Source organism: Terrapene carolina, unplaced genomic scaffold (assembly GCF_002925995.2).
Source record: "Terrapene carolina triunguis isolate 2854851 unplaced genomic scaffold, T_m_triunguis-2.0 Scaffold33340, whole genome shotgun sequence".
Lineage (NCBI taxonomy): Eukaryota > Metazoa > Chordata > Testudines > Emydidae > Terrapene > Terrapene triunguis.
In genome coordinates this window covers 313-72,401 of record NW_020697691.1, presented here as the reverse complement: position 1 = coordinate 72,401, position 72,089 = coordinate 313, and the positions used below count along the sequence as shown (strand labels likewise).

Sequence of the window (72,089 nt, the reverse complement as noted above, 5' to 3'; positions counted from 1 at the left end):
CTACATAACTGCAGTCAAAAACAAAACAATGTAAAACTTCAGAGCCTACAAGTCTGCTCAGTCCTACTTCTTGTTCAGTCAATTGCTAAGAGAAACAAGTTTGTTTATATTTACGGGAGATAATGCTGCCCATTTCTTAATTACAGTGTCACCTGAAACTGAGAACAGGCATTCACATGGCACTGTAGTAGCTAGTGTTGCAAGATATTTATGTGCCAGATGCCAGTGCCAGATAGCCAGATGCGCTAAAGATTCATATGCCTCTTCATGCTTCAGCCATTGGTGCTGAGGACATGCATTCATGCTGATGACACTTGTTAAAAAAATAATGCGTTAATTAAATTTGTGACTGAACTCCTTGTGGGAGAATTGTATGTCTCCTGCTCTGTGTTTTACCTGCATTTGCCATATGTTTCATGTTATCGCAGTCTCGGATGATGACCCAGCACATGTTCATTTTAAGAACACTTTCACTGCAAATTTGACAAAATGCAAAGATACCAATGTGAAATTTGTAAAGATAGCTACAGCACTCGACCCAAGATTTAAGAATCTGAAATGCCTTCCAAAATCTGAGAGGGACAAGGTGTGGAACATGCTTTCAGAAGTCTTAAAAGAGCAACACTCTGATGCAGAAACTACAGAACCCAAACCACCAAAAAAGAAAATCAACCTTCTACTGGTGGCTTCTGACTCAGATGATGAAAATGAACATGCGTCGGTCTGCTCTGCTTTGGATCGTTATTGAGCAGAACCTTTTCATCAGCATGAACGCATGTGCTCTGGAATGGTGGTTGAAGGTGTAAACAAAGTGTAAACAAGAAGCAGGCAGCATTATTTTCTGCAAATGTAAACAAACTTGTTTGTCTGTCTGAGCAATTGGCTGAACAAGAAGTAGGACTGAGTGGACTTGCAGGCTCTAAAATTTTACATTGTTTTATTTTTGAATGAAGGTTTTTTTGTACATAAATCTATATGTGTAAGTTCAACTTTCATGATAAAGAGATTGCACTACAGTACCTGTATTAGGTTAATTGAAAAATACTATTTCTTTTGTTTTTTACAGTGCAAATATTTGTAATAAAAAATAAACATAAAGCGAGCACTGTACACTTTGTAGACTGTGTTGTAATTGAAATCATTATATTTAAAAATGTAGAAAAACATCGAAAAATATTTAATAAATTTAAATTGGTATTATATTGTTTAACAGTGTGATAAGATTTGACCAGTTATGAATAGAATAAATGTAGCATCATATACTACCCTATACTTCGGGTCTAATTGTGCAGTCTAAATGCAGCCCACACTCCCATTGAACTAACTCTAGGGATTAGTTTTGACTGTGTAAAGACTTCAGGATCAGGTTGTATATCAGATAATACAACAATACTCTGCAGAACCCACAACAAAAGGGTGTTTTCTTACTATGTCACTGAAAGAAACCTATGTGTTCCATTTATTTTCTACCTCACAGAAAATGGAAAACATTTAGTACAATGTGAATTGAAGTGGGTTTTTGCATTAAGGAAAATTAATAAAAGAAACAAGTAAAATAACACTAAGTGTTTTCCTTAAGTAATTAGAAGTAGAATGCATTAAATTAATTAAAGTAGGTTGTCATGCCACCACTGCAGTGCTTGGTAAGAACACTGTTTTTATTGGGTGTCACTGTAGAGCTTAAAGCATGTATACTAAACCAGTTGGTATGACAAAACAATGCTAAACAAGATTCCGAGTTTACATTTCTGCTACTCCCAAATGTTAGATGAGCATTGAACATAAGGAGATGGCATAAGAATGCAACCTGTAATTATGTTGCAGCTTGTTAGTGAACCATACTTATGAAGTTCATCGTAATGTAAGTTTTCTTTTTGATTTGTGCGTGCAATAATGGTTTTTGATTATTTAAAAGAGGTGTACACAGTTGCACATGTATTAAAATTGGCCTGTTTGAAAATCTGGCCCTGAAAAGCTCGGAAAGGAAAATGCTCACTTTCCTTGCAGGTAGTCTGGACAGTCTCCAGGTTTGCAGGGTTTTGCATTAGTGATTTGCATTTCAAATGGCTCATAATACACACTGATTCAGACAACTTAAATGTTATTGAGAATTGTTAATTAGTTGAAACAGACTTGGTTAATTGTTAACCAGTGGGCTGTATCTGTGTGAGGAGGACTTGTTTTGCAACAGGATAAATAGCAAACTGATTCAGAACCTTTAAAATGACTTAAAATGATAAGCAAAATAGCCTGATGGTCTGCAAGAAAGGAAGAGATAGGGCTAAGTTTTGCTATTTAATAAAGAATATGATCCTTTGTCTGACAGATTTGTTTACAGTGTTGTAATCTTTTGGGTTAAAATAATTTGATGAATGTAGTTTTATTGTCAATGGGCCTGATTCTCATCTCACTTATGATGGTTTCATACCATTTAATTTCAGTAGAGTTGTTCCTGATTTATACAGGTGTAAGTGAGAGAAGAATCAGGCTTAATATCTGTACGTATTTGGGATATTTGAGTTCAGTACATAGGGATACATTGTAAACTGTCCGTATTTTAATCTGACAAAAGCATTTGGAGAGTTGATGTCAGAATGGAGTCAGAGTAGCAGCCGTGTTAGTCTGTATCCGCAAAAAGAACAGGAGTACTTGTGGCACCTTAGAGACTAACAAATTTATTGGAGCATAAGCTTTCGTGGGCTACATCCCACTTCTTCGGATGCATAGAATGGAACATATATTGAGGAGATATATATACACACACATACAGAGAGCATGAACAGGTGGGAGTTGTCTTACCAACTCTGAGAGGCCAATTAAGTAAGAGAAATGGAGTCAGTACCTGCTTGTTGTCATGTTTGCAAGTAAACTCAGAATTATATTTAAATTAATCCTGTCTGCTATTTATTTTTACAAGAGATAGGAGTATCCTTTAGTAGTTTTATCTTGCCAAGCTTAAGTTCTACATTTGATAAATTTATCACTAAAGCTTCTTCTGTTTGTCTGACTTTGTTCTGTTTCTTCATACTGTGCTGCAGTCTACTGCTTGGTGTGAACTTTCTTGAGAAAAATGATGCGAGGCTGAGGCCTGTGGTCTGTCCCCTATCAGAGATCTGTGACAATCTGTAATTTGCTGACTTTACTCAATATCTTTATCTCTTCCTCTCAGACTCATGTAGATGTCATCTTTTCTTGTTTTTTGAGATCTTCCTGAATTGTTCATGTGAAATTAACTAGTGTATATTGCACACACAAAACGTACAAGTGCTAATTTGTGCGTGCAAGCACCCACATTTGTACATGAAAATTAGCACCCCGTGTGTGAAATCAGTTGCACTTGTAAATTTTGCAGGAACGATTCAGAAGTTCCTTTGGAAATGTGGCAGTCTCATTTCCAATGATGAGTGGGCCTCCAGAGATTTGTATGGTCAGTACAGATAAACCCCTCAAATCTAGAGACTCTTGAAATTTGTTGTGAGTTAACGTGAGTTATTGCATGTACAAAGAAAACTTTTTTTTGTGAATCATCTGACGCTTTAATGTTTATTAAACACACATTGGAAGTGGGTTTACTGAGATACGGGATACGTTTACCTGCATCAAAATAGGTGTGGATGCATCTCCATCTCAAAATACTGTTGTGCGCCTGCCAAATCCTCCTATTCGCACTATTTTGCTTGTACCAGAGTCAGCCTGTTTGTTTACTTGTGTTCCCTCTACTTCTTCAGGATTATCCTGCCTGGATGATACCTCCTCGTTTAAATGCTGGTGTGCAGTCAGGTGTTGTCCTTTGCGATTCATGGGAAGTTCACATCCTGTGTGATACTCCTCATTATTAAGCAGACATGCCTGTGCTTCAGCATGGCCCTGTGCTGAAATCCAGGTCTGCAGCACTATACTGTCCCACCTGTCACTGCTAGTTGGCTGAGCCCCTAAATGGCAGTCCACTTGATAAAGCTGCTTCAGGAAAAGATCTAGGAGTTTCAGCCTCCTCTTTCTCAAGTGCTTTTATTACTCTGGTTCTGAAGTCACTGCATGACTTTAGATATGCTTGCAGCAGTCTGTTTATATTCATCACCGTGAGGATCACAGCCTTTCCCAGTTTCCTCCATGTTGCCTGAGAGTGCTTTCAAAATGGCACTAGATTGCAAAAGCAAAATGAATGATGGGATAAAGGAGAGGAATCATGAGAACTTTTTTAGTTTGACTCCAAGTCCCAGAGTTCCCATCTTCTTTTCAATAAGATAAACAGATTGAGCTGTTAAAGTCTCTTGTGTAAATCGTTTTCTCTAGCCCTGGAATTTTCTCAAGCCCTCTCCAATTTTTCAACATCCTTTTTAAAATGTGGACATCAGAATTGGATGTAGTAAATCATCTCCTTACTTCTATTCATTACTTCCCTGTTTATATATGCAAGCATCTCTTTGGCTCTTTTTGCCACAGCATCGCACTGGGCGCTCATGTTCAGTTACTTTCCCACCATGACCCCTAAATCCTTTTCAGAGTCACTGCTTTCCAGGATACAGTTCCCCATTCTGGGGGTATGGCCTTCGTTCCTTATTTTTAGCTGTATAACTTTGTATTTGGCTGAATTTAAATGTTTGTTTTTAATTGGACCAGCTTAGTAAGATGACAAAATGTATTTTGTTTGAATGGGCCCAGCTTACTAAGCTCTATACTACTGCCCTGTCCTCATAATTATTTATCACTCTGCCAATCTTTGTGTCCTCTACAGATTTTATTAGCAGTGAATTTACATTTACTTCCAGATCTCTAATGAAAATGTTGATTAGGAATAGGCATAGTACCAATCCCTATAGAGCCCCACTAGAAAACACCTCCCATTCAATGAGTCCCCATTAACAACTATTTTTCAGATCTGTCATGTAGTCAGTTCTTAATCCATTTAATGAGTGCTTTATTGATATTGTATAATGCTGTTTTTTAAGCAGAATGTTGTATGGTATTAAGTCACATGCATTATAAAAATCTAAGTTTATTACATCTACACAATTGCCTTTAGCACCCAAACTTGTTATCTCAAAGAGTGAAATCATGGTTGTTTGATAAAACCTATTTCCATAAAACCATGTGGACTGCGATTAATCATATTCCTATTCTATATTTTTTTATTAATTGAATCAGTTTTTCATTATTTTTCCTGGGATGGATATAGACTAACTGGCCTATAATTATTTGGGTCATCTTGCTTGCCCTTTCTGAACATTGGTGCATTATTGGCATTCTTCCAGGGTTCTGGAATTTCCTTGATATTGCAAGATTTATTAAAAATTAAAATCAGGATGCCATAAATCAGTTCTGGCAATTCTTTCAGGATGGCGAGATTGAATGAGACCCCCCATCACAGGATAGAAAGTGTTAAGAGTCATTTTCTTACATCCATTACACTTGTGTCATAATTAGCTGCTTCACGGAGGAGCAGGGCTAAGAGGCATCAGGTGGTAACTTAATGAAACCATTGGCTTCATAAAATGGAGAGAGCTCATCCTGAACAGAGGAACCACGGGGAGCAGAGAGATTCCTGTGAAGGGACCTGACCAAGAATCTGTAGGAGAACAGATGTCTCAGTCTGAGGTGAGCTGAGGGAGAAGAGTCCAGAGTAGCTGAGAAAGAAGATTGAAGACAGAGCTTAGAGGAAGAGCTGATTTGTTTAGATGCTTTGAATATTAGTTTGACCGTTAGTTATACTAAAAGGGATCTGAGCCAGACACTTCTCAGCCAGAGGGCTGAATTGTGAACAGAGGCAGAAAGTTTACAAGGGATGCTGGAGACCTCTGCAAGGTCTGTCATGCTCTGATGAAGGGGTGTTATCGAGTGGTGAGTGTGCACTGTAACAGATGGTTGAGACCAAGATCTCCTTAGCCAACTCTGTTAGGACTCTTGGGTGCAGCTTATTTTAAAATGTTTATCCCTCATAGAAGTTGTCTAACATACTCCTTAATTAATAATAGACTGTAAGTACTTCATCATCCTGATGAAATTAGTACATCATCCTGCTTCTTTCCAAATACAGAACAAAAATATTGATTGAACACTACACTTCTGCATCATTATGAACAATTTTACCATTTCCATCTAATAATGAGTTTATGCTGTTGCTAGGATTTCTTTTGTTCCTAATGCACTGGGGGGGGAAAACAATGAAACTCTTTTTTTCTTACTCCTGCCAGCCCTGGATTTTTTTTCCGGGATGTCTTCAGATTCCATTGTAAATTTTCTGCACTTCATATATCTGATTTGAAAAAAAATTTCCCCCTAAGAGAAAAAAGTGTTGATGAAACATTTACAAACAATTGATAGCTGGGCATTTTCAGCTGTCATTGTTGTCAGTGAGCAGCAGTTGAACTGATGCTCATGTGGCCTGTAATGAAAACATGTGGATCTTAATTAGCAGTAACTAATTTAGATAGTTCTTTGGAAAAATGGGAGAAAGCCAGAATTCTCCACTCCCCTTTTATGTGTGATACACTTTGCCAACCTCTGTCTATTCTGTACAATTTACAGTATATAGTTCTGATTAACAAGAAAATAATGAATTCTCTGAGAGGGCCACTAAGGCCTATGTAAAAATAAGATGCATAAGACATATGCAGTATTTCATTATGTGGGCCCCATGTAAATCACACTGGAAAGAGCAAAGATTTCACAGCTTCTTCCTGGCAGAAGTAGCACGCTTCAGTTGATACATGTCTAGGCTTTTCTGACAAAATATTGCTGAAGAAATATACAATTAATCCTGAAAGAATCAGCAGCTACTATCTGGCGAGCAATGTTTCTTTTCTCTACAAATACAGTTTGTGATTGAAAGAAAGGGGCAAACAAAGTTACAGCATTTAAGATCTTAAAATAACACCAAGAGTTTCAAGTTATGCTATACAAAGAGCTTATAAACAGCACTTGCAGTCTAAAGCTACCAAGGGCATCCAGTGTCTTATTGAAAACAACTCAAGAATCAGAAGTTAGCCAGTGATGGTAACTTAGGTAGGAGAAAGTTTGATTGATTGAACAAGTGTTTACACTGTCCATACATATGACAAAAGCACACTGTAATAGGGCCTTTACAAACAGGTTTCTACAACAAGTAGTTGACTCAGGCACAGGCTATACAGGCCTCAGCCCCTAAAAATAGGCACCAAGTTCCATCTTTTACATGTGGGGCTAAAATAAAATCAGCTGTCCCCACCTACTTGCTTGACAGAACGGAGAGGTGTGTGCTTCAGTGGAGCTGGTCTCCACCAGACTGTATATTTCAGGGGACTGGGAACTTTGTCTTACAAAAATCAAGACAAAAAAATTGTCTAGGAGAGTAAAGACTTCCTTTATAAAGAGAACTGCAGCTCTGTAAATCGTGTTGATGCGCTCTGGATGGTAGCAAAGGTAAGTGCAGTCTAGTATGTAGATAGTATTATATGTATAGTGTGATATAACTTCAACCCCATGTAACCAGTGAAAAGAAACAGCTGATTTCTCAGGATAATGGTAGCAAACTGGGTATATTTCATTAGCAAAGGATGAAAAAGCACAAATGAATTGCACGCAAAATGTGATCTGATTCATTGCTGCTCTCTAACACGTACCTAAAATACAGTAAGTCTATAACTTATAAATAAAGTTTATTTTGAATGAGAAATGCACAGCACAATGAAAGCAATTCAGGTCCTAACACTTGTGTTAGAGTGTATGGTACGTCCCTATGGGGACAAGCAAAAATGTGTTTCAGGACCTGGATTTCATGTATTTTGCATGTAAATGTATTGTATTACTTATATAACAAATAAAATTTGATTTCATAGCTAGAAGCACATAAAGAATAGCTATATCTTGAATAAATAGCTAAAATGTGGTGGGATCTCCAAGTTGCTTAAAGATATATGTTTAACACTCTAAGATAATTGTTGTCAGTTGGCTATGTTAGGTCTAACTATAGCAACTGTAATAACTTTAAAAATGGGGACATATTCTTTTATCTAAAAGAATAGATTTACATTTATAGATATAATTTATTATTTTATACATATGTTTGTAAAACAAATCTTCTGAGATGTTGGCATATCATTTAATTAAGGACAGCTATGATCTGGGTATTTAGATATTGGAGGTTAGAATGTTTTAAGATTTATAACTGGAATGCTTAAGTCACAAATATAAAGTGAGAGAAACAAGGTGAGTGAAGTAATATTTTATATTGGACCAACTTCTGTTGGTGAAAGAAACAAGCTTTCATGCTACATAGAGCTCTTCTTCAAGCCACCTTGTCTCTCTAATATTCCTAGGACCAACAGTGCAAACAAAAATAAAACGAGTCATAATTCATTACTTTAAAATCACACAATGGGAACACACAATTTATTTTGCAAGGTTGAATGAAAAAATATTTTCTTTGCTAATATTGCATTTGCTAAGTGACAAAGTGTACATACAATATATGTGTTTGAAACCATCACCAAGCATGAGACAATCGAAACATTACAATGGGTTTTGGCATGCAAATTTGAATATAAAATCAATAACTTTTCCAAGTATTGCTTAATACTTTTCAGAGGGCCAATGTGATTTAGTTAGGATTAAAATATCAGTGCTTAAATAGCACATGTGTAATACTTTGTGCATCATAATTATTATAACAACTTTTTGAAACATTGTTTCAACATAATTGATATCAAATATTGAAACGAATCCCTTTTTCACTGTGGCATATCTGGGTTTATATTTTTCCTTAGTCTTTCATATTAAGTAGCTGTTTTCTTCTAACAGTTTATTTACATCATTCTAAGGTGAAGAGCTGTTCATATTAGTCAGGACTTGCTATTTCAGTTAGATCATTGCCCCTAATCGTGCTGCATTGAGTAATAGACTCCGCAGGGGCATTCAAAAGTGACATGCACACATGCAGGTGCTTTACTACATCAAGTATTTAAAGAGCATTACCATGGCTGTCTGTGTGTAAAAATAGACGTGCTGATAGTTAAGACGTATGTTCATATATAATTTATATAGACTAGGAGGGTATTTATTAATAGTATTGTGCTGTGATTTAAGACTGAACAATCTGCAGGGGAACAGAACTTAATTGTGACTGTGTTGCTTTTCTTTTTTGTTTTTTCTTTTCCTCATGAGAGCATTCAAGTTGTACTTTGAAGTTTAATTAAATTGTAATTTGTCTTCTCCCAGACCCGAAGCAAATAATTTCTCAGCAGAATTCCAGAGTAAATAATTGCATTTTGCCCTTATAAACCTAATCCAGGAATTTATTTTTAATACTCACTTAACTCCTTCAATGCCCTCAAGATGTACTGAATGCCTTTACACTGGGACCAAAATTTTATAAACTTGGTTGCTTACATCAATGGGAGCTGGGATGCTCAGCACATATAAAAATCAGGTCACTTATTCAGCTGTTTAAACCTGGGCTGGGGAGCCTAACTTTAGGCATCCAGGTCAGAATGTTTAAGGCTGTATATTTTCACATTTCTTCCAAATCAGTGGTGCCATTTAACCCATCTGCATGTAACATCTGACACTGAATTGGTTAATAAGTTATGCTATTTGCTTTCCTAATACCTCTCCACAGCCAATTAAATTAAACATAAACCGGGACGCTATATGAATACGCCTCTGAAAAAGCTAAGACTGGTCAGTAAATTAGATTGAATAACTTTCAGAAATTTGGAGGAAACAAAAATAAGACGACAAAGAAAAATATTGCTTTATTTCAGTACCTAGTGGGAAAACTATGGATTGGCGTTAGAGCAAGGATTACTTTTGTGAATAAGAATATGCAGCCTGAAGCAGTCTCACTGTCAGAGGTCACGTGGTAATGTCAGTAACTGCACTCCACTAAATACAGTATAGGAAAAGCACTTAATTTTGTTCTTATCTTTACATTTGGAATAGAACAGTGGTACTCAAACTTTTTTTCATTTACAGACCCCTACAAAATTTCAAATGGAGGTGTGGACCCCTAGGGATCCATGGACCACAAGTTGAAAACCACTGGAATAGAACAACCGAATATCACTGCAGGGCTTTCACAGAGTCACCTTCCTATAGGCCGTTGTTTATCTCTACAGAAACAACTGCTCCCCTCTAACCCCCCCCCCCCCCCCCCCCCCAAAAAAACCTTTTTTTTAATTTTGTTTTTCACAGCTTTTAAAAATAGAACTGTTCAGAGAGAAGGAAATAATTAAATCTTGAAATAAAAGGGGGGACTTATTTTTTAACTCTGCTAGGCACTGCTATCTGTTCATCTTCCATGTTACTCGAGCTCTTCTTTTACAATGTCTTGTCACTGGATAGATATAATTTTAACTGAAATGTTTTTGGAAGTAGCTTAAAGGACTCCTGGTGACAAGTTTTTTGCTAATTTTATGCAGGAACTATTGCAATTGCCTGTTGAATCACAAGCTCAGATATGTCAAATTGCTCAAACATTAAAAAAAATACCAAACTGCTCAAGGTGAAAATGTGACCTGCAATAAAAATAATCCTTAAAGGGGCTATTTTTGGAGACTGCTGTGCTAGTCACAGACGTGGTGGCATCGCCATGATAGGATTATGCACATGCTCAGGCTGTCCGTGAGGATTGATCTAAAATTGGTGGTTACATGTTTAAGAAGGATAAACAGCATGAGAGTCCTAGCTTTAAATACAGATGTTGTAATTGGAGATAGACCAAACTGACTCAGGAAAGTTCAGCTGCCTCCAAATGTAGGGGATCATCTTGTTTTACATGTCACTGTATTGTTGAGATTGCTTTTTAAACCTAATGCACACAAATCCAACAAGACAAAATGGGGTGGGACATAAAATGAGAAAATAAGTTTGATTCTGGGAGTTCTAGAGCACCAGCAATTCCTATTGACTGCAGATGCACTTGTGAATGCTCAGCCCTTGTCATCAGTAAGCCTCTAGGGCAGGGGTCGGCAACCTTTCAGAAGTGGTGTGCCGAGTCTTCATTTATTCACTCTGATTTAAGGTTTCGCATGCCAGTCATACATTTTAACGTTTTTAGAAGGTCTCTTTCTATAAGTCTATAATATATAACTAAACTATTGTTGTAGGTAAAATAAATAAGGTTTTTAAAATGTTTAAGAAGCTTCATTTAAAATTAAATTAAAATGCAGAGCCCCCCGGACCGGTGGCCAGGACCCTGGGCGTGAATGCCACTGAAAATCAGCTCGCGTGCCGCCTTTGGCACGCATGCCATAGGTTGCCTACCCCTGCTCTAGGGCATTGTTTACTGTGCATCTGGTAGTGAGCCTCCCAGGCTGGGTAAACAGACTTGTGGGGGCAGAGCTCATGCTTAGGGCCCTACCAAATTCATGGTCATGAAAAAGGCGTCACACACCATGAAATCTGCTCCTTGTCCCCCTTCTCCCCCTGGTGAAGTCTAGTCTTTTTTGTGATTTTCTCTAGTCTATACAGATTTCATGGAGGAGACCAACGTTTCTCAAATTGCGGATCCTGACCCGCGGGAAGTTGCAGGGGGGTCACAGTGTTGTTTTAGGTGGGCTGCAGTATTGCCCCCTTTACTTCTGCGCTGCCTTCAGAGCTGAGCGGTCAGAGAGGAGCGGATGTTGGCCAGGTGCCCAGCTCTGAAGGCAGAGCTGCTGCCAGCAGCAGCACAGAAGTAAGGGTGGCAATACCATACCATTCCATCCTTACTTCTGCACTGCTACTGGTGGCGACTCTGCCTTCAGAGCTGGGCTCCCGGCCAGCAGCTGCCACTCTCCAGCTGAACTGCCTTGAAGGCAGCACTGCACAGAAGTAAAGATAGCAGTACCACAAACCCTTCCCCCCACACACACACAATAACCTTGCAACCCCTCCCACAACTCCTTTTTGGGTCAGGACCCCTACAATTACAACACTGGGAAATGTCACATTTAAATAGCTGAAATCATGAAATTTACAGTTTTTAAAATCCTGTGACCGTGAAATTGACCAAAATGGACTGTGAATTTGGCAGGGCCCTACTCACGCTAGTGCACTAAAAGTAACTGGTAGTCGACACTGCAGTTTGGGCTCTCAAACCCACCCTACCACTCTAGGTGTGAAAGCTTGAGCCACAATGTCTACACAGCTATTTTTAGTGCATTAGCTCAACCCCTGTTAATACAATTCAGTGGACCTGGGTTGGGAGGCTCACTCCCAGATGCAGTGTAGATGTAGCCTAGGACATGAGCCCATAGATCCTAAGTGAAGACTAGAGGATGAGGCTATTACTAATGTTTTAAAAAGCCCTTTCCAATCTATTTATGTGCCTCTTCTGTCTCTCACTACATTAGCTTTATTGGCCTTATCCTGCTCATCTGACTCATAAGTTTCATCCCATTGAATGAGTGAGTGGGTTGAATCATGTATTAAGGTGAGCTGGATTTGGCCTATAGTTGGTGCACTTCAACACACCTCTTGTGTCACTGTAGTTACCTCTGTACAGCATGTAAATTATAAAGGTTCACTTGCTTAAAGATCTCTGCTAATCAAATGTTGAGGGCCAGACTGGGAGGAAGGTAGAAGGAACCATTTGTCTACTCACACTCTCCTGTGCAGGGACCAGCTGCATCCTGGTGTCTGGCCTTATCTGAGTGCAAGGACCAATCTCTGCTAGCATCCCCTGTTATAGGGTGCAAACTGGGGAGGCAGGAATGAGGTGTTGCTGCCCCCTACTAAGAGATGCAGTTGGCAGGTTCTCTCTGTGTGTTGGGGAGATCCAGGAGATGCTGTAAATCACACAATGCCTCCCAAAGCAACTCCTTTGTCATGCAGCTGCCTACCTCCCTCTGCACTGCTCCCAACCCAGGCCTTTTCACTTAGTCACATAACTGAAGGAACTGGGGCTATATTGTAGTGGGAGGCGGAGCCGATGGCAGCAACAGAAAAATGGCCTACCACAGGAGAACGTACTCTTGCCAATATTCTTCAACATCTACACGAATGATCAACTGATCCATCTCAGCTCAAGAAGTTTGGTCTATTTCGATGACCCATGCATTTCTGCCCAAGCCAAGGATATCGCCCAGATCGAAGCTACACTAACATTGGTGCTGTCTGGACTCTCAGTCTGTTACATCAAGAACCAGTTGTGCCCTAACCCAGCCGAAACACAAGTGAGTCTCTTCCATCTTCAGAATTGTGAGGCCAATAGACAACTTAACATAATTTGGAATGGAGTATCACTTGCCCACTGCTGTAATCCTGTCTGCCTTGGAGTAATGCTAGGCCACACACTCTCCTTCAGAGCACACGTGGAGAAGACAAGAGGCAAAGGTAGCACCCAGAGCAACATGCTTAGGAAGCTTGCAAATTCAAAATGGGAAACCATCCCAGCAATACTAAGAGCCCCCACACAAGCACTTCGAGGGCCGAATATGCATGTCTGATGTGGGAAAGTTTGGCTCATGCAAAAAAGCCGGACCCTGTGCTGAGTAACAGCTGCCACTGATTGCAGGATGTCTAAAACCAACAAACATGAACAGCCTTTATGTGCTTGCTGGAATGGCTCCACTGGATATCAGGAGAGTGGTCTCAAGCAAAGTGGAATAATTATGACTAGGGCTTCATATCTGTCACGAAGGTCGCAGAAGTCACGGATTCCGGGACTTTCTGCGACCTCCGTGACTTCTGCAGGGGCCAGTGTGGCTGATCCCAGAGCCACCCAAGCAGCAGGCTCCGGGGCCAGCTGCTCAGGTGACCCCCGGGACAGCTACACCAACCACTGCTGGAGCAGCTCGGGGGAAAGCCACACCAACCACTTCTCCTGTGCAGCAGCCCCCAGCTGGCTGGAGCAGCCCCTGCTCCGGCAGCCCTGGGGCAGCTGGTGCCGCTGGCCACGGGCGCCCCCCCACAGCAGCAGCGCCCCAAATGACCCCCCAGCAACATCCCAGGTGGGCTTCCCCCATCCCCAACATTTAATTACAGGTATTTTTAATGTAAGTCATGGACAGGTCACGGGCAATAAACAAAAATTCACGGCCCGTGACCTGTCCATGACGTATATTAAAAATACCTGTAATTAAAAGTCATGGACAGGTCACGGGCTGTGAATTTTTGTTTATTGCCCATGACCTGTCCATGACTTTTACTAAAAATACCTGTTACTAAATCGTAGCCTTAATTATGACAAGGTGAAGATACCACACATCTGCTACATGGCCACACAGTGGAAGTTGGCCACCTGAATTGCAGAAAAGCTTCCTAACTCAATAGAACTGCTTAAAAAAATCACCAATCAGACATGCCAAAGCTGCGGAAAAAATGCAGAAATTTGTTTTTGGCTTAATTGGCTTGTGAGTAGCTTGTTGGCTAGTTTTTTGGCTTGTAGCTTGTTGCTTCTTTTTTTGATCGGCTCCCGGCAAGCAGGGGCAAAGGGGTGAGAGAGTCAGGGATGCACAGGGGGCCCATCACAGTCCCAGACTGCATGCCAGGGGGGATCTAGTCACATAGAGTGTTGGGTTCTTAGGGATTGGCTTGTTTTGAAATGGGATTAGCTTGATTTTTGGCTTATTGTGAAAGTCGGGGTACTTATTTACCACATGAAAGTTGGCAACTGTGTCATCAATGGCTACATGACTGTAAACGTGATGCACATGGCTTAAAATACTTGACAAGGACATCAAAATGCACATTGACATTGCGGAATGCCTTCCCACAGGCGCAGAACAGGATTGGTCCAGCTGGAGAAGTTTAAATCCCCTCTGAACAAGAGTTGGCAGATCAAAAGTCAATATGCAGAAGTGGGGCTATTGCAACAACCCAGATACATGTGACTATGGTGAAACACAACATGGAAAATCTGTCAGTCTGCTGGCTCGTAGAGGAGCCATGAACCGAGGAAGATCTTGCTAGGGCTACAGACTGGGCCATATCATGTGCCCAACACTGGAAAAACCTATGATTGTGGTGGAAGGAACACATGGAGGAGAATAAGAAGAAGGAACAGGAGCTATCAGGAAAACACCAAATATCATGAGAGTTGGCAACATTGCTTCCAGCCACTGGGTTGCCTGAGACACAACTGTAGTGCATTATAACTGTCATCAGAATTACAAGTTTACTAAGTGCGTAGCAATAGTAGCTGATGGCTGTAGTAATCACTGCTGTTAAGCTCACTGTCTGAGAACACATTGCTGGACAAGCCACCAGCTCACAAATATGTCTAGTGGCCTCAACTTAGAGTCAGCTTCAGTGCTCAGAGAAGGCTTTGAACAATCACTCATCACCTCTGTCATCTCTTCGCCATCTGTATAACAGAGAAGAGCACTCTCTTACCTCAGAAGAGTCGTAAGGATTTAACTTATTAAATAAAGAGGCTGAGGCTGGTGGCTGAAGATGTAGTAGCATAATATGATCCAATTCCACTTCTGGAGTCCAGTGGATCATCGACAATCCCATTAGGAAGCTGTGAACCGCAAAGTAGAATCAGAGGAGATGTTCCACGAAGCTCCACTGGCAAGGATTTTACTTTATTTTGAGGCCTATAAGGCTCAAGTGTTGTATGGTTTGTCTCCAGGCAGAAAACACTATTTACAGTTGGGAAAATTTGGTTTTCATCCACCAATACTGCTTTTCAGTGCTCTGCAGTAATGGAACCATTTCTGGCAGAAAGCAGAACTGGCCAAAAGCCCAAAATGTGCTTGTTTTGCTTTTCATGCAAACAGTTTTGCAGTTTTAATTTTCACCTGCTCATGTGGTGTCTTTCTGAGGCTTTTGGCAATGCACTTGATTGCATTGTAGGAGGCTCTCAGGTTCAAAGCTTGTCTTCTATTTTTATTCTGTCATGGGAGTTTTATTCCCAATCTTTCTGACTACTGCTGTTATAATTACTTGAGTCACGTCTTTGACACTTGGTTTCCCCTATTTTTAAATATGCTAAATACAAACACAGAAACAAGTGTCATGTATGCATTGATATGTAAATGGGCACAGTAATATGCTCTAATTCCAACAGTAGTCAGAATAAATGTTCAAAGGTCATCACATTTGCACTCCCACATATGTGCTGTTTGTATACTGTAAACATGTTGGGCTGGAATGTAAGGATGACCTGGCAGCAGGTTTCTTGGTCTTTCAGTATCTGATAATACTGCTCTATCTACAGCACATGTGTTTTTGCTGTTCTCCCAGGAGGCAGTCGGGGCACCCTTATGAGGTCAGAGTCTAGGTACCTCTTTTCAACTCTGCCCCACTAACTGGAACTCGTTTTACCAAAGTTGCATGATAAGATTTGAAAATCTGAATGTAAAAGTCTCTCCTCTATTTGCACATCACAGGAGGAGATGGAAAATGTGATTGAGTGTACATACATGTATGGAGATGGTGGAAGGTTGGTCCAGTGATTAGGGCATTTGCCTGGGACTTGGGAGACATGGGTTGAGTTCACTGATCTGCCACAGGCTGCTGTGTGACTGTAGGCAAGTCACTCAAGGTATGTCTATATGCATTTACTTGGTGTGATTACAACTCACATAGAAATACCCAAGCTAGCTTTAATCTAGCTAGCTCAGATACTAGAGCAGTGAAGCCATGGTAGCATGAGCTTCAACATGGACTAACAACCTGTGTAATTACCCCTGGTTTGGGGCTGACTTGTACAGCTTGTGATACCACAGCTTCATTGCTCCGGTAGTTAGCTTGCTAGATTAAAGCTAGCCTGGGTATGTCTGCATGAACCGTAATCACACCCCATCTCTGTGCCTCAATTCCTCAGCTGTAGAAATGGGGATAATAGTACTTCCCTACCTGACAGGGGTGTTATGAGGATAAATACATTAAGAAATCGTCAGCTGCTCGTATAATATGGTAAAGGGAGCCATATAAGTACCCTAAGTTATAGTCATTTCATGGACTGTGTCATTCCGACAGTTCTGAGATAAATAGAAATGAATAGGCAGCTTTGCTTAAAAATTGATGGAACGATATATCACCTAATTTCATCCATCCCAAAGTACATGGAAAGTTCTTATGTATTGTTATTTGTACTTCCAGAGATTTATGCAAGGTTGTCTTCTCCCTTAAGCCCTTAGAAGGCGAAATAGCTGAGAAAATGTTCTGATACAGCGAAGTTGAGCGGCAAAGCATGCTCACAATGAGTAAGACAGGATGTGAGCAGTGTAAGAGTATATGACTGGACTAGTAAGCTTTAATAGCTAGCAGAATGCACACTGCCCCTTCTTTTCTCTCTCTCCCACCTTGTATTGCATTTTATGGTATTAGGTTCTGATACCTTTTGGATTGGATTAATCCTGGGTTGAATACTTCAATCTGTCCCCTCTCTATTTGTAATGTGAGTGCTTCAACCAGTATAAATTCTTGCCCTGTAGTTCCTCTGTCTGATTATGTTACTCTTGCAGGGTTAATTTATGAGAGTGAAAGAAAAGGAGGAAATTATAACACCGGCTTTAAAAAAACTAGATCAACCCTAGATAAAGTTGGCTGATTATTACAGGAGAGAATAATCTGTGTATTCTGCTCCTAATTTCAATTTATTGTTATGATTATCACTTCTCTTAGCTATGTAAGGGTGCAGTATGTTTCAGATGAAGAGGTATTTTGGTCAAACTAGTGGTGATAAGGATGAGAAGTACTAAAATAATTTTTAGCACCTGCTTGACTTACCAGCATCGCACTCAACATACACAGTTTCTTTTGGTGAAGATTTTAAGCATATTGGTTATACATTGATGATGAAGACTCTAAACATTTACAGTACCACCTTTTCACATCCTTGAGATATAGTAACCGAAACCCTAAACAAGTCCATTATAGTTCAAATCAACGAAAAGGAAGCTTTGTACCATTTCAGACAGCATATTGTTATGGGAATCTGTTCTAAAGGCTTTTATGCCACTGTAATCTTTTCTGAGGTAATTTATGTGTATGTTTACTTTTTTCTCAGGGACAAACTTTTCTTGTACTCTACTAAAGTTTTCTAAGTAAATTCTGCAGAGACCCGGAAAAGGGAAAGACATTTGGTCAAGTCAATCACCTCGCCATCTTTGAGAAGTTCAAAAGAAATACAAGGGAATTTTAAAAACACAGCTTCTTGTCTCTGGCCACTGAGCATCACTTTGGACCCAAATTTATCTCACCTGAAACCTGTTTCTGTAACCTCAGACAATGCATTTCTTAAAGTAAGGCAGGTTTGATGTACATATACCCTCTCTTACATTATCCAGGGAAAAGGAGACGTGGAGGGATTCAGGGATGCTCTGATATTATGTCCAGTACAAGAATCGGGATTAATAGCTAGATTCCAGTGACTTTACTAAATATATATATATATATATATTTATATTCTTGGACCCTTACAATTCTCCCTTTCCTGAAGGAATGGAGTGCCCTATTTATAGGGACTCAACATTATTCAATCAAATTTTCCAGTGCAGTGCAGAAAAACCCTAGCAGAACCAGTGAAATGTCCAGGCACTAAGATTGTATTAGATCTGAACTGTTAAATATAGGTGCTCACATCATATTTTCTTCATCTTTATCTACAAGAAGGAAAACTGTCATGAAGATGCATTTTTAAGGCATCTTGTCAGGTAAATGCAATTCCTTTAGTGAACTGATGGGAACAGGAAAAACGTCAACAAAAGTATTTTTGGTGCTAATACGCTTATGCTGCTTTTTTCGAGGTGCTCCAAACTCCTGCTTCCACACTCTCTGTTACTGAGTTACATATATGCGGGCAATGGAGCAAGGAACATGCATTCGCTTCATATGCCAACTCGAGTGAAATACTTTTGGGGCTAAATCCCACCCCCAGCACATCCCTATGGATGACTTATGAATCCCTGAGCATAGGTGGGAGGTAGTTAACATGAGCTACCACATTCAGAGCGGTATCCACACAGAATGATAACCAATGCAAGGCCAGACTTCATGAAAATTACACAAATTGCTCAACGTCCCATTTTTAAATTTCTGACATAAAATTGGTGTTCATATAACTCAGGTATTCAGTGAAGGTTAGATGGAAAATCTGGAAGGAAGATGTAAAATATGTAGAAGTAGAACAAATGAGGAAGATTACTACGTCCTGTATTTTGAAAAAGACAGATGCTTTCACTTGAGTAATAGCGGACAACCCATGCAGAAACTGAGACAGTCAGCATTATGTGAGCAATAAACTCATACTACAACCATATTGTTATGGTTAACACATGACAATATACTACTTTTCTCATATATTAGATTAATGTTTGTACAGCGCTTTGAAATTGTAAAGTGCTATATATGTGGTAAGTATTACTTTTTCTTGCCTGTTGTGTATTCATGTCTGCTTTATTTGCAGGAGTACAAATTCAGACACTAGCGCTATACAGAATAATTGGTTTTGCTTAAGAACATATGGCCCAATTCTTAAGTTATTATTGAGGTAAAACTTCCACTGACTTCAATGGGAATTTTGCCTGAGTCAGAACAGAGTAAGGACTTCAGGATTCAGCCCATGGTCTTTAACATTATCTGTCTTGTCAGTTCCTAGGAGTGAATGTTGTAGGAATAGTGTCAGAACTTTCTAAGTGAAGGGTCTTTTTAAGACTCCACCCCTAAAGAGGTCCCATCAGGCCCTGGCTTTTCTGGTCTTCAGGGCACAATATAAGGTATATTTATTTTGTTTAAGTTTTTGGTTTAACTTTCATGGCCCTGGATTACACATTCCAGTTTCAGGTGCATTCCTTGCCACAGTAGTAGCAGTAGTTTTTAGGTTACCTTTGAGAATGGCTTTCTGTATTTGTATGCATTTAAAAAAAATAATTGTGACCATGCCTAGCTGCCAGTGAGATAACATAGGGCTTAAATAATCATAATAAAATAACCATGTCCAGCAGATGTTCTTGCTTTTGTGGACTGATACAATGCTTTAATTTTAGAAGGAAGGCCCTTTGTGTAAATGTGTATGTCAGGTGTGTTTCTTCTACTATATTCTGATAAATACTAAAAAGACTAGCAGAAAGGAATCCCTCTCTCCTTAATAACTGAAGAAGTGTGTCGGTAACTTTCAATTAATAAAAGGAAATCCCAGAAAATGTAATTGAATAGGAAATGTCCATTTACACAGACTCTTGCTCTGATAGGTATAGAAAAGTCTCCTCAGGCTGGTGTGTTTCCCCAAGAGTTCACTAGAAGGAGGACATGTTTCCTATTGTGTGCCATACAGAATAAGCTATTCACATATACACATTTCTCCTCTATATAACATAAAATTGCTTCTCCTTCAGCAATTAAGGGACTAGATTGCATTCATACGCCTTTTGAAAAACCAAGGACAAATCCTTCGTAACAAGGGAGACTTCTTGTCCTGCTCAAAACTGCAGATTAATTGCATTTCAAGGACTAGGTTCTTTCTTTAGAATCATATGCCCTAACGCTATTTTCATCTTTTGTAGAATATGAAAATGTGAAATATTTTCCTTTACAGTGAGCATCTCCAAAGCAACTATACATATCACAGGGATTGTTTGTTTAGGGTTCTGCCCTACTACTAGGTACATGGGATGACAAATAGGGAAATCACCATGACTATATAGCACTAATTTGTGGATTATCTCCGTGATTGGCACTTGGGTTTTAGTATTCCAATATCATTTAGAAAAAACAAAACCATTATTACATTCAGACAGTAAAAAAATTCCATAAACAGCACATCAAATGATTTTATTAAATGAAAATAATTGCAGGAAGTGAAATGAGAGTATTAAGTGGCAAAGCAAAGCTTCCTACAAGTCCTTTATCCTCTTGTCTCGCTTTAGAAAGTATCGTACATGCTCCATGTTCATATACAAAGGTCTTCACCTTCCCAGATTTTCCTTGAACTGCACCTTCATCCAGATAAAAGTAAACAAAGCCATATGCGCTCTCTCTCTCTCTCTCTACTGTAAGCCCATTTCTGCAGCTGTTTTGCTGCTGCTGTGGCTAGATTTCCTAAATTTCATTATGAGTGCAAATCTCACTTCAATTAATCATATTATCTGTCTCTGACTTGACATTCAGTACCTGAGCTGCATTGTAAAAGCAAAACTTTGTTCCACAGCAACTTTCAGTTTTATTTGCCATTTACAGGAATATTCTACCTTCATTAAGGTATTGTGTCATAACCAAATCTAGATACTATGTCTAGTTTTCAAATGGTATTTTTATATTTAAAAACAAAAAGAAAAATTAAGTAGATTTATTTTTTTGGAAAAAATTGACTTGATTCATTAAGCTCATTTAACCATTTATTTCACCTAAATTTAGGTTGGATATTTCACAAGCTTAGAGGCTACTCTTCTTCAATATTTTTGCTTAAAAATTATCTTAAAAAATTCAAGGGCAAATTCTGCCCTAATATTCACACATGCAATTCCCACTAATCTATGGTAATATATCTGATACCAAATTTGACCCTCATGGGGTTTTGAAATTTCAGAACATGAGCAGAAATCTGCATGGACTAATTTAACTATAGTTTTTAAACTAGTTACAATTTTGGATTTTGATGTGCTGGCTTGCACAAAGGCACTGCCATTTGCAGCTAGCATGTTAAGAAGCCTATTTATTATTAAAACGAGTCTCTTACTATTAATTTGTACAGACTCTCAAAAAGCAGTTTTTGTATAATGGAAATGTGGAATTAGAAATAATAAAAGAGATAGATGTACTGGTACTTGCTCTTGAATTAAATTAATTGTTCTCTACATTTCACCTGCCAATATGACATGACAGTTTCTAGGGCGGATTGCAATGATTTTACACTGAGAAAAATATGACTATTTTACAAGTGCCAGAGAAATGAAACATGAACCATTCGGCTTATTTTATGCAGTCAGGTTGCAGTATGTTCACAGAAGCAATAGCAAAGCAGCACTATGTGCTCTCAAGCAGTATTCTCTACATCCTGGAATTTTGCTTTGAACATGAGATCTTCCCTGGTGATATACTACAGGAAGAAATGAGAGTAAGATACTGCAGGCACAAATTCCTGATAAAGTTGAAGAGAAGCTGTAAAACCTTTGTCTATATCCAACCATTTTAAATACTAAGAGATGCATACTGAATAGACAGAAAGTAGAAACTTCCAACAGGCACAGGCCCTTATTGTTTTTAGCTTTTAGTTTTGATCAATGTCGTTCTGTCACACAAATGACTCACTGCTCGCTTATCTACAGTGTGATCCACACTGGCCTTGTCTTCACTACTAAAAAAGGAGCACTCTTTATCTTAGGGTAACTAACAAGCATGAGCTACCCCAAGGTAAAAGTGCAGTGAAGACAAAGGCACTTTAGTTTTACTGCAAGGGAAACTAGGTGAAGTCAGCCCAGGGGGAGGTGTACATACAGTGCTGATTTTGCCTAGTTTACCTCATGGTAAAATGAAAGTGCCTTGTCTTTACTGTGTTTTTACCTCGGGATAGCTCAGACACATTAGTTACCCCTAAGGTAAAGAATGCACCTTTTTTAACCAGCAAAGATGAGGCCACTGATGACATCATCTTGAAGAACCAGTTACTGTAGGGTGTTCTAATATATGATATAATATATTATATCATATAATATATGATATAATATATGGTGTGTATATATATCTCCTCAATATATGTTTCACTCTATATGCATCCGAAGAAGTGGGCTGTAGCCCACGAAAGCTTATGCTCTAATAAATTTATTAGTCTCTAAGGTGCCACAAGTACTCCTGTTCTTTTTGCTAATATATGAAGATATCAAAGTAACTTTTTTGGTCATCTGCAAAATTATTAAGGTGAAAATTTCAAAGTAAGCTGTCTTCTACTGAAGGGAATAAATCTTCTTCACCTAATGTAGAGATTTAGATAATATGGACGAAATATCAAGTGAAGATCTTGAAAGAGCTAATAAGTAGGCTATGATGAGACAATTCACATTTTTAATGGAAATGAGTCAACTTTGTGGGTGCAATGTAAACTGAGGAAGTCACAGCAATTTAGGTGTTGCATTTTATACGCAGTTTTTCAGAGTAAAAGTAATAGTCTAAGTGAAAACCTCTGCAATGCTCAGCTGCTGTACACTCACTTGGTTTTGTATTCATTATGAGTGTGGTCAAAGTAGTTAATTATCAGAGAGGTTTTAATACTCTAGTGCAGACAAAATAATTAATAGTAAATGAATAAACTGGAGACAAATTCTGCTCTGAGTTACTCCCTTGCAACCCAATTGATTAAAATAGAATTTGCCCCATTATAACTTATGTATTGCGTTATAGTGGTTTTGCTTATAGTGTAAAAGGATATATATTCAAGTTTTCTGGTGACCACATATTTTTGCTAGGTTATCAAGAAAAATGTTTTTTGTTGAAAAGTCTTTATTTTAGTAGAGTTTTTAAAAAAGTGATATTTATTTCAATAAGAAACATCATTGTTTCCATTGAAATGCCTGTTGACTTCACTGGAAGAAAGCTTGAGCACTTTGGACCTGATTCAAAGCCATAATTTACTATCTGCAGTTCGTACATTATAAGTTGGAATTGATGTAATATTGCCATAGATATTGGATACCATTGTTAACTCTTGCAATCTGTTTTTGAAGACAGTTTTTCTTTTCTTTCAGCCCTAAAAAGCAGGTATTTAATAATAAAAATAAACCTCCTAATATGAAATATTATGTTTGCTTTTAGCTATTGCTGGCTGTCACAAACCTGTAAGTGGATTTTCAGAAGAAAACACGAACTGGAGTGATAGTGTGCCATTGGATTTCCAAGATTCTGTCTCATTGAAGGAAAGAATGGCTATGTATCAAGCAGCTGTGTCCAAAGTAGAGCGCAGCAGCTCCTGTGCTAATGTAAGATATTGCCTTCTATTTAACATCACAATTATCTTCATAATTGTCTTCATAATTTGCTATTTCTGTTTACACAGGGCTATATTCTGCTCACTTATTCACAAAAGCGGTCGCACTATTTTGCCCACATTATCTTTATGTAGAACAAAATTAAAAACCTGAATTACGAACACCTACACAGCAAAGTTACCAGTTCATTTCAGTCTCTTATGAATAAGAGTTTGCATACCACTGATCTTTTGGAAGGCTCATTTTAATTCACTGGTTGTACAGTTTTTCTTTTTGCTCTTATATGCACTAAATCTATTAGGAATATTTAAAATCAACATAGAAAGGAGAGATTAGCAACATAGCCACTCTGCTAAACCAATTATGATTATAGAAGAATACAGGTTTCTGTACTATTATCAATTTTTATAGTCAGCAGGTAATAAAATTGTATTCAAAACAATGCTTAACTCTGGCTGCTCAAACTATGGAATTTGAAATTACTGCAGTGTTAAACTGGACAATGATACAGAATCATAAAAAGTAGGACTGGGAGAGACCTTGAGACGTCATCTAGTCCAGCCCCTTGCGCTGAGGCAGGACCAAGTATACCTAGCCTGTCCTTGAACAGGAGAACTAGTGCATACACACACTTCAATTTATATATATTTATAAAATGTAGTAAAATGCTGGACTGCAGAAAGAGAAACAACAGAGAATTGAAACGTGAGGCTGGTGGGAGCTCAGGCATATGATGTTTGGTTCAGTGGCCTGTTCCTTTATCATTAATACCTCAGAAACCTTGCAGAAGGGCACAGACAGAAAGATGATCAAAAAACTACTTAATAGAAGTGAATTGTGATACTTTGGACTTTAGATGCTAAATATTGCACTCTATTTGCATGATCCTTAAAAATATCTGGAAGGAATTAACAGCTCTGAGTATTTTTTTTAAGTTTCCTAAATGATTTCCTCCTACTAAAAACCAGAGAAAATGGCAAACTACTTTTTACCATTTTTATCTTGCCAGCCTTCCTGAGAAGTTCACTTAAACACTTTACAGAGGTCACACTGATGTAACAACCAGATCCAGAAGAGTATGCTAACATTAAAAGAGTTGATAGGACACAAATATTTGTGGTTTATACAAGGCTCATGGAGTCCTAGAACAAATGCTTGTGGAGTGTCTAGATGAGCACTGAAAAAGGTGTGAGTTAACTCAAATTAATTGGCAGTCATGTAACCCAAATTACAGTGGTGTCACAAACTAGTCTAGACATAGATTTGTCCTATGTTCTGCTGACCTGTCATGTCGCAGCACTAATCTGTATATACAATGTCATGTGTATACATGTCCTATGGCCTATGTTATACAGGAGGTCAGACTAGAGGATCACAATCAGTGGTCCCCAACCTTTTTGTGGCCAGTAGCACATTCATGTTTTCAGAAGAGTGTGGCGGGCGCCAACAATTTTTCAAGGCTTATTTTGTATTTGTACATTAAATAATACAAAAAACATCATATTTAATATTACATAATATATGAATCCATAAGATTAAAAAGGTAATTTTACATGTAAAAGGTATTAATTAAATTATTCGGCAATTACTCTTTCACCTTACCATGTGAATTTGCTCTTTTTTATCTACCTGTAAGAAAAATTAAGGAGTTTTTACAAAATAAATATCATAAACATTCGGTCCATTCTGCAGAGGCGGAGCGTTTTTTGTGTTGTTTTGGTTAGGCTTGACCCGTAGTTTGAAACCTAGGCTTACATTCCCCCTGGACAGCTGGAAAAACCTGGATGGTAATTGGTCATCATCCTATCAGTCAGAGTGAGTGAGGAGGTGGAACCCATTGTCTGCACTGTTCCAGGGCAAGCCAAAGTGTTTGTTTTTTAATAAGTAGCCCTCTAGTTCTACCAGCATCTCAATTTATGACTGCTCCGTTCTCCAAGTTTATCACCTCCTGCAGGTTTGAGCCTGTCTGTGTTGATGCCTGAGTAGTCCTTGCAAATACAAACAGTATTATACATTGCTGGATACACATGACTAATCCTTAGCATTATGCAGGGGCCTTTGGGACCTTGGATATCAGTTTTGGAAGAGAGGATTTATAGATATAACAGGATCTATTGCTTGTCTCTCAGCACCTCTTCTATACCACCAGTTAATGGTGTTGAAGAAGCTCTGGATAAGGGAATTCCATAGACTGTCTATTATTTGTGTGTTTTTATTCTCTATACATCAATGAGATAGTAATCCCACCGGGACTCAGTGATGTTTTAACAACTAGTCTTAAATGTTTATATGTTTAGTATTTTTGACAGCCTTATTTTGGGTTTGTTTTATTATGAAATATGCTATTTATTATTATTATTATTATGACATATACTAATATTCATGGGTTTGTGTGCTAGCTACAGTTGCAATATGTTCTAACAATAGTGAGATATCAGATATCAAAATGTATCTTACAGAGAAGCAAGAAAAAAATTCAAAATTTTGTATGAATTAGTTAAATATAGAATCTACCATACAATGAGGTAGCAGAGCTTGTAGAATATGCTGATGGAAGTTATCACTAAGTGGCTACATAAATTTTGGAAATCAATGGTTATTTAAGTGGTAAATACACAAATTATTTCTATTCCCTAATGAAAAAAATTATTTCCATGAACATCTGTTCTTACTGTATCAGGTAAATAACACCTATTTTATCTATTACACTAGGCTATAGAGGAATCAGACACCTGTACAGTACCTGGTGGCTTAGCAAGTGTGAAGAAACAATTTGAGAAATGGGAAACTGGTCAACACCAGTATGAGCACAAATCTGTACAGGTAATAATAGTAGTATAAGAGTTATGACCTACTAGATAACTTTGAGGGGAAATACTGTTACTTGGCATGCTGAATGTGCTGATTAATTTCATGATCACTGACAGACAATGTTTTTGTAATGTACGTAGAGAGTGTAGTTTTCTCTTTGATATTTGCTACTGTAATCATATACTCTTTAGGAAGATAAACCCTCAATGTGGAAAAGAGATCTAGACTTATAGCTGATCTACAAGAAAATAGATAAGTATTGTAAGAACCTTGTCTTTGGGGTTGTAATTCATTATAAAAGTATCTGCTATTACTTGGCATATATTTTACTTGAAGCGTTGTTAAGCCATTTCACTTGAGAAGGAGTTTGCTGTTTCCTTCGTGTTTAAATTTAATCAGCTTCTCTAAACAGATCAAAAATTGCATGGAAGAACCCAGATGCTACATAAAACCACATTCCAAGTGTTTTAGATAAAGGGTTTTTGCATTTTATTACTTCATTATCATATATCATGAAAAATGGTTGCTGAAGATAATGATTTTGGAATATATGAAGGCTTAGTGCAATGAATTTTATTACACATCTATACTGTGCACTCTGAAAAATAGCAATGGATAGTGAACAGCAGCATTAACTGAGTTTGTTTGAGAGATATTTAAATAATGTAAGTGTAAAACTTTGTACCACAAGATAAAGCTGCAGTTTGAACGTACTCATACTTAGTGTGTTAAATTAGGACAACTTTACAAAAGGCCACTGTTTATCATTTTATTACTCATGAACGTTAGAACCCACAGCATTTACACAGAGTAAGCCAAATTCTACCTTGGGGGTATGCTTGTGCAGTTCCCATTGAAGTCAATGGGAAACTTGTGTGTTCAAAGGCAGAATCTGAAGATTAAATAAATGAAATATAAGTAAGAGTAAATGGTGGGTTATGTCTAAGGCTGGAGGTACATTTCAGTGGAAATCATGGATTTGCAAATGCAGAAATATGAAAAGTCATTTACATTTTTTATGGGGAGAATGTGGTAAAATAAAGAATTTATTATCTCCGATGTCTTTAAATTGAAATTGTGATTCTTTAAAAAATAATTAAAATATCTTATGGGACACTATGATTATCTAGGTGTCTACTGAAGCTTTTCTTATTTGTAGTCTTCTTGTATGGCCTATTTAATGCTTTAAAATGCATTTGAATGTGTTTGCATAAGGTATAGGGAGAACTGTTACTTTTTCTTTTCTTTGTGTTTCTGAGATGTCTGAGGGTGGCATCCTAAGAAATAGGCTGTTGTTGCTGGGACATATGTGAACCTGTCATCAACAACTAGACCTACCTAGATAACTCACCCATTCTCTCCCTCTCACAGTGTCACATTTACTCTCCCTTCCCACACAGACACTTTTATTGACACTCCCGGGATGGCTTTACATGGCAGACCGCAGTTTTATTAATTATTCCTTGGGGAGGAGCACTACACTGCCTGCCCTCTGCTCTCACATTCCAGGCATTTGACTGGTTCCAGTCCAGGTTACAGAGATTTAACCGCAAACCAAACAGTAATTTGGGGTAGGGCCTCCCTGAGCTACCCCACAGACTCAGCTCAGTTGTGAAACCTCTTCCCTTCCCTGAGTAAGTGGGGATGGAGTAAAAAAGGCCACAAAGCTGGGATGGCAGGAGAACCTCAGTCCACAAAGACTTCAGGCTCCTCCTGCCATAAGCACATTTATTTGGGCATAAGCTTCAATGGGCTAGAACCCACTTCATCAGATGCATGGAGTGGAAAATACAGGAGCAGGTATAAATACATGAAAAGATGGGAGTTGCCTTACCAAGTGTGAGGTCAGTCTCTAAGGTGCCACAAGGACTCCTTGTTGTTGTTTTTTTGAATGTGCAGTTACCTTCCAATGACCAATCATTAGACTACTTTCCAAACTTAATACTGCTGTTGAAAAACACTGATTGAAAAGCAACAGGGAGGAGGAATGCAAAGAGATACACTTCTTAACCTTTAGGAAAGCACCAAATCCATTTTATTATAGGGGAGCTAGTAATTACCCCTATATTTCAATTGCTTAACACTCCCGATTACAGATTCTTGCAACTTTTTTTAGGTGCTCCAGCATTTCTAATATTTGCAGCAGGGCTTTTCAAGTCATCAAAGAGAAATCCATAAGACCATAGACATGCCTTTTCTTTGTCCCATGACATTCTCTCTAGGTTTTGCTGAGTTATAAAATTCGTAAATTGTTATTTCCCATCTCTTACTTGTGTTCCTCAGGTAAATTTTGGCAGCCTGCCAAAATAATAGCTGAACATAAACGTTCTAAAAGGCTGCATCCACATCACCACCAAAGCAGCAGCAGCAGCAGCCCACAATGCAGCGGAAACCCTGGAAACAGACAGCCTCCCAGACCCAGCAAAATAACCCGAGCAGTCCACACACTCACTCGCTCCCTGCCCCTGAGTATCAGTCTTATCATGCTGATAACCAGTGTAGTTAGCTCAAGCACTAGTGCACTGCTGAAGAGTCAGGGCTCAAACCGCGTTGATGATGCATGATCATAGAAATGGAAATCATACGTATGGAAGGAATTTCAAAAGTTTATAATGCAGCCAAACCTGATTGGGGGTGGGGGTGGGGGAGTTACAGTTACCCATGATAGAATTTGTTTGTATCTTTTTCCATTAAAATAAAAATAAAAAATCTAGGACATTACATTAAAAAAATGCTAAAATAATGTTAAGGTTGGAAGGTCAAGCACTCAAAAGTTAGGAAATGCCAGCTCTACAATTGCCTGTGAAATCTTAATTCAGCCCCCTTGTGTGTAAATATTACGATACAGCCTTTATTTATACAATCAGATACTATTTTTTCCCCACAGAACCCTTATCTCATGGGAACTGTAGCTGCTCTCAGCATCTCTAGCAGTGGTCTGGAGGAATGAACACTGGGTTGGGAGTCAGGTATTCCTGAATTCTAATCCCAGCTTTGTCACTTTTTTACTGTGTGGCCTCAGGCAAGTCTTTTTGTTTCAGATTCCTCATCTGTAAAATTAGAATAATAAATCTCTCATCTTTCAGTAAAAGATAAATTCATTAATTTTGAGGCATGGGGATATTATAGTGAGGATCGCCCTGGAAAACACTATGAGGACATGAATAATTCTGCATTCATTGCACAGTACTCAGTAAATAAGGCAGGGGTCACTAGCTGAATGAAGATAAAAATATTGAACATCTGCCTCATTCCCTAAGCACTGTCCATCCTCTCCACTGAATGAGGCAGGGTCCTATGGCAAAAATAGTATGTGATCATGTAACTGAATTGTGATTAAAATTATCTGACTTCAGAACCTGAATCCCACTGACTTTCAGTGAGATTTAGGCTCCTAAATTTACTTAGCTAATGCTCATGCATAAGGGGGCAGAATTAAGTATGCATAGGCAGTCTGCAGGGGTGGGCAAACTTTTTGGCCTGAGGGCCACATTGGGGTATGGAAATTGTATGGCGGGCCATGAAAGCTCACGAAATTGGGGGTAGGGATGCAGGAGGGGGTGAGGGCTCCAGCTGGGGGTGCAGGCTCCTGGGTGGGGCCAGAAATGAGGAGTTCAGGGTGTGAGAGGGGACTCAGGGTTGGGATGAGGGGGTGTGAAGGCTCTGGGGTGCAGGAGGGTGCTCTGGGTTGGGACCAATGGGTTCAGAGGGCGGGAGGGGCATCAGGGCTGGGACAGAGGGTTGGGGTACAGGGGCGGGGGGAGGGGGGAGGGCTCTGGTTGGGGGTGCGGGCACTGGGGTGTGGCTGGGGATGAGAGGCTTGGGGTACAAGAGGGGGCTCTGGGCTGGGATCGAGGGGTTCAGAGGGTGGGAGGGGGATCAGGGATGTGGCAGGGGGTTGGGGCGCGGGGGGGGTGTGCTCAGGGGTGCAGGCTCTGGGCAGTGATTAGCGCAAGCAGCTCCCTGAAGCATGTCCTCCCTCCGGCTCTGAGGTGCGGCAAGGTGGCTCTGCGCGCTGCCCCATCCACAGGTGCCACTCCTGTAGCTCCCATTGGCTGTGGTTCCCGGCCAATGGGAGCTGCAGGGGCGGAGCCTGTGGACGGGGCAACGCGTAGAGCCGCCTGGCCACGCCTCCGCATACTACATAGGAGCCAGAGGGGGGTCATGTCAGCTGCTTCCTGGGACCCACTCGGAGCGGGGCAAGCCCCCAGCCCCACTCCCCGTCTGGAACACCAGAGGGGGGCAAACCCCCAACCCCGTTCCCTAGCAGGAGCTGAGAGTCAGATTAAATGCTCTGATGGACCGGATGTGGCCTGCAGGCCATAGTTTGCCCACCCCTGGTCTACATTCTGGTTTTCTAACTTTTGAGTGGTTGGCTTTGTAGCCTGGAAACATTCTTTTAACATGTTTTTTTTCAATGTAATTCCTCTTATATTGCTAATTTCTTCTACTGAACATATCACTTTTCTTTGCCACTTTTATTATTTTCTCTATCAGCTTCAACAGGTTTAGAAGTACAGTCCGGTTTCACGTGATCCCAAAAGTCTGGATTACCTGAACTATCCAACCTCCTGAGTCTGAAAAACAGGGGTGGAAATCTCAAGAGAATGAACATTTTTGTTTCCAGTCAGCCCAGAAATACCACAAAAAGTCTCTCACAGTATCTCACTATTTCCACTTCTAGTTTCAGTATGAAATGAGAAGTGCCAAGGCAAGAGAAAATCATATGCACACTTTGAAAGTGAACTGAACCTTTAAAAGTAAAATAAAATTAAGTGCTGGGTTAAATTCAAGTCAGGGGGAGGGTCAGGCCTATTCTTATTCTACCAATCTAATTGGTCCAGACTTAAGGCCATGTTTTGATACCCTTGTTCAGGAATAGTTCCTTACTCCAAAAGCAGTAGGGTATCAGAATCTGGCCCTTACTGAGTCAACAATCATCAGTTCCACTCTCTTAGGGCTAGACTGTAACATAAAAACCTGCCCTAAATAAGGGGAGCACATAGCTGTACTGAGGGGGAGCTGTATTTTGTACCAGGGGAGTCACACTGAGAATCACAGTTTATTTCATGCTCTCCTTCCCTCCTGCTCCAGAGGGGAAGTAATTTGCTCAATATCCATGCCAGTTACAGCTTTCTTCCCTACTAAGGGTCATGTCAGCATGTTGCTTAGTTCTGATTATTCCCCATCTGCCCCACTCCTTACCCAGCTGCATGGAATGGAGAGTAGTGGCCCTGTGGAGGCTGGTCTCCCCATTGTGCTGTGACCCACGATGCAGGGAGCTTGCACCGGGAGTAAAGAGGGGACTGAAATTCCTTTACTATTCTGTGTGTACTTGGGAAGAGAAATAATCTTGCTCTTAAAGATTACAAGTGGGAGGGAAAAGAGTACACCTTTGGGATCCCTATAGTATTGGGACACAACAACTCATCACATCTCTTACAATCCCATCATCACAGCTGTTTGACGTTCAGGGGTTCACACTTTTTAAAAAATTAGCTTTTTCCCCTGAGAGTTACTTTCCATCCTAACAAGGCCTTCACATACTTTCCTATATTTAGAGCAGAATTACTTTTTAGTTATTTATTTTTAAAGAAGAGAATAAAAACTGAGTGGGAAATATATAAAATGGTAGATGGAGCTACAAGAGAGAGAGGTTTGGAAAAGGGGGAATTGTCTGTAGAATTCCCCACTTTTTCAAGCTGTATCACATGATAAATTGCCTAACTGATTTTTGTGTCAGAAGCATTAGTTGTTCCTGACCTTTGTTAGAATAACTTTCTGCAGCCATCTCAGATGTGGAGCCAATAGGGAACTCTGGCAGTACTTGTTTTTAATACATATATCTGCTTCCGTAAAGATCCCAATGCAAATGTTAGCACTCAGGAAGATTATGTGGATTTGGTACAATAAAAAAATTATTTTGATAGCTTCTGACAGATATAATCTGGCTCCAATGTGTTCATTCTTTTTAAAGACTTGTTTTGGAAAAGGAACTAAAATATGTATTTTATGAGCTGAATGCCCCAAATAACAAGGATAAGAGGGATAATTATGTTTTTTTTCATTTTAGTTCCCTGAAATTGCAGATTGGTGGCTCTCATTCTACTGAGACATCTCTGCATGCACCATGCTATTGACATCAAAGCTACCAACCTCCCCCCACATCCTCCCAGAGCATGGAGCTGAACCATATAGAATCAGATCAGTGGAGTACTGTACAGGGTTTTCATTGGTTTTTTTATTTAATTCAAAAAAAAATTTATTGATAGAAAATGTTGAAATAAATCCTATTATACTAAAATAATTGCCACATATATAACTCCCTATGGTCCATCTTCACTTGGATTCCTTAGTACAGCATGATGTGCACCCTCGCATGGGGTGGTTGTAGTGCCAGCAGACAATGTGATGGACTTGAAAGGGCAGTTTTCCTTTCATTCTCATATATCCCTCAACCTTTCCCACTCATAGAATGTTGTCAATCATATAAAGGGCCGGACTCTGCCTGGCCCTTGATGTAGGTGCATGGGTGTGTCATAGGGTAAGTAATAAGAAGACTTTCCCCACTTTAGCACTGCCTGCATAAGCGTTAGGGAGGTTTGCAGCTCCTGCTATGTGGGGGATGCCGGGGTTATTCTGTCCCTACTTCCCCAGGAGCACAGTGCCCTGAAAGGGGCAGAGAGGGATGCACCAACACATAAGCCAGCAGAGCTAGCTGGTTGCACTGGGACAAAAAGCTGAACTATGACATACTATGGCTGGGCCTGGAAGAGTACAGTGCTTCCTATGCACTTGGTCTAGAAGGAGCAATCCCTAGATTGGAATATCCTCAGGGAAATCCTTGTCTTCTTCTTCCTTCAAGTACAATTCCACACACACCAATATTAGGAATGATCCATCTATCCTAGATTTTTCCTAGCTATCATTAGAATTTAAGGGCTAATACATAAAATTAATAAGTAAATTATTAGGTGAATTATCTTCTCACCCTTGCTATTTGGAGCCTTCAGCATTTAAAAATCGATGTAAGTAATTTTTAAAGGAAATATTTGCAGGATGTATTTAAAGGGAAGCTATCTGCATTTTCCTCTGAAAACAGCTCTCTAATATCACAAAAGAAATCACCACAAATGACATGATATACTATGTAGAAAATACAAAATGGTGCGGTACAAAGGTTTTATCAGAATGAATTTAGGATGGCCACATTACTCATGAGTGGCAAAGCTGAGAGTGAATTATGGAAGTCATCCCAACCAATAAAATCTTTATACCACAGTTTTATAGAACTTTAAACATTTTTATTGATACAGGGTTGAGTCCCCAAGTGCACCAAACTAGCGATTTACATCTCCTTTTTTGCTTCTCACTGATCCTGGGTCTGGCCAAGGCCAATTCAGTCCCTAACACAATTTAGAACAACTTCTAGGTTCCTTCAAGTTGTACTGGTTTATAATACCACCCTAGGGACTGTTATGCTACGTGGTGATAGCTATACCTTGGACACCAGTTTTCACTTTAAACAAATATTATGGTTGTGAAGAATACCAAATATGAATCAGGTGTAATGTATGCAGTGGTGTCTACCTGAGTTTCAGTGAATCTCAAGCTATTAATCTCAAATGTGAACCACTCCCTTTATTTCAAAAGGATGCTAACTCAGATGTCAATGTGATATGGTAAATGTCAACATCATTAATAGAGCTGGGCAGGAAGTGATTATTCCTGTCCCGTAAAAAATTGAGATACCAGAAAATTTTCCCTATCTCAAATTGACACAAAAAGTCAGAATCTTAATTTTTCACTAAATAAAAATAGTAAATAAATATAAATCGGTTTGGGTCAATCGGTTTTGTTTCAGTAACATCTATACATTTGTTTTGATTTTGACTTTTTAAAACCTTTGTCTAAATTTACTAAAATTTTAAAACAAAGTCATTTCAACTCCAAAAACAAACTTTCCTTTTCAAAAGCTTTTTGTTTGTTTGTTTCCAAAACTTTTTTGAGTCAGGAGATTCGCCAAAACCAGCCCTATTTCAAAAAAAGAGTTTTGGTTCCGACAAATATGAAATTTTTCCCCAAAACATTTTTTCACCAAATAATCTTATCGAGTGGAATTATTAACTATGTCACTGCTCTTCAAAGCTTATAAGAAGGAAGTGAAAGTATCACATTATGAAGGCCTACAAAGGAAGCATTTTAAAATACTATTTAATCGTATTAAATTGAAATTCTAAAATATGGCTATGCCTTTAACGTGACACTGTTGGATTAATTTTTCCTGGAAGTGGTGGGGCTCAGCTTTCAAAATTTTGGAGATGCTTCCATAAAGGAAGAGAAAGCAATAAGACAAACAAAATGATGAGATAGACTAGAGGAGAGATAGAAAGAGGAGACACAAATGTACAGAAAAACAAGGAAGGAAAGAGCCGTGTGTGGAGGAACAATTGGAAAGGGATGGTGCAGTGAATCTATCAATGCCTTCCCACAAACATTTTTCACTGATAATTATGCTGGCTACCAAAGTTTACAGATAGGCTATTAAAAGGTTTAGTTAAGTAGGCCGTCTGACTACTGTGCCATAAATCCAGCACCAAACAGATACTTTCACCTACCTCACATAAAATCTGCTTTAATGTCTTCTCTGTTGATCACAGTCTGATCTTTTTTAACAGCAAGGGATCTATTCTCTCCACTGATGTACAGAGGATTTATGCCTGTAACTTACATTAGTGTTAATAGGATTTATTGTGTAAGCTCCACACACAAAGATGAGAGAATAGATGCCTAAAAGTCTTCTTAACTGTATTTTCAGCTTTTCACAAACCTGTAGAAGGTAAGCTGATTTCTGCTTAGTCTTTATTAGGGATATGATGTATTTGAAAATCCAATTAAGAAGTATAATTCTTGGGATATTGCTAATTGGATGAAAGCCTCTTTTCAGCCTTTAGATTTTGCAAGCTCAAGTTTCTTATTACACTGAAGATTGCATCTTAGGTGGTGTGCACTCACTTCAGCTTGTCAGATAAATTCCATGCTTTCACATTTGATTCACCATACAATAAATCCTGCATGGACAAGGTGCATTTGCATCTTTATTTGAAACTAAGGTGGTGTCAGAGTTGTATGTTGACCAGCCTGCCAATATTTTCCCCATCGTTCTCATCTAAATATTTCTCCTCGTTCCTGTTTGTGATGCAGATATGTACATGCTAAAAATATGTTTTAAACTATGTAACCAGTCATTGGTGACAAACAGGGTTTCTGTCAGACAAAGCATGTCTATTCACCTATCCCAGTCTCTGATGTAAATTAAGCATTGTAAGGCAAACACAATGGGAGCTATATTTGCATTCCAAGTCAATGTGGGGATGTGAAGTCAACATGGGAAGACACTGGAAACTAAAACCCACAGTGTTGTCCTGCCTTTGGGGGAGGGGGGAGTGGAAAGATTATGAACTTTGGGGTATCAGAGGAAAACAAAAGGACCCCTGTTTGATCCTGCACCGAGGGAATAATTGGGCAGTGTGATTACATTAATTAAAGTTGGATCTCAACCAGGGTTTGGTTGAAAAGCACTGTAAAGGACATCTGGGTAAGAGACATCTTTAGACAAGGCCTTAGCCTGTTAAAGTTAAGTTTAGTCTATAAGAAGCATGTTATACCTTTTGTTTTACTTGTAACCAGTTCTTATTATATTTGCTCACTAGCTCTTAAATTTTAACCTTTGTTAATAAACTCATATTTTTTCACTATAAGTAGATTACAGTGCTGGTAATACCTAAGAAGGCAAGAGTCTAGCAAAGCCCGAGGCTAGGAGCTCTGCACAGCATTATAAAGGATGAGTCAATGAACCCAAAAGTCCTTCACAGAGCAATGAGAGCTGGGGTGGGAGAGGGGGAAGATGAGTCAGAAAACTTAGCAGCTCCACAAGACAATGAGATCTGTGATGAATAGTCAGGGAGCTTGGTACCAACAGGGCATTGAGAATCAGAGGGCCTAAGGGAGGTGAGCTAGGGACCCTATGGAACCTAGATGATCCTCAGGACAATGAGATCCTTTTTGGGAAAAGGGAGAAACCAGATAATCTAGTTCAAGTTTTATGGACTGAATAGAGAAATGGTTTAGAGCTAAGACAAAACTTTAGGGCAACATTTTCAAACTTGAGTGCCTAGAGTTAGGCACATAAATAAAACTAGTATGGGTTTTAGAAATGCCAAGCACCCTTTACTCCAAAAGGAGAGAGGGAGTGTGGTCCAGTAAGACTGAGCATTGGATTGGGAGTCAGGAGACTTGGGTTTTATTCCCAGCTCTACCACTGACTTGCTGTGTCACCCTGAGTAAATCACTCAATCTTGCTAGGCCAGTTTCCTTATCTTTAATATGGGGCTAATGATACTTTCCTTCTTTTGTGAAGTGCTGTCAGATCTACAGATCAAAAGCGCTATACAATATAGGAGCTCTATATTACCATTGAATAGGGCAAAAATCTGCCCAACTTATTCATTGACTTCACTGCATAAGGAGCCAGGGAGGATTTAGATCCAAATTAGAAAAATATATATGAAAAGTGAGGCTTCATTTTTTGTGAATTCGGTGTTTCACTCAGCCTTTTCCCTCTGCAGCTGTTTTACTCATGTCACATAAGGTCACCTCTTGCCCCCATTTTTAGGCTGACAAGGGCTATCTTTTGCTGCCATTTATCTGCAAGGGGCAATGAGGTAGGCTATGCCAAGAAATATAGTAACTCCTCGCTTAACGATGTAGTTATGTTCCTGAAAAATGCTACTTTAAGCGAAATGATGCTAAGTGAATCCAATTTCCCCATAAAAATTAATGTAAATGGGGGGTTAGGTTCCATGGAAATTTTTTTCACCAGATAAAAGACTATATTATATATATACACACACATATATACACAGTATAAGTTTTAAACAATTTAATACTGTACACAGCAATGATGATCGTGAAGCTTGGTTGAGGTGGTGAAGTCAGAGGGTGGAAGGGGGAGGGATATTTCCCAGGGAATGCCTTACTGCTAAGTGATGAACTAGTACTCGGCTGAACCCTCAAGGGTTAACACATTGTTGTTAATGTAGCTTCACACTCTACAAGGCAGCATGAATGGAGGGAGGGGAGACAGCATGGTAGAGAGAGACAGCGACACATATGTTGTGTGTGAGAGAGAGAGACGTTCATTGCCCCTTTAAGTACGCTGACCCCACTCTAAGTACACTGCCTTTTTAAGTAGATCAGCAAGTAGAGACAGCAGTTGCTGCTAGTAAGCTCCCTCCGTCCTGAGCCTTGTCGTGTCCCTCCTACCCCCGCTCTGTGGATGGGGTAAAGGAGCGGGAAGGGAGGGGGACACCCTGACATTAGCACTCCTTGCCCCTCCCCCTGGCACAGCAAGCAGGAGGCTCCCGGGAGCAGCTCCAAGGTAGAGGGCAGGAGCAACACATGGCAGTGGGGGGAGGGACAGCTGAACTGCCCGACAATTGATAGCCTGCTGGACGACTGCCATACAGGGAATTTAGGGGAGCTGATAGGGGGGCTGTCAGTCCACCCGGGTTCCAAGCCCCTCCCCCCAGCTAGCTCCAACAGGCTGCTCTTTCTGCAAGCAGTAGTCAAAGCAGGCGGCTGCCAAACAACGTTATAAGGGAGCATTGCGCAACTTTAAACGAGCATGTTCCCTAATTGATCAGCAACGATACAACGTTAACCGGGACGACTTTAAGTGAGGAGTTACTGTAATGTGATCGGTTCTCTCCTCCAGAGTTGAACAATGATGTTTCTATGGTAAGTCTGGTTTTGTCTGGCCTAAGGTTGAGTAGTTTTTAAATCTAGTTCTCTACCAAGCCACTCAGATGGCTCCCTTTTATCTTTGATAAAGGTGGCATTTCTTAGCATATCAGCCTTAGCATTTTTGCCCTTTATACCCTGATGAGGATTCTCTCTCAGATAATCAGCAGAAATAGTCAAATTCACAGGAAATAAAATCACTCAGACTATGTGGAATAGTCTTTAAATTTAGATTAAATAATTAGTGCAAGACCATAAAATCCTTTTTATTCTTAATGGAACTGCACTTTCATGGAAAACGTGATTATATACTTTAGTAGCAGAAAGCTTACTCAAGATCATTGAATCAAACCTGGGACAAATTTTTTCAATTTGGATACAGATCTCAAAGTATAGATGAATCCAAAATTGCACAAACAGACTAACAATATAAGCCAAACTACCAAACCTGGGAGCTGTGAAGAGAAGAATATACTGTGGAGTCCACTAGGAAATCTCTGTAAATCTTCTGTATTTGGCACTTAGATAAATACTGTGAAAGGTGCACTGGATGTGTTATGAAGAAAGATATACTGAAAGATCATATCAGATTGAGAGGTTTCAGAGTAGCAGCCGTGTTAGTCTGTATCCGCAAAAAGACTCATTCCAAATAGGCTACTGAGCAGTCATCATATGGTTACAAATTTAGGTAACTAAATCTTAAGTCTCATGAATTTACTTATGCTTTTACCTGTACGGGGCAATAGATTTGTACAGAGCTGTATCCTGGAATACGTTTTTATTTTAATAAGATATGTATAAAATGCTGATTTAGATACCTGAACAGAGACTGAGTGGTGGGCACAACATACAAATTAAGATAAATACCAACATGATTCAAATAGGAATTGGTGAAAGGCTATATTTCCTAGTTTGGATCATCAAGCTATCTAGTCCTATTTTCTTTTGACAGATTGTCTGTTTCTCCATACAAATAATTTTACTCTATAATCCTCTTTCCTTTTCTGCCACAACACAGAGATGGGAAACTCGAAAAAATGTCAGATAAAAGGAAAAGGCAAACCTAGGTCCAAAGTGTACAATACAGACAATTACTGAAAAACAAATCTTGGAACATTTTACAACAGGATTCTGTGTAAGTTATTGCAGCCCAGGGGCCCTAAAATTGATGCATTCGCCACTAACATATAAAACTAGTGTAGCAATTACAGTTCTATTCAGTAATAGCATCTGAACGCCTGAATAAAAATTCAGTCCCCTAATGCAAATATATACAGACTTATGCCCATGTTTGCTTCCTCCTTTCTAAAGATTATTTTAATTTTTAAACAATTTTTAATATTTATACAACAAGAGTCTCTAGAGATGCTGATCTAGGTCGCATTGTGGTAGATGTTGTACATACACTTAAATAACACAGTACCTGCCCCATACAGCCCACAGTCTATGATAATGATAAGATTTAACAGGTGGAAGGAAGGGTGGAGGAGAATAAGAGGATGAAGTAACAGTGAAGTGAACATTGTGCATAATGAACAGCTGTCCCAACTTGCCACATGACTAACCATTGTCTAGTTGGCAGTGTGTTAAAGAGGGCCCCAGATCACAGGGAAAATCATCATAGTAGAAGGTGTCTTCACACCTAGCTCAAAAAATACTGACATTTTTCTCTACTGTTGTCTTCTGTATCCCTGCACAGATGGATACCTGCAACTGTTCTCTCCTAATAGAATTATACATGCTCTGACGGGCACCCGCCATCTTTGTAAAACTTTCAGCATCTTGGCTACAGCATTCTTCCTCTTGCTGTAGTGCCCCATTTCACAAATCCTTAAAGAGTTCTAATATTCTTGTGGAGATGTGTATGGGTGAATCACAGTTACTTGTGTTATTCCTTTGTCTCAATATTGGATAAATTTGGTATCATAATGTCATTAACGTTCTATGCCTTTCTCTACCAGCTGCTTTCAATGCATATTATTGATCTCTAGTGCTTTTCAGCTTCTTTGAGTGTTCTTAGATGTCATATCAGTTATATATTTTAGACAATATTATTGTACCCTATAAGGCAAAGAAAAAGATAACCATTTTCTCATCTACTCTAATTTTACTCATGCCACAAGTTTTACCCCTGATCAGCAGTGTAGGCCTGGCTGAAATTTGGATTTTGGAAGTTAAGGGCACATAGCACATTCATGCATAAAGAATCACAAACCTTCACACCATTCACCAGGTGTGAGTTCCCAAAGTCATAATGAGTTGTGAACATCCCACAGTCATGAATTGTTTACATACACAGACTATTGATCCTGTGCTATGCAATTCAAATGATTGCATCCTTGAAATTAGGAAGTATTTAGCCCAGGGGTGGGCAAACTTTTTGGTCCGAGGGCCACATCTGGGTGGGGAAATTGTATGCAGGGCCAGGGCAGGGGGTTGGGGTGTGGGAGAGAGTGCGGGGTGTGGGAGGGGGTGTGGTGTGCAGGAAGGGGCTCAGGGCAAGAGATTGGGGCAGAGGAGGGGTGCAGGGGGTATGAGGGGGATCAGGGCAGGGGGTTGGGGTGCAGGAGGGGTGTGGGGTGTACGAGGGGGCTCAGGGTAGGGGGTTGGGGTGCACAGGGGTGCAGGGTGTGCAAGGGGGCTCAGGGCAGGGAGTTGGGGTGCAGGAGGGGTGCGAGGTGCAGGCAGGGGGCTTAGGGCAGGGAGTTAGGGGGCGGGGGGCAGGAGGGGTTTGGGGTCCAGCCTGGCGCCGCTTATCTAAAGGGGCTCCGGGGTGGCAGTGGCACACACCAGGGCCAGGACTGGCTCCCTGCCTGCCTGCCCTGTCCCCGGCCCCGCTCCAGGAAGCGCTGCAGCCCCTGTGGGGGGCGGAGGGCTCCGCGTGCGCGGCCCTTGCCGTGCCTCCAGGTACCTCCCCCGAAGCTCCCATTGTCTGCGGTTCCCTGTTCCCAGCCAATGGGAGCTGCGGGAAGCGGGGCCTGGAGGCAAGGGCAACGCACCAAGCCTTCTGCCTCCCTGCCCGAAGGCCACAGGGACATGGTGCCGGCCTCTTCTGAGAGCAGAGCGGGGCCCACGGCGCCACGGGGGGCAATCCCGTGGGCCGGATCCAAAGCCCTGACGGGCCGAATCCAGCCCGCAGACCGTAGTTTGCCCACCCCTGATTAGCCACTGTGAATAAAATATTATTTTAATAATGTACATCACAGAAAGACAGACAAAGAAGTCATCTTCTCTTTGCAGGCATAACTCTAATCAGGCTAATGGGACAGTGTTAATATTAGGACTAGATTTAGCTGCAGCTGTGCACTGGGGACAGTGGGGAGCACTGAATGGCATTCTGTAGAATGCTTCCCAGTGTGTTTGTGTGTGGAGCACAGCCCCTTAAGGGGTGAATTATACTCTCCCTGACAACATATTGGTGGCCAGTACAGAGGGGTGAGTGGAACCAGGGGTCTATCTGTTCCCTGCTCCTTTTGACTGATTGAGGAGCAGCATCCCTGTAGCAGCCCATATGCTTCCCCAAGTGGAATTTCACCCAGCTTTTAAGCAAGCCATATAAAGGTAGGAAGGCCCCTCCTCCTCTTCCACCACCCATAGCCATGTAAGTACAAGGTCAAAATTTGGTCCTTAATGTTTAGGCTGACTAAGGTACTGTTAATTATAGCTTTAGATAGCTATGACTATTATTTTATGCCATTGTGACTTTTAGCAACATAGTAGCTACTTCATAAACAGATATAAAAGTTGCAGCAATGATTCTGTGATTAGGTTTGGTTTCTGACTACATTAAGCTTAATTATATTCCTTTTTAATACCTTTATACAATTCAAACAACATATAATGACAAACATCAACATATTTTGCATCTTATGATGAGTTTTTTCAATAATGAGATCTTGACTTACAGATCTAAAACACCCATGTCTAAGTGTGAATACATACATATATGTAAAATATAACTATTTGAGTGGACGGTAGGATCGATCCCTAAATCTTTGCAAGTTGCCTCCCTTCAGCTTTGTGGGGAGCTAACGCTGAAGCCTTTTTGTCTTTCTGAGGAGCTAACTCTCAAAACTGCTGTATGATGACTGTCAGCCTCACCTCAGTCCCTGGAAAAATCATGGAGCAGGTCCTCAAGGAATCAATTATGAAACACTTAGAGGAGAGGAAAGTGATCAGGAACAGTCAGCATGGAATCACCAAGGGGAAGTCGTGCCTGACTAACCTAATTGCCTTCTATGATGAGATAACTGGCTCTGTGGATGAGGGGAAAGCAGTGGATGTGTTATTCCTTGACTTTAGCAAAGCTTTTGATACGGTCTCCCACAGTATTCTTGCCGCCAAGTTAAAGAAGTATGGGCTGGATGAATGGACTGTAAGGTGGATAGAAAGCTGGCTAGATCGTCGGGCTCAACGGGTAGTGATCAATGGCTCCATGTCTAGTTGGGAGGCGGTTTCAAGCGGAGGGCCCCAAGGGTCGGTCCTGGGGCCGGTTTTGTTTAATATTTTTATTAACGATCTGGAGGATGGTGTGGACTGCACTCTCAGCAAGTTTGCAGATGACACTAAACTGGGAGGCGTGGTAGATACACTAGAGGGTAGGGATCGGATACAGCGGGATCTAGACAAATTAGAGGATTGGGTCAAAAAAAACCTGATGAGGTTCAACAAGGACAAGTGCAGAGTCCTGCACTTAGGACGGAAGAATTCCATGCACTACTACAGACTAGGGACCGAATGGCTAGGTAGCAGTTCTGCAGAAAAGGACCTAGGGGTCACAGTGGACGAGAAGCGGGATATGAGTCAACAGTGTGCTCTTGTTGCCAAGAAGGCTAACGGCATTTTGGACTGTATAAGTAGGGGCATTACCAGCAGATCGAGGAACGTGATCGTTCCCCTTTATTCGACATTGGTGAGGCCTCATCTGGAGTACTGTGTCCAGTTTTGGGCCCCACACTACAAGAAAGATGTGGAAAAATTGGAAAGAGTCCAGCGGAGGGCAACAAAAATGATTAGGGGTCTGGAGCACATGACTTATGAGGAGAGGCTGAGGGAACTGGGATTGTTTAGTCTCCAGAAGAGAAGAATGAGGGGGGATTTGATAGCTGCTTTCAACTACCTGAAGGGGGGTTCCAAAGAGGATGGAGCTCGGCTGTTCTCAGTGGGGGCAGATGACAGAACAAGGAGCAATGGTCTCAAGTTGCAGTGGGGGAGGTCTAGGTTGGATATTAGGAAACACTATTTCACTAGGAGGGTGGTGAAGCACTGAAATGCGTTACCTAGGGAGGTGGTGGAGTCTCCTTCCTTGGAGGTTTTTAAGGCCCGGCTTGACAAAGCCCTGGCTGGGATGATTTAGTTGGGAATTGGTCCTGCTTTGAGCAGGGGGTTGAACTAGATGACCTCCTGAGGTCCCTTCCAACCCTGATATTCTATGATTCTATGAGTGGCTTTTACACTGCAGTCTGCCCCAGGGAGCGGGGGCTTAGTGATGACTGGCAGTAGCCCAGACTGAGGCAAGGGGGTTCGGACCTGCTGCCTTCCTTTGCCTCCCAGTACCTCTGTGGGCCTTGAACCAGGCCCTACAGCCTGGGGAGTTGCCAGCCTGGAGCTCCCCTGCTCCTCTTTTTCTCCCCAGCCCTGCTTTACTCCCAGTACCCTTTCTGCAGGCAGCCAGACCCTGCTCTCTCCCAGCCTGGAGAGAGACTTCTCTTGGGCCTCTGGCTCACAGCCTTTTTATACAGGCCAGCTGTGGCCTGGTTGGGGCATGGCCCAGCTGTGGCAGCTTCCCCAAGCAGCCCAGCTTAGCAGCTCTCAGCCACAACCTTCTCCCAGGGCTGACTTTAACCCTTTTTCCACTGGAGTAGGGGAGCCGCCCCACTTCAGTCTGTAATGTCCATCACATCCCCATCTTGCCCACCCCAAACCCTACATGCACTTTTACAATTCAAGCATGGCAGTGACTAAGATAAATGTGATTAGTGACCAACTAAATCATCCAGTGGGTCACTAGCCAGAAGATTTATTCTACCTGTACCAATATTTTAATTCCTCTTTTAGCCTAATCAGAGAATGTTACTGCCTGGTGGATGGAGGTCATAAAGCCTACGATGAGGATCCATGAAGCCTTTCTGCCATGGAGCCTAAGTTTTCTGGCAGCCCACTGTGCAGCAGGGATTTGGGGGCCAATCAGTGGATTTTCCACTACATAGATTCCCCCGACATGCCCTCGTGTAGGTGCCAGCTCCATGGAGGTGCCTTGGTCCCGAGGCAGGAGTAATAGCCATGGAATGACTCTATTGCCATAAAGTGACTGAGTGCATGGGGCGGGGGAGGGAATTGTTACACTCATGGCTTATTTGGCTGAAAGCAGGTGCAAAGCTTGGTGATTTAGGAAGTCAATAGCTCTCTATTCTTCAGATTGCATATCTGCAGCCTCAGTTACACAACATGGCCTCGATTTGTATTCTCACTGGGCATTTGGGAGTTTCCTCTGAAGAAGGACTACATACCATTTTTTCCCTTTAAATTGGGAGCTTAGATTCAGCAGAAACTAATGGGTGAGTCCCTCTTTTACGAAGCACTTTCCTAATCGATATAGACAAATAGGTGAGTTGATTTGTCAAGCATAGATCGCAAAATATTCGAAAAACTTGTGCAAATGGATATAAATAATAATAGTTTGTACTTATAGAATGCTTTTCATCAGGAAGTCTCAAAGCACTTTATGAAGATTGTAAAATGGAAAGAATAATGTTTACCAGATAGGTAAATGAGGCAAAGAGAAGTTAAGTGACTTGCACTAGGTCAGAAAGCAAGTCAGTGGCAGAATCTGGGATGAAACTGAATGTAACTGTCACCATGATAGGCATCATAGACATTAATTTAGTTTACACAGATATAAAACTATATCTCAAAACTTTCAGCCCTTTGCTCAGTCTATTAGACCACAATTGCCTTTCTTTTCAAATATAAAAGCAGCACATATATTACATTGGATCTTCTGTTAAGACAGAAGGCGGCATGAGTCTGAAAGTTCCTATACACCCTCCATTTGTGCACGTACAAACGTGCAAATGCATTTACATGTGCACACATCTTTGTACACTATCTCTTATGCAAAAAAATTATAGAATTTACTGTAAAGTGTCTTTGGCCTGATTCCTACTAATAAGGAGTAACTGAGCAGCTGTGTAGAGTCACCTTCATTAAAGCAGGTTCAGCTTCCCATGCTCTTCTGCTCGTCACTTTGCACCTTATGCTTATCCATGGAACTTCAGTACCTGCAGCTCAAACTCAGACTGCAATAATGAAATTACAACATATGTTCTATTATATAACAAGGCCTGTCTTTGGTTGTTTATAGTTCTTATCCAGACAAACTGCATTAATAATGATAACCTGCTAAAAAATATATTTTTCAAACCATGCTGTTTAAGTGATAACATTAGAGAAAAGCCATTCATAGGTAAACACTAAGTTTTTCAATTTATCATTAAACTGTTAATGTGTAATTACTTTTATTTGTCTTTAGGAGGTGACACGTAGTAGTCAGCTCACGGTATCAAGCAGCAGCAGAGAAGCTGAACAGAATGAAGTGACCTCCAAAGGAACTCAGTTGGAAGCCTTTCAAACAGAAGAGGTTAAGTGTATCAATTAATAATTATGTCACTAGGCCACTGTACAGAGATGCTGATATGGAGACAACATATTTGCTTTGCTTTTTAACTCTGTTACCACTTAGTATAACAAGATCTTGATGTGCTAGTGGAAACTTCCCTGATTTTGTGGTAGGCAATCATTTAAAAATAGGTGTTTTATAAGTGTTGCTTCAATGTGTTAATTAGTTGGGTTTTCATTCAGACTTTACCTTCATAAAGCATTAGTTCTGTGTGTCTGCATGCAAATAGAAAACAGACATATTACACTAAATCCTATATTAAAATAAAAATTTTGTCCACAGGTTTCTCATGTTGAACAATCTACCCATCAGACAAGCAAGGCTTCTAATTTCACTCAACATATTGATGAAACAGGTAAGAAAATCAGGAAGATTTTAAGCAGGAGAATAAAGACTAAGAAATGACAAACAGCATATACACTTGTTCGCACAAAAATACCATTGTTCACAGGTGAATATGGGCCCAGTATTCCATTTCTATTCAGCAAAACACACCCATTGACTTTGATGGGATTTAAGGAGCACATGCTAATTTAAGTACCTGCTGAAGCGCTTTGCAAATGAGGTGGACTTTAAGCACATGTTAAAAGATCTACTGACTTGGGGCCATGTAGAAAATCCATTCTCCTAACATTTGTTAAAACAAAAACCCATTTATGCAAATTTTTGTAAATAGTGAATAATAATGGGTAAAATTATGGTTGAAATAACAGCTCTGCACAATATGAATAATGTTCATGGAAGCTGATTTTTCAGTATTCAACCAGCTCTAGTCCTGACATTAACGCAAGTTACACATTGCAAAACAATATGTGATATGTTACTCTGCAATTATTCTATGTTTTTTTGTGTCTTCATCTGAGTGATTCTACAGTTCTGCAAGGTTGAGTGCAATTGGTTTAGTTTAATAACTCTTTTTTTAAAATAACTCACGGTTAGACAATTATAATAAAATACTAGGCTTAGAAAAACCCTTTTGTTCTTCTTCTCTTATTGCAGTAGTCAATGAAACTATGACTGAAGAGATCCCAAAGATTTCAACACAGTTTTTAAAACAGCACTTTGAAAAGACAGCCCAGGAAAAGGCTCTTCTCTCAGACAGGGAGTCTGTGACACCTGCAAAGCATACTAAGGTCTGTGCTTTTAATAAGTGGGATTTCGGTATATGCAGACTAGCAGTGTTCAGGTTAGCCAGAATGTTGAAACATTGCCCTTTGTGCAATTGCTCAAATCTCAGCATAGTCATATTTTGATCGTTTAGTTGATTTTTAAAATAAATATAACATTGTGGAAATGATGGGAGCATGGGTGGGTTTGGAAACTGTTTACACGTTAAATAAGAAGTAATGAAAATTATATTAAGTAAATCTAGCAAATATATTTATATTATATGATAAAGTAAAGCTTTTACAAAAAATCTTTGTTTTTCCATTGTCTTCCTCTGCTGCATGCAGTCTTCTCTCTCTCTCTCTCTCCTTTGACTCATGTAAAAAAAAATTATTATTTTTCTTCAAAATTTTTGGTAGACACATTGGTTCATCAGAGGTAAATGCAGAGAATATCAATTTCATCAATGAATGAAACAAATATAATCTGCTGATAAATGATACAATGTGCATTGGTTGCAGCAGAGAAAGCAAAGCTGCAAAATCACTGTGCACCTCTTTGAAAGAAGTGCATTACCTTCCTTATGCAGGCTGTGTTAAAACAGCATGTTCCCTTTAGGTTCAGTTCTACAAGGCTCTGAGCAACTCCTGGAGGTGCTGGGCCCCTTCAGCTCCCATTACAATCCCATTTCTCAGCATCTTGCAGGACTAAGCCCTTTGAATAGAATGAATAAAAGCTGTGATCTTAGAAATGATTTCTTAAAAATACTAATTTTGTCCCCTAAAGATTGAAAATGAGTTCCAAGAAATTGTATGGCCTTCTGCAGTGAGCTTCTCTTCTGCTGCCACTGCTTCAGAAAGTAGAGTACATGAAACTCTTGGGACACGAAAAACAGAATATGGAACTGCTGCTGCTGTTACAGCTTACACCAACTCCCCTAAATATGGAAGCACAGAAGAGTTTTCCCCTCCTCCACCACCAAACATACTACAAGCGCCATCAGAAATGAAAGAGTTTTCCCAGTCCCCTGAACCATCCACCTCTCCAGCAAAGCCCACAATCCCCAAAGATTTATATTCAAAGCAAAGAAATTTATATGAATTAAAACGTTTATACAAACATATTCACCCAGAATTAAGAAAGAATTTAGAAAAAGAATATTTTAATGAAGTTTCTGATGTTGTATCTAGTAAGGTTGAAATAGGCAGCTCTGTGTCAGGAGATGTACAGCAAACTAGATATGTCTTTGAAAACACTGGTAATAGCTCTCAGAAGTGTATAAGCCCTGAGAGAGAATACCTAGAATGGGATGAAATCTTAAAAGGAGAGGTTCAGTCTATGAGATGGGTCTTTGAGAACCAGCCTTTGGATTCAATCAAAGATGAATCTCCTGAACTGAGCAACATTAAAAGCATTGCAGATCAAGAAATCATTGCAGGTGGAGACGTAAAATATACTACCTGGATGTTTGAAACACAACCTATCGATGCACTGGGTACACATTCTTCAAACTCTGCAGAAAATACAGACAAAATTCCAGATTTAGCTAGAGGAGATGTCCGCACAGCCACGTGGATGTTTGAAACCCAACCATTAGATTCAATGAATAAAATTCATCATGACAATGAACAAGATGAAACTTTCATTAAAGAAATTACCGGAGGTGATGTCAAAACTGTGAGGTACATGTTTGAAACCCAGCATCTGGATAAACTTGGGCAGCTATATTCAGTGGATGAAGTTAACTTGCTGCAACTCAAATCTGAGCTTAAAGAGATTAAAGGAGATGTGAAGAGAAGCATAAAGCATTTTGAAACTCAACCAATGTATGTTATTAAAGACAGCTTAGGTCAAATATTGGAGATTAAAACTGTTCACCGAGAAGACATTGAAAAAGGAGATGTTAGAACAGCACGTTGGATGTTTGAAACGCGGCCCCTAGATATGATTAACAAAGATTCTGTGGAAATTAATGTTGTTCGTGGAATCTCTATGGAGGAAAGCATCAAAGGTGGTGTGCGCAAGGCAAAGTGGGTGTTTGAAACACAACCTTTGGATACTATCAAGGAGGACTCAGAAGTATCTGTCACTGAGAAGGAAGCTATTCTAGGGGCTGATGTCTGTAGAAAATGCTGGATTTTTGAGACTCAACCTCTTGATACCCTAAAAGATAATGATGACACAACTCATCTGCCACCTGAAGAAATAATAGGAGGTGATGTAAGCACTACTAAACATTTATTTGAAACACTACCAATCGATGCTTTAAAGGATAGCCCAGATGTTGGTAAGCTTCAAAAGGTGGTTGCCACAGAGGAAGAAAAAGGTGATGTGAGACATCAAAAATGGATTTTTGAGACTAAACCTCTTGAACAGATTAGAGAAGAAAGAAAGGAATTTATAACAACAGTGAAACTTGAAGAAGTTGACAGAGGAGATGTGAGTAGCTGCAAACATATATTTGAATCAAGCAATTTAAGTAAATATGATGAATCACATAAAATCCATGTGGAAGAAATAAGGAGAGGAACTGTAGAGTTGAATAAAGCTCTTTTTGAAACAACTCCATTATATGCAATTCAAGATAGTCTTGGGAAATATCATGAAGTTAAAACAATTCGACAAGAAGAAGTTTTAAGAGGTGATGTAAGAAGCTGCAGATGGCTGTTTGAAACAAGGCCTGTTGACCAATTTGATGAGAGCATTAAAAAAATCCAGATTATCAAAGGAATATCTTCACAAGAAGTAGAATCAGGTGACGTGAAAACAGCTAAATGGTTGTTTGAAACTCAGCCTCTTGATTCTATTAAATATTTTAGCAATATGGAAAGTGAAGAAAGTAAAACAGAACAGACTACAGACATTATTAAAGGAGATGTAAAAATGTGTAGATGGCTGTTTGAAACTCAGCCAATGGAATCACTGTATGACAAGGTTGAGATAGTGACTGACAGTGAAGAAGTACATAAAGGAGATGTCAAAACCTGTACTTGGCTCTTTGAAACCCAGCCGCTTGATGCAATAAAAGATGAATCGGAAACAAGAGTGAAATTACACACTGTGAATCAGGAGGATATTCAAGGAAGTGATGTCCGCACAGCATGTTTCCTTTTTGAGACAGAAAATCTAGAAAATATACAAGGAGAAGAAGAAAAGGAATTCAAACGAGTAGTGGAAATTGATATCCAGCCTGGGGATGTTTCCACCATGAAATATAAATTTGAAAACCAGTCACTAGATTCCATACATTTTAGTTCAGAGGAAGTTTTGGAAAAAATTAAAACTGTGCAAAGTGAAGATATACAGAAAGGAAATGTTCTACATTGCCGATGGCTTTTTGAAAACCATTCTATTGATGCAATAAAAGAAAACCAAGAAGGTGCTACATTAGTCAGAACTGTTAAAGATATACATGGTGGGAATGTAAGAAAAGGCTGCTTTATATTTGAGACATTTTCTTTAGACCAGATTAAAGATGGAACTGCAGATACCACCACCAAGAAAACTGTTAGTGAAGAAATAACAAAGGGAGATGTGAAAAACTACAGAATGCTGTTTGAAACCCAGCCACTTTATGCAATTCAAGACAAAGAAGGGTATTATCATGAAGTGACAACAGTTAAGAAGGAAGAAGTGATTCATGGAGATGTACGTGGGACTAGGTGGCTGTTTGAAACAAAACCTTTAGGATCTATTAATGAATCAGATAATGTGTATGTTATTAGAGCTGTCACCCAGGAAGATATTCAGAAAGGAGATGTGAGCTCTGTCAGATACAGATTTGAAACACGACCACTGGACAGAATTTCAGATGATGAAAAATTAATTGTGCCAACTATTGACAGTGTCCAGGGTGGTGATGTAAAGGCCAACAAACAATTATTTGAGTCTGAAGGATTCAATAAAGGCATGTATGTAAGAACAGTAAGTGTCAGTGAAATCCAGTGGGGCAATGTTAAAACTTCCACTTGGTTATTTGAAACACACACTCTAGATGAGATTAGAGGAGAGGGGTCAGAGTATAAAGATATCAAGACAGTCACGAAGGAAGATGTGCAAGAAGGTGATGTTCAGCATGCTGTGTGGCTTTTTGAAAACCAGCCTTTAGATTCCATTAAGGAAACTGATGAAAGTGAAATAAAAATAACCAGGGAAGAAATTCCTCAGTCAGATGTAAAGACAACAACATGGCTTTTTGAAACGACACCTTTCCCTGAATTTAATGAAAATAAGGTTGAAAAGCAAGAAATTATAGGGAAAAGTATCAAAGAAACTTTAAAAGAACTTTACTCTCACAAAGTCATTGAGTATCATGGAATTATCCTTGAGGCAGATGAAATTGGAGATGTCAGAATGGCAAAATATAAACTAATGAATCAAGAGACTCCTGAAATACAAAAGGAAGAGATTATTAGAGGGGATCTAGAAAACATAATGATGAACCTGTTGTCCAGAAGAAGCATTACCAAAAGAGAAATTATGGTAAATGAAGACGAAAAGGGCAATGTCGATTTGACCAAAGCTCAATTATTGAACAGATCAACAGATGTTTGTGTTGAAAAAGAAGAGATAGTGAGAGGTGATATACAGCAAGCTATAAAAAACCTGTTTAGTCAGGATAGTTCTGTAAAACGAGGAATTTTAATTCAGGAAAATGAGAGAGGTGATATTAACATGACACTCTATTCTCTCCTTCACAAAAGGGCTGACAATAAAATCCAGCGTGATGAAGTGATAGGTGGTGATGTGAAACATACTATTCACAACCTTCTGTCTTCCACAGTGAATAATGAAATATCCCAAAGAGCTAAAATAGATGATTCAGAGAGAGGAAACGTTCAGTTTTTCACAACATGCATAGAATCCGGAGCTTTGGATTATCTGAAACTACTCCAGACAGGGTCAACTGAAACAATTACAACAAGGAAACAAGAGGAGGAGGAGGCGGAGGAGGAGGAGGAGGAAATAATTGGTGGTGATGTAGAAGGCACAAAGCTGTTACTAAAGAAACAGAAGTTTCAGATTCAACGTACAGTTAACGAAACTGACATCATCCCTGGAGATGTGGCTAATGCAGTTAAAATTTTTATGACAGAGCCAAAAAATACATCTTGTAATGTAAATAAACAAGATATTATAAAAGGTGATTTGAAAGCAACTTTAAATTCCCTCAGTCAGGCCATAAATCAGAGAACAGTTATAGAAAAGGAAGAAATTATAAAAGCCGACATTCTCACAATACTGAAGTCTCTTAAAGAATCAGCCCATCAACTGAAAGAAACAGAGAAGCCTGATGTCATACCTGGTGATATTAAGCAGGCCATTGATTCCCTTGAAAAAGAAATAACTACAAAAATTGAAGTTCTGAAAGAAGAGGTTGTTCGAGGTGACCTTGAATCAACATTAAGATCTTTAAAAGAAGCTCAGCAGTCTTTCAAGAATGTAGACACAGAAGATGTAATCAGAGGAGATATTCAGACTGCTGGACAAAACATCCTAGAAGCCTCTGCGGAAAAGAAAATGGTACAACATGAAGTAAGTGGTCATGGAGATATAAAAAGCACCATCCAGACACAGCATATAGCCCCGCTCCAAAGTAACAGGTCACATAATCTGCAGAAGAATGTTAAATCTGTCCATGAATATCACGAGGAAACACATGCTGAAAATGAGGCTTTCCTCAAAGAAGGTGGACAAGGTACCAAAAAGATCCATTTAGAACAAGAACAGAGCACTGAGTCTCTTGATGTAGATAAAAAACATATAAAGAACTTATCTAATTCTCAACACATGGTCATCAAAAAAGTGGATGAATCAATGGATAAAAGCAGAGTCCAGGGCAATGTAAAAAAAGAAGCAAAACATGTGACCAGCCAGTCTTCTTTCCGTGGTAAAGTGAAGAGAGATGTGAGAACAGAGAAATCAGAGACATGTGGAGCTCTGAAAAAGGATAGCACCACCAGCAGTGTGCAGTCCATAGAAAAAATAGCTGAAAAGAAACAGAATCTACTTCATGAGCATAAAGACAATGAATATTCCAACCTAAGCTGTCAGACAGAGACAAGACAAAAGGCAAAAATGTCAACTGATGTTGATAGCTCCAAATCCAGAACTACACGACAACCAATTAAAATGCCGGCTAGTGGGATTTCTAAGGCGACTGGCCATTTTCAAAAGCAAGTGATAAAGCAAGAAACAAAACAAGCTCAGCATTCTAGAGAGGTTTTTGCAGAGAATGAAATAAACGTTCAGCTGGGGCAAGCTGTAGTTTCCATGACAGCAGAACAGAATATAAACAACAAACAAGAAGTAAAAGTCACACAGGAAGCACTCAATAAATTTAAAGAAACTGAAAGGAAGCAAAAGAGAGATGTTCATCAGCAAAATAAGAAATCTGTAGGACAGTTTATAGGAAAGACTAAAGTGGAACCTGCTAAGTCAGACTTCCAATTTGCAGTGAAAAATCCTCTAAATCCAGCAAAGAATGCTGTGGGGAAAGATAAGCCAGAAATAGATTCCTCATCTACTCCACCACCATCACCTCCTCCTCCTCCACCACCACCACCATCAGTAGCATCATCTGAAATTGAATTTCCTCTGCCACCTCCCCCACCTCCATTAATGATGCCATCTGATAGACATATGTTTCCTTCACCTCCATCACCTATCCACAAGACCAAAGCTGAGTTTGATCATTTTCCTCCTCCCCCACCACCAATAGATGACAAATCTGAAAGTGAGTTTCTGCCTGCTCTCCCTCTTCCACCCCCACCACCTCCCCTGGTGATTTTTCCTACTTCTCAGCCAAAGCAAAAGAAAGAACATTTTCCAAAATATCCAGAACAGTCTGTGCCTGAGCCACTGCAATTTAATGCCAGGGCTAAAACATTATCAGGTAAACCAGCTGGAGTTCCATCTTCAAAGAAATTCCTCAAAATGGAACCTTCTAAGGGGCTAGACATTAACAAGTCTAAAACACCTCCAAAAATTGAACCAACTGTACTTCAGACACACAGAGAAATGGATATTACCACAGCAGTGGGAGAAAGCAAAAATTCCACAGCTCTTGTGAATGTGGTTAGCCATGAACAGAAACAGGAGACAACTCATACAAAAACAGAAGGGATAAAAAGGCCATCATCTGTTTCAGAAGTGATTAATCCTCCACCCAAAGCTCTGCAAGAGACACCACTGGCCAAGAAAAGAGTGGTCTTTCCTCTTAAAAGATCTCCTTCCCTTCCAGCAGAGCCAACACAAATAAAACCTAAACCTTATGTTAGAAAATTTAAAACCCCTTTAATGATTGCTGAAGAAAAATACAGACAGCAAAGGGAGGAGATGGAGAAAGTGCAAGTCAAAAGTTTTTGTCATGAGACTGTCAGAACAAACAGCGAGACTCGGGGAAGTCCAGTTCAAACAGAGTCAGAAAATTGTGTACCATTTAAAAAATCAAGCAAGCAGGATCAAACTCCTTTACAAGGTTCAGTTCCCTCTGTAACTCCACAAAAAACAACACCCTCTGATTCTGACTTTCAAGTCAGTTTACAAGCAACAGGATCTCGAGGTAAACAACTGTCTGCATCATTAGTAGTATCATCAGCTACTGAGCAGCTTCAAAACATTTTAGAAAGCTCAGCAGAAGATCACATTAGAAAAAAAGTACTGCAAGGTTCAAAGGATCTTACAAAACATAATTTATCTTGTCAAATGGAACAAATCCATCAAGAACATACTTTGCATAAGGCAGAGCAGCTGAAGAATGTGGAGCAGTTGCACGTGTCCAAAAATAAAATTATCTCCCCTCATTTCAAAGTTAAAACTATCAAGCTTCCAATTGTAGATCAAAGCTTACATGAAACACACAAAGATTCTGAGACACACAAAAAACAAAAGGGAACTAATGTTCAAAATGTTGTCAAACAACAAAATCAGGAAAAACAGGGAGAAGACATAAGTACTAACGCTAGGAAAAAACAAAGTGTTGCAAAAGAATATCACCAGAAGCATGTTGATGGAAAGGTGGTGAGAGAAAAAACACCTTTAGAACACATAGAGAATATGCAAGAAGTAAGCCAAAAAGATGCCAGTCAAGTGAAACAAAAATTAGTTAATGAGAAAGAAACAGAAAAAGGAGAATTCAAGCATGAGAAAGTCTCGGTGGCTAAAGTAGTAAGTCAGGGCCAGGTATTAGTTTGTCCAAAAGAAGAAAAAGTAACAATTCCAGAAAAACAAGGTCAGTTTAAGAATAAATCAACAGAGAAAGTAGTCAGGCAAAAGGTAATTGATACACGTCATGACTCTCAGACTCAAATTGTTGAGCAAAAGAATGTGTGTGTTTCTGAAAATAAAGTTCAAAATAAAAAGTTATCCCAGCAATATAATAGATTGCAAGAAAGCAAATGTGCCAAAGACAAGGGCATACAACTAAAACAAGTACATCCGAAGAAAACAGATCCAAAACAAGAGATTACACAGAACAAACCTTTATTTTCTCCTCCATCAAAAGGATCACAGCTGAACGATGAAAAATTTGCAGTCGATATATTAGAATTCTTAAGGAAACGGGAGGAACTGCAGCAAGTTTTGTCTAGAGTGAAACAGTTTGAAGCTGAGCCAAATAAAAATGGTATGAAAGCATTTCAGACATTTTTAAATAATATCCCAGTATGGCTTATAGACCAAGAAAGAAAGAAAAATATAGTTCATATTGCAACAGAAAATAATTTAGAAAGGATGAAAGAAGAGCTATCAGATATTAAAGATCAAGCAGTCAAAATACTAGCCTCATGTGAAGACACGATCCAAACAGCTATGATGTCCACAAAAACAGTAAAATCCAGAAATGACTCTGTTAGTTCTGGAGGCTTGTCACAGAAAATATCAAAAATCAGCACTGGCTCCAACAGAAGAGATTCGCACCAAACGAAAGAGGTTATAAAGGAAGAATCAGTGCACCGTGAAATTATACAGCAATCCAGTGGAATCAAACAAACAGAATTCAGAACTTCTTCTCCAGCATTAAGAATGCGATCGCCATCACCTACTTATATAACAATTGAATCTAAACGGACAGAATCTCCTCTGAAGGAAGCACTCTATTCATCTGCCATCCAAAGAAAAAGTACTCCTATTCCTCCCCCACCACGCAGATCTGCAACACCAACATCTACAATTCGAAGGCCAGCCTCTTCCCCCTCTCCTCCAAGGAGCCGTTCTGAACAACTGGCCAAATTGAAAGGCACCACAGCAAAGCTATCTCAAGGAGTAACACAGCACTGGTCAGTAACATCAGTTCCAGTTGTAGAAAAAAGATCAGAGATTGTTAAATCTCCTGCAACTCTTCGTAGACAAATTAAAATTGAAACACATGCTATGATGGAGCCTTCATCCTCAGCAACTATAAATGAATCTCAGGTAACTGCTGGTACAGTAAAGGACATAAAAGAAACACACGAAGAAAATAGAAAAGCAGAGAAAAACAACGACGTGCACCAAGATCCAGTAAACATTCCAGAATGCTTAAAGCCACATGCAGTAAGTTTTAAGGTCCCTAAGATTGACCAGTCAGGGCTTACTTGTAGGTTTGAAGCATCTGAGCAAATAAGACATACAAAAAAGGAACCAGTCACAGTAGTTGAAAGAGTAGACTATGAGAGTGTAGATGAAATGGATATGTTATTAGGGAAATCAGAGGACAATCCAGGATTTGATGTGAAATCAAAGAAAAGAGTTTTTGAAAGGGGTGGAATGAATAGCAAAATAAAACAAGACAGACACACATTTAGCAAGGATGAATTTGTACTGACATCTCTGGAGAATCAAAAGCGAAAAGATACCTTTAGAAACTCTCCTTATAGGCAGCCAAGAGACCCAAAGGAAGGTATATCTTATAAACAAAAGCAATGTGAAGATAAAGAGCACTCATTTGAACCCCTGGTTTGCTTGGAAGCAAAGTATCATACCGACCACGCTTCTGGTCTGGATAGATTTGCCAACACGGTCACTGAATCAACATCACAAAGTGCTGATGGTAGGCAGTCAGGATTTGGCTTCAAGCATGCACCTCCAACATATGAAGATGTAATCTCAGGACACATTTTGGATATTTCTGCTACTGATTCACCAGAAGAACTACTAAGGAATTTTCAGAAGACGTGGCAGGAAAGTGAAAGAGTATTTAATAGTCTTGGCTACACGGTCTCAGATACTTCTGAAGCTGAAGTGAGAAGTAGCTTCCACCAGGAATCAGCATTTATCAGTGGTAAATAAGCATGCAAAGTGTGAAGAAACCTTAACAACTGTTAAAAAAAATGATTCAACCTCAGTATATTGTGCAATTAATGAAAAGTGTGTTGATAATCAAAGAACAAAGTAACATAAAACTAACAAACTTTTCCTCACTTTTGCTCTCTCTCTCTTTCTCTCAGCAATCTTTAATCATTTTCCCTTTCCAAACACTTTAAGTGATGTGCTGAGTGTGTGACTAACAAATACTGATATGTTGAGTTTTGAGGACTTTCTTGCCAAGGTAAATATTGCATTTGAGTTAGTATTGGAACAAAAATATGTATAGAACGCATTTCATTTCTTACAGCAGCAAATAGCTGGCATTGTGCTTTTAACTGAGATAAATAGTTAAGTGACTGCTGTGTTTGCATGCACTCCAACATAGCAATAATGGTATAACAATCTGCATGTTTTATATGCATCTGTTCTAAGTTTGCTAAATCACAAAACTTGAATTTGAACAAAATGAGTTTTGTTTAGGGTAGGTTTTAATTAAATGTGTGCAAAAGTAAAGAAGTTGTTTACAAAATTTAATGTGAAAACTTTTGCCATTTTATGTTGGGCGAATTCATACCCTGAAATTTTATCTTGCATTGAAATATACAAAAATGCAAAATGTCACTTTCACACTACTGTCCATTGTTCTGAGGGAAATATCCCCTTCCTCTCCTCTCTAAGGGCCCTGCCACTGTGAGACACTTTCTTCTCCCACAGAGGCCTGGCTCCCCATGGCTTCAGTGCTCCATCCAGGCCTGGGAAAATAAATCAAAAATGTCTTCACTGCACAGTTAATTTGGGTCTTACTTGTATTTTAGCCCAACCTTCTCTACCACCCACACAGAAAAACCGCTGACCCAAATTTGGAGCTGCTTTAAGTTAATTATATTATATTGCAGTGTAGTTGCTCACACCCATGCTAGGCTAACCATGGTGCTCAGACAGGATACCTGCCTCCTGGGTTAACTGCACAATGAAGACATAGCCTTAGTATACTCACTGTCTCTAGCTTAGGTATATATTTCTAAGGCATAGGGTATATCTACACTTGGTGTGATTTCCAGCTTGAGGAGGCATACCCAGGCTAGCTCTGATCAAGCTAGTGCTGAAAACAGAGTATAGCTACAGCAGTGTGAGTGGTGAGAGGGGCGAGCCACTCTGAGTACATACCTAGCATCTTGGACCAATACATACTTGGGGCAGATAGCCCCGCCCACCACTCATGCCGTCATGGCTAAGCTCTATTTTTAACCTGCTAGCTCAGAGCTAGCATGGGAATGTCTCCTGAGCTGGGAATTGCACACCCCAGCTCCACGTGTGTACATCCCTCAGACAGTCAGGGAACCTGTCAAAATACTGTGTGAGTTCAACCATCTGCCTTCCCCTCAGGCTAACAACAGGAAACTAAATCCAGACTGTACTACAAAGAGTGCCTTGAAATTTTTAGGGACATGAGTACAAAGAGAACTTCACAATCAACTTTGATTAGTCTATTCACTTATGGGGAAAATTTTGCATTCAGGTAATTTCTAAGCAAATTTTGAAGATTTTTAATTTCTCCTTGGATGTTTTGCACAGCTCTAGGAGATATAGGCACAGTTGTATAGTCTACACTGCTGTTCTGTCTTGATTTATGAATTGCTATAAAATCAGTACTAGCAGGCAAATACAAATAATATGGGAGCGGGCCACATTCTCTGCTGGTGTAAATGGGTGCAGAACTCGGATGATAATGGAGCAGCACCATTTATATCAGCAGAGAATTTATCCCACTCTAATGCTGTATTATTTGTATTTGCCTGTTAACATGGATTTCATGCATGTTATAGCAATTCATAAATCAAGACAGAATAGCAGTGTAGCTTTCTCAAGCCCAGCAGATTGTCTGTTATCTTCCTCTCTTCCTGCCCCTCACCTTCCTGAAATAAACTTTCTACTGGTGCTTTGTACTTTGGAGTATAGCTAGTTTCCTTTACAATCAATTATGCTTCATAAAAGAAGGGATTTGATATAATTAGCTAATATCAGTATTGTAGCTAATTCTCTCTTGCAAATTAACTGAACAAAATACCAGCCATGAAAATGAAAACTGTAAAAAGCTCAAATAATTATATCCCTATCATATTTGCAACATATGTGCATGTAGTTTTCAGGTTAATGCAGTAATGGAGTTCCTTGATGTGCTTCTGGCATAATTAAGCAAAGCTTTCTAATCACAGTTTCAAACATTCACCCTCTGCGTATATATCTCTAAATGACATTGCAGATTCAAAGAGGTGGGTTCTATATAAACATACTCAATCCAACTTAACATTCCTTTTTATGATACCATCTCACTTTAAGAAAAAAATGTTTATTACATACAAAGGGCAAAATTCTGCTTGGCTTCCTGAAGTGAAGTCCTATTAAAATTCATGAAACTACTCACCTGAAAAAATGAACAAGTTTTTGCTTTCAAAGTATTACAATTAGTTGAATTATAGTTTATCCCTAAAATTTGTAGATTACTTATCAATTCGTGGATGAACTGACAAAAATCAGCATTGCAGCTTTCCATATAAACCATTCATTTTGTGCATGGACTGATAAAGTGACATCTTTTAGAAATAAATTCTAACACATGGCTGAGGACCGATATATGACCTTTATAAAATATTGTTTCTAGAAACTGCAACTTCAGGAAAAGGAAACATGCATACTTTGTCAAAAGAAAGTTTATCCAATGGAATGTCTAGTTGTCGACAAGCAAATCTTTCATAAATCATGTTTCCGATGTCACCACTGCGGCAGTAAGTTAAGGTAAGGAGGAACTATCAATTCATTCACAGAAAATCTGCTTCTGAGGTGCAAGTACCGCTGTAACTGGCAACCGTGTTCCTATCAATGCTAACCAGCAGATAGAGCTTTGGATCAGTAGTCAAGAGACCTGGGAGGTCTTCCAGGCAAGGATTATAGATCTGATCCTGTACTTCTAAAGTCAATAGGAATTTTTCCCTTTACTTCATTGGGAGCAGGATCCAAGCCTAAGTAAACATGCATATGAATAAATCCTGTCATCCAAGAAAAGGACTGAGGTGTGCTAATAGAGAAGTGTAGAGAAGCTTGGACGGTACTGCATGTTTTCCACCTCTTCTGTAGGAAAATAAAGAGGACTTCAGTGGTTGTCATACACACTAGCAACTGTCATGAACTTTAAAAAAGCATAAACATAAAGTGCTAGGGATCATTCCTCTTGGCAGCCTATACTTTCATTAAGTTTAGTCCATTTACTGTAAAGTGTTTCTATAGCTGTAGGAAATAATCATCCATTTATATATTTTAATTATTATCATTATGATATAAAAGTGAGGTTCTTGCTACCAAAATTTTTAGTTTTTATAGGAATTTACAATACATAAAGTTTCAAATACTTAAGATCCTTTTTCTGGTGAGACCCATGCATTAAAATTAAAAATAAATGTTATTGTTTCTTTGCTAAAATATACATAAAGATATCTATAGATACTGTAATTTTTGAGTACTTATCAGGTCAACTAAAATTGAATATTCTTGGTGTATTTATTCTTGGTAGATCTATAGATGCTATCAAACAAATTTTCTTCCATTTGACAGCTTGGGAAATTATGCATCTCTCCATGGACAATCATACTGTAAACCCCATTTTAAGCAACTTTTCAAGTCTAAAGGAAATTATGATGAAGGTTTTGGACACAAGCAACACAAAGAATTATGGAGTTCCAAAGACCAAACAAGCTCAGTTGGCAATGTTCATGCTGAAGAGGTAAATCCAAGTAATGAGACAACTATCATATCTAAGCTTAATACAGAAATTGAACCAGACTTGCATTCAGATATTCAATATGTGCATTCTGAAACTCTGGATGACAATTTGAAAAGATCTACAGAAAGAGGCAAATTAAAGATTACATGGCCTCCTTCTACAGATCATGTTATGTTCCCTCAAAAAACATTTTCTGTTGAAGAGGAGGTTAAAATGAATAAGCCAAAGTGGCCCCCAGAAGGTTTTGCACAAGAAGCGTCCAGAACATACACAAATACACCTCTGGGCAACAAAAATGAACCTCAGCTAGAAAATACCCATAGTGATCTCAGAGAGAAAGAAGAACAAAAGAAAGATGACATTGTTGACTCACAACAAAACCAACAGTCATCTTTTAGTTCTATGTCTGAGAGAGAAGAAGTTATAAATTTCAATGTAGCAAAGATAACTGAAGTAGGCAGTAAGGAAATAGATGAAAAAAATGAGAATGTGGAAGATAAGATGAATGAAACAGAAGGATCAGAGAATAGAGAGGATAGTGGAAAGGAACATAATGTAGTTGTTCAGAGTGCTGAGAAGGAGCGAGATGAAAAAATTCATGAATCTGATGGTGTAGAAGTTTTACAGGTTACTAACATTGATAAGGAGACAGTACAAGATAATCATAAAGAGTTTAATATGAGTAACAATAATAATAATAATTATACAACTTTTTCACACTTGAACATTTGTAGACAGGAAACCTCTCTCTCAGTTATACCTAATCCCGTAACAAAATTAAGCCATGCAAATCACACCATGTTTGAATATGCTTTTGAAAAGCTAGAAAATCAACCAAGAAATGCAGAACTAATTGGTATACCTGAATTTCAAGAGAGCTCTTCTAGAGATGTTGTAAACATTGCACTTGAGAAACAAAACTCCAAAGATAAAGTTACCTCATATAGTCTTGTTCAAATTAATACAAATGCCACTTGTCAAAAATCTTGTACCAGCAACGTATTAGTTTTAAAGGAAACCACTAATACAGCATTCCCTTTTGATACCAAGTTGCTAAACATTGGGGAAAAATCAAAAAATGACAATAGCTTAAATACTACTTTATGTGATAATGTGAAAACACCTTCCTTTCCTGAAAAAGATGACATGTTCTTAGACTTAGGTCTGTTAGATTCTGTAGACATAACTAAAAATGCTTCCAGTCCATATTCAAAAGAACATGGGAATTCTGATATGGAACTACATGATATCAATATCTGTCAAGAAGATGAAATAAAGGAAGTGTCAGCAAATGGCACAAGCACAAGTTTAGATTTACTGAGCTCAAGATATATAGCTGTTCCAGCATCTCAAGGAGATAAAGTCCAGTCTGATTATCTCACCGTAGAAGAGCAAATCAAAAGAAATAGATGCTATAATGATTATGAATAAAACAAATGATCAGCTAAAATTGTCACTCACAAAGTATGTGGTAAAATATTATTTATGTCTACAATTAGTGGGTTAGGCATTTCTGTAATCCAGTTCTATGGCACTTCTTAAGGAACTTAATATACAGAGATTATATATGAATGTGTATTTGTATTATATATCACCAATTATTCATATTTTATTTTTGCTTACATTATCTTTCAGTCAATGGAGAGTCAAAAATATGATGGGTTTTTTTCAGTTCAGGATGCAAATGATTTGTATTTCTACAATTCTTTATGCTGCAGGCAATATTTTAAAATATGGCTATCCTGCTGATACATGCATTAATTCAACATTGTTCTTTATCATTTGTAATGAACTAAGAAGTAATGCACCTGGTGTGCAGAAGAATAAGGAAAAATATTTCTACAATTTTTTTTCATGTATTGCTATTTCTATAAGTAAATAAGCTGTTTCTCCATGATAAATTATGTACATTTTTATCATAAAAGTTAGCTTTTATTAGAAAAGTATGTTCCTAGCAACATCATGAAATACTTGGTTTGAAATGGAATAATAATAAAATAGGGGCTACAACCAGTGGGCAAATAATAATGGAAATTATATCATTTTGCTGTCTCCCTGAAATTGTCATGTCCCTTTGGAGCACTGAGATGTTTACTGTGCATTATGTTGCATGACAGCAAAAAGTAAGGTGTGTAAAAATGTAGGAAATGACATGAAGAAGAACATCACATGTAGAATTGGGACAATATTCAAGATGCAGGAAAACAGGAGTAAAACAGAGGTTATTTTACTTTTTTTTTTTTTTTTTTTCAAAAATAATTTTAGATAAACCAGCTTCTCAGTTTTAGATTTAAAACTGTACAATCTTATTCAGATTTAGCACTTTTTATCCTTAACACTTTTATGGCATAGTATGTTTTTGCTATCTTACCATTATTCTAGCTTGCATGAAACAGCAACACATCATTTAACTGTTGACAATGCATAATAAAAAAGCACTTTATAAAATCTATCTTTTGACTATTTTTTACATCTACTTTTTCTAAAACAATTGTGAAATATTCAGACTGTAATCATTTTAGTTTAGGCAGATATTTGTCACAGTGAATGTGCAAAAATCTCTGTGTAGGGAAACCAAAATACGGTGTTCAAAACTATCTATTTCTGCAAGCACTGATCCACACGTTCCCCTCTGCTATGCAACAGTGGGGATCACTTGGAGTAATTTACAAGGAGAACAGGTAGCCAGTTTCCTGCAATAATTACCAATGTTTAAGCAGCATACTCCCACCACGAAACTATCGTGCAGGAGTAGCAGCACAGGATATCTCCAGGAGTACAGCACATTGCCCAAATGTGGGGCTGTGATTGTGTGTAGTTTGGAGGAGTCTCCCGTCCAAAGTTGTAGACCATATATCTCTTTCACTACCCCAAACTGTGCTCATGAAATGTAAGAAATCCTTTTCAAGTGTAATTAGATTGCTGCACGAAAGGCAGGTACTATGATGATACGTGGCCTTGTAAGAACTTTGATAGATGGAAGTAGCCTGTGGACCATGCTGAAGGGCCAAACCACTGATAGGGAACTATAGCAACACAGTAAGGGAGCAAACCATACATCTGAGGTGAAATCCTGGTTCCATTCAAGTCAATGACAAAACTCCCATTGACTTCAATGGAGCCTGGATTTCCTCCGGAGGTGGGAAGCATAGAGCTGCTGTGGACACCCTGTGATTTAGAAGATGGCTTGAGACATTACAGGTTGAATCTCAGCCTACAAAGTCATATCTACTGCTCTTCAACAGGCAGCCCAATGCACGTAATTGAGAGGATGATGTGGTGCTACCTACGTCTTTTCACAGCTCTTTCCAAGTAAATTTTCACCTTCCAGATGTTTTTCCATCGGAGGGAATATATAAGCCATGCAATTTGTTTATTTCTCCTATTCCCAAAATCTTCTTAATACACTTTTACTACTTGTGGGCCATCTCCTGAGTTTCTAACTCAGTTTCTACTCAGGCAAACTCTTGTAGAGTCAATTTCATTAAAGTTTGCTTGAGAAAAAACTGAATAAGGATTTAGCCATGTCAAATTTTCAAATGCCTTTAGCAGAATATTTTGAAATTCTGTTGTGATTATGGTAAACTATAAAAAATAAAATATTTGTAAATTTGTCTTCTGCAAAACTAATGATTTTGTACAAACAATTTAAATACACTTTCCTGAAAGGTCCCCTGTCTCAGTGAGGTGGGCAATGTTTGATCAGACCAAAAGGGGAAAGACAACCCATGGAGTCCTGAGAGGAGCGGGGGGAATTAGAGGGTCAAGTTCAGTTGTTTTGGGCCCTACTCTTCCCCTGTCCAGAATACACATTGAGATTGTGCCTAGGTGAGAAGTGGAGCAAGGAAAGAGAAGAGAGATTCTACCTCTCCCTTCTGCTATTGCCTAGTCTCTGGTGGACAAGGGAGAGTTTATTCTCTTGTGCTCTTCCCCTCGTGCCTTGCAGTATGTGACACCCTCAGAGTAAGTAGCAGCCATTCTGCCACATTAGCTGCTCTGCCCTCTGCCCTATAATGGAGGTATAGTTTGAACTATGATGTTGTGGGTCTGTGCGATCACTAGTTTTGGGAATCAGGAAGGAATTTCCCCCTTCCGTCCCCCAGAAAGACTGATGAGGTGTTTGTTAGGTTTTTCCACCTCTCTTGCAGCATCCCAGAGGCCTGGTTTAAGGTTAATAAGGCATAAGAACAGTGTTTAAAAGTTGTAAGTTTATAAGTGGAGTTCATAATTTAGTCACCACTTGCAGCTGGTGTCCTGTGCAGATGAGAGGCTCTCAGAGGATGATTCCCAGAGGTAGACATGACTGAGAGACCCAGGAAATGTCCTGGGGACCATGGAGCAAGAAGGGGAGACATTTAGTATTCATAGATTAAGGTTCCTTTCATTAATGCCCACATTACACTTTGCAGTGAGAAAATGAGTATATTCAGAGGTGAATTGAATCCTAGTTAGTCTGAAGAGGCCAACCCTGAATATTGGTTATTTGGCATGAGGCCATTTAACACTGCACTGGACCCAAATACATGTTTTGTTTTGGGGTGAATTGAGGAGAGATTACAGTTAAAAAAGGTTAATAACATTTCAGCCTTCTGCTTTAAAATCCATCCTTGTGCCTGTGTTTCTTTCTCCTGCATGTTCTGATCAGTTACTTAGAATCATAGAACTGGAAGGGACCTCAAGAGGTCATCTAGTCCAGTTTCCTGCACTCAAGGCAGGACTAAGTACTGTCTACCATTCCTGACAGGTGTTTGTCAAACCTGCTCTTAAAAATCTCCAATGATGGAGATTCCACGACCTCCCTAGGCAATTTATTCCAGTGCTTAACCACTTTGACAGGAAGTTTTTCCTAATGTCAAACCTAAACCGCCCTTGCTGCAATTTAAGCCCATTGCTTCTTGTCCTATCCTCAGAGGGTAAGAAAAACAATTTTTCTCCCTCCTCCTTGTAACAACCTTTTATGTACTTGAAAACTGTAATCATATCTCCTCTCAGTCTTCTCTTCTCCAGACTAAACAAACCCAATTTTTTCAATCTTCCCTCATAGGTCATGTTTTCTAGATCTTTAATCATTTGTGTTGCTCTTCTCTGGACTTTCTCCAATTTGTCCACATCTTTCCTGAAATGTGGCGCCTAGAACTGGACACAATACTCCAGTTGAGGCCTAATCAGTGCGGAGTAGAGCGGAAGAATTACTTCTCATGTCTTGCTTACAGTACTCCTGCTAATACATCCCAGAATGATGTTTGCTTTTTTTGCAACAGCATTACACTGTTGACTCATATTTAGCTTGTAATCAACTATGAACCCCAGTTCCCTTTCCGCAGTACTCCTTCCTAGGCAGTCATTTCCCATTTTGTATGTGTGCAACTGATTGTTCTTTCCTAAGTGGAGTACTTTGCATTTGTCCTTATTGAATTTCATCCTATTTACTTCAGACCATTTCTCCAGTTTGTCCAGATCATTTTGAATTTTAAGCCTATCTTCCAAAGCACTTGCAACCCTTCCCAGCTTGGTATCGTCCACAAACTTTATAAGTGTACATTCTATGCCATTATCTAAATCATTGTTGAAGATATTGAACAGAACCGGACCCAGAACCGATCTCTGCAGGACCCCACTCGTTATGCCCTTCCAGCATGACTGTGAATCGCTGATAACTACTCTCTGGGGAACTTCAGGATACAAGAGTGGCAGATGTAACTTATGTCAATATATACCTGGGCAACCAGTTTACTTTCACTGAAAAGTTAATATTTCTGTCAGAAAAGTATCTTATGAAGTAACAACAACAAAAGTTCAACGGAAAAATAAGCTTTTCCTCTAACAAGGAAATTAACTTACAGGAAGAGAAGACTCAAAGAGCATAACAAGGTTGGAGAGAAGATACAGACCCCAGGGATAGTCCATTCCTGTTGTAAGAGAAATAAAGTGAGAAAGAGAAGAGCTATTGTAAATCAAATACGACCAGGTCCAAAGCCAGACCAAATTTCTACTTCTAGCATCGTGCTGTCCTTATGCAAATCATATGGGTGGCCATAGCAAACATGCTTCAGAAAGGAGAGAGGTAATAGTGGTAGCTAGTCAATAATTGCAAAAAAATGTAAGTGATGGGAGGAAATGAAGCTGGGACTAAGAGCTCTCTGAGACTTTGTCCAAGAGCTTGAAGCATGAGTAATCAGAGACAAATGAGGCTGAAACTCAGTGAATAAGTGTCTGTTTGTTGGGATATGTGCAAAATCATGTGAATGAATTTGCATGTGGGAGCTCTCCTGTCCTGCACATAGGAGCTACAGAAAGGTGAGATGGGGCTGCAAGATGTGGTCATGTGCATTACACATTTTCTTTAAATTAAATGACCAGGTCCTGAGCTGGTAAAAAGCATCATAACTCCATTAACTTTAGTGGAGCAACATTGATTTATACCAGCTGAGGAGCTGGCTTTGAGTGATTTGAAATAACGATCATCCATAAAACTCACACATTGGACCTTGGGAGAACCAGGGAAAACTGTCTGCATAAGCTTAGATGTCTTCTCCCAAATTGCCATTAACTCTGAAGAGGCTGACCGCTCCTGAGATGTTTTACAGTTTCAGGACTGGCTAATTTCCTGAGTTAAGGAGGAGCCAGTAGGGAACACTTTGCTTGGTGGAGGAGAGACTCTGAGGCTGCTGAGAAGTTGAGCTTGGTTCTGAAACACTTTCTGTGTGGAAACACCCACTCCCCTGGCCAGACGTCCTGCTCTGCCTGCAACAGCTACCAGGTTTCATTCCTCACTTCAGGAAAGAAAGTAAAAAGGACAAGGATTCTCTGACTAACAGCAGTACCTGGGATGGGATTTTCCTGGCATGAAAGCAAAACTGGTTCCATGCGAAGAACTATCTGGCATGGAGCATGAGTCTTATATCTCCTGGGAATAGTGGAAGATTCATCCAGGGTTTATTTTAGCCTGAGGGAAGAAAGGAGGGTTCTGATTTGAGAAAGGAATGTGGAAAAGAGCAAAAAGGGAGGTCAGGCTGGGGGAATGGAAAGAGAAGGACACAGGTTTCCTCCGTTCCTGTCATTCAGATTGTATGGATTGTTGGGCTGCTCTTAGATGTATTGGTTACTGAAGTGTTCAGGATAGATTTTGGATTTGCAGGTGCTCCCTCAAGAGCTTTCACTTTTATCCTATTCATTATTTCATCCATAGGAAGGTCTAGTTTGATATAGAGTTAGCAATCAGCACTTCCTCCCTTGGTGACATGTATCTGCAGTTTCAATAAAGTTCTTCTTGACTTTTTCCTATCTCACAACAAAATTTTAAATACTTGATCAAAGAACTTGAAGATGGTTTCTGAGATCTAAAGAAGAATCACACTGAAAGATAAATGATTATGGGGGTTATGATCAATTTAAGGGAGATAACCCTTCCCCATAGAAAAAAAATCAGGACCTTCCATCTGGCTACACCATCTTGGACTGATTGTAGAAACAGATTCTCTAAGAATTGATATAATTCTGGGGAAGATACCATTGATACTAATCTGTGTATAATTCTAAAGGATTTGCAGATCCTCACAGTTCTTCTAGGGCCTGATTCAAAGCTCAAAGAAGTCAATGGAAAGTCTCTCATTGACTTCAACGGCCTGTGGATCTGGCCCTTAAAGAATAGCAAATGGTGAGAAGTGTCTATCTCACTGAGACAGCTGGAGAAGGGTATTTCATGTCTAATAGTTGGAGAAAGTCTAGTCTTGGCTGGTTTGAAATCAGACTACATTTTTTTCCCAGTTGAAAATGTTTCTCCTATTTCTTATGTTTTGTCACAAAAAAGAATCTTATAAAATATAAGTATGTTGAGCAACGGAGGGCATTTTTAATATGGTGTTTAGAAACATGTTTTCTTAAAGATGCACATTACTGTTCAAAATGTACAAAACACAAGAAAACTGAGTAAGGCTGTAAAAAAAATCTGAGAGCTTCTGATCACAAATCACTCAAGCTTTGCTCTTATTCTGATTCATCTATACCAATCTCTGTGTCTGTGCATACATAGCCTTACACAGTAGCTCTGAATGACCTTTGTTGTACGCATTCGTTCTCCCCCTCATTTAAATAAAGGGAGTGTTATGAACAGTCATCAAAGTGACTGATGAATATTCTGACAACCAGGCCAGTTCTAAAGCATTCACTGCAAATCTCATAGGGTTTATTTGTATTTTCCCATAGCAATTCCAATATTCTAAACTTTTGCAGAATGAGACAATAGGGCAACTTCATTCATACAAAATCAAGGAACATGGGTCACTTTTCTAAAACCTCACCAATTTCAATAAATAAAAGTGAACAAAATAAAGAAAATCTTATCCAGAACAAAGTGAAACTAGCAAGAGAGCAACAGTTCTTAACATCCAAAAAATGAGGGAGTAAGAGGAGCAGAGCATTACCATTCATACAGCGTGGACTATGAATGCTTTGAACATCAGGCTAAAGAGAAAAGACTTTAGCACTTCTACGACTGATTCTTGCTAGACCTTTGTGTGTAAGGTGGCAGCATTCTCTGGAATACCAGCACTTCAAAGGTGAAATATCAGAAACCTGGTATGTTCAGCAGTATTATAATAGTTTAAGTGAATTGAGTCAAATACGGCAACACCCTTTAAAATACTTTAATTTGTAAACATGCTAGGTTTGGGCCTCGTTGAATTAATTTGGGAAGCAGATGGTTACATTGTGTTTTAGGGTTTGTTTCCATTCTCATGGGGTGGTAGGCAGAGAGGCATTTCTTGTGGTTGGAGCTGGTGTGAGTGCAGCAACAGATGAAAGTTCAGAAGAGATGGAAGAAAAAATGTTTTTCCTCTGCAGCTGGATTGACTGAATTGCTATCTAATCAGAGTATTTTTGGCTATGACTGAAGAAAAGGGCAAGAGGTTGGTACATTCTATTTAGGTGAAATTCTACTGTATTGTAATTATAGTAATTTTAAAATGTAATTTGTTTTTTTGTGAGTCTCTGCGTTTTATGGCACTCTCTGTAGAAGACGATAGTTAAGATTTCTCTAGGCTATTTGGAAGGGTCTAATTGGTTTTGTTTTTTATGGAACAGGAACGGTTGATGCCCTGATTCAGCAAAGCACTTATCCACATGCTTAATTTTAAGCATATGTGAAATCCCATCCCTGTTCAGCAAAGTACATACGCATGTGTAAATTTAAGCATGTGAGTAATTCTACAGCAATAAATTGGACATAAGCAGGTGCTTAAAATTAAGCATGTGCTTCAGTGTTTTGCAGAATCAGAGCTCAATGAAGGTTTGTTCTAATTTTTCAAGGAATTGTTATAAAACAGTAAAAACAGCACTCAAATAACGAGAGACAGGTTTACAGCAAGAGACTGGTAAACACTGATTAGCTGGACATGGCTTATGTAAGCTTATGAAAGGTATTCTGGCAATTGTAAACCAGTATAAACCAAACCCAATTGCTAAGACTAAAAGAAACAAGAAGCTGGGCTCCAATTCTGCAGCAAGAGAATGATGGGAGAGAGGATCAAAGTTACTCATACAAACACACACATTCTACTTTTGTATGTCAAATAAGTCCATTAAGCTTGCATATCTCCCAAAGTCTCACAAACTTCCTCAAAATCCTTAAAACAACCCTGTATGATTACTTGGGCAGAATCTTGGTTACATTAGGGGAGAAAAAGGGAAAAAAATGTTTAGTAACCTACCCCAAAATGCTGGTCATCTCTGCTATTTCAAATTTTCAGCCAACCTGAGTGTTCCAACGCTTGCTGTGTGATGGTGGGAGCTGTTGCAAATGACCCACCTGTACTCTCCTTCACCAGCTGCTTAAGCAGTGCACAAGAAGGAGCAGGACAGGAGATGGAGTCAAGTTATTGCTAGCAGTGAGTAGGGATTTGTTACCACTGAGTACTTTCTGAAATTCTCCCACTATTGCTTCAGCTCTTCTGATTTCACAAGTGCCATGATAACTTGTTTTCTTTAAAGCTCCAGCTCTTGGAGTCATGGTTGCAGTGAAAAACTTGAAAATGTGATTCCCAAAGTATCCTAAAGACTCAAAAACCAGACGATAAATGAAAACGACCTAAAATATACCACTTTTGAAAATCTCATGGTTTTTAAGCTAACCTCATGCTTTTGGGGGGTCTGACTCATGATTTTTGAATCATGGGTTGGCAATGCTGTAGCAACAGTCGTGTAGGAACTGTGCCATGTCACACAATGCCTTGGGCAAAATAGTCACACATTTGGCAGCCCTGCTGGGATTTCTTGGTGACTAAATGCACCCCTGTATTCCCATCCTACAGATTATTGTAATAGTCTTTTTACAAAATATGCCTTGTGAGGTACCAGCTGAAAACTAACAACTCACTGGTCAATAATATCATGGTGAAATGGATGGAGCAACATTATGTGTAAGGTTATGAACATAAGATGAAATTATGACTGAAATATGTTTACCAGACAAGTCTGGGAAGGGTATGAACCTGTTCCTCAAAGACTAAGGACAAGCTAATACTCTAGCCAGGTGTCATCAAAGTTGATTGGCAATCACCTGTCAAGTGGCCATTCTTTGGCAATGAAGGGGTGGAGCAGGAACAGGTAGATCTGCATTTTAGCAAACATGGAACCTCTTTTACCAGAAGACTTCATGTTTCCATATTCACAAGGAGAAGGAACTCTATCTAGGGGTAACCCTCAGGAAAATGCATTTAAAGGGTGACTGGACTATAAAAGCAGGGGGTAAAAACTCTCCGTGTTTCCCCCTCTCTCTCTTCCACCTAAAAAGACAAAGGAACCA

General features: G+C 39.3%; 1 protein-coding gene across 1 annotated transcript; it reads left to right on the top strand.

Moving 5' to 3' along the window:
• The first annotated feature begins 21,802 nt into the window (after positions 1-21,802).
• XIRP2 (xin actin binding repeat containing 2) lies at positions 21,803-61,205 on the top strand. The gene is made up of 9 exons (XM_029914198.1): positions 21,803-22,007; positions 23,653-23,816; positions 26,538-26,648; positions 45,970-46,077; positions 46,399-46,471; positions 47,116-47,249; positions 48,010-57,484; positions 60,173-60,306; positions 61,120-61,205. The coding sequence occupies exons 1-8, from the start codon at positions 21,803-21,805 to the stop codon at positions 60,265-60,267; spliced, it is 10,365 nt and encodes a 3,454-aa protein (XP_029770058.1). The 3' UTR covers positions 60,268-60,306; positions 61,120-61,205.
• The last annotated feature ends 10,884 nt before the right edge of the window (positions 61,206-72,089 follow it).

What these genes read in the sequence shown, in the direction of transcription:
- XIRP2 (XM_029914198.1), top strand. Translation starts at nt 21,803, where the DNA reads ATGAACCATTCGGCTTATTTTATGCAGTCAGGTTGCAGTATGTTCACA. An exon ending in TCAACATATTGATGAAACAG is followed by an intron (nt 46,472 to 47,115) that starts GTAAGAAAATCA and finishes CTCTTATTGCAG; the next exon opens with TAGTCAATGAAACTATGACT. An exon ending in GGAATCAGCATTTATCAGTG is followed by an intron (nt 57,485 to 60,172) that starts GTAAATAAGCAT and finishes TATTGTTTCTAG; the next exon opens with AAACTGCAACTTCAGGAAAA.